Source organism: Magnolia sinica, chromosome 15, assembly GCF_029962835.1.
Source record: "Magnolia sinica isolate HGM2019 chromosome 15, MsV1, whole genome shotgun sequence".
Lineage (NCBI taxonomy): Eukaryota > Viridiplantae > Streptophyta > Magnoliopsida > Magnoliales > Magnoliaceae > Magnolia > Magnolia sinica.
In genome coordinates this window covers 68,393,811-68,465,401 of record NC_080587.1, presented here as the reverse complement: position 1 = coordinate 68,465,401, position 71,591 = coordinate 68,393,811, and the positions used below count along the sequence as shown (strand labels likewise).

The 71,591-nt window shown below is 39.7% G+C and overlaps 2 protein-coding genes across 3 annotated transcripts; both read left to right on the top strand.

Moving 5' to 3' along the window:
• The first annotated feature begins 28,581 nt into the window (after positions 1-28,581).
• Positions 28,582-33,978, top strand: LOC131227726 (non-functional NADPH-dependent codeinone reductase 2-like). 2 transcript variants are annotated; one of them, XM_058223535.1, is made up of 4 exons: positions 28,594-29,213; positions 29,676-29,919; positions 31,058-31,237; positions 33,725-33,978. In XM_058223535.1, the coding sequence occupies exons 1-4, from the start codon at positions 28,798-28,800 to the stop codon at positions 33,947-33,949; spliced, it is 1,065 nt and encodes a 354-aa protein (XP_058079518.1). In that variant the 5' UTR covers positions 28,594-28,797; the 3' UTR covers positions 33,950-33,978. The 2 variants fall into 2 exon arrangements, with proteins under 2 accessions (XP_058079519.1, XP_058079518.1); XM_058223536.1 differs by lacking the exon at positions 31,058-31,237 and having other exon boundaries at positions 28,582-29,213.
• A 22,408-nt stretch (positions 33,979-56,386) lies between these two features.
• Positions 56,387-63,608, top strand: LOC131227268 (PHD finger protein PERSISTENT TAPETAL CELL 1). The gene is made up of 3 exons (XM_058223031.1): positions 56,387-57,242; positions 58,333-58,639; positions 61,845-63,608. The coding sequence occupies exons 1-3, from the start codon at positions 56,831-56,833 to the stop codon at positions 63,211-63,213; spliced, it is 2,088 nt and encodes a 695-aa protein (XP_058079014.1). The 5' UTR covers positions 56,387-56,830; the 3' UTR covers positions 63,214-63,608.
• Positions 63,609-71,591: the final 7,983 nt, after the last annotated feature.

Here is a 71,591-nt window from a genome sequence, read left to right as displayed (position 1 = left end):
ACATAAACCCAATCCCGAACCCGAACCTAAACCTTAACCTTAACCTATTCTCAATTCCCTAAACCTCTATCTTATAACCTAAACCTAAACCTAAACCTAAACCTTAACCTATACCTATAACCTTAACCTAAACCTAAACCTAAACCTTAACCTAAACTTAAAACCTTAACCTAAAACCTAAACCTATAACCTAAACCTAAATCAAAACATATAACCAAAACCAAAACCTATATCCTAAACCCAAATGCATTCTCAAATCCTATAACCCATAATCTAAACCTAAATCTAAACCTAAACCTATAACCTATAACCAAAACCAAAACCTATAACCTAAACCAAAGCCAAAACCTATAGCCTAAACCCAAACCCATTCTCAAATTTAAAAACCTATAACCTAAACCATTAACCTATAACCTAAATCAAAACCTATAACCTAAACCAAACCTAAACCTAAAACTTAAACCTATAATCTATAACCTAAATCAAAACATATAATCAAAACCAAATACCAAAACCCAAACCTAAACCTAAACCTAAACCTAAAACCTAAACCTAAACCTATAACCTAAAGTCAAATCCCTAAACCTAAACCTAAACCTAATCCTATAACCTAAACTCAAATCCCTAAACCTTAACTTATAACCTAACCTAAACCTATACTTATAACCTAAAACTATTCTCAAATCCCAAAACCTATAACCTAAACCTAACCTTTCCCTAAACCTATAACCTAAACTCAATTTCCTAAACCTAAACCTAGACCTATAGCCTAAACTCAAATCCCTAAACCTTAACCTATAACCTAACCTAAACCTATACTTATAACTTAAAACTATTCCCAAATTCCAAAACCTATAACCTAAACCTAAGCTTTCCCTAAACCTATAAGCTAAACTCAATTCCCTAAACCGATTTCTTAAACGTAAACGTAAATGTATTTTCAAATCCCTAAACCTAAACCAACACCTAATCCTAATCTCAACTCCCGAACCTAAACCTAAACTTAAACTAGAAAACCCAAACCAAAACCCGATCCCGAACCCGAACCCGATTTCCTAATCCTAAACATTAACCTATTCTCAATTCCCTAAACCTATTCTCAATTCCCTAAACCTATAGCGTATAACCTAAACCTAAACCTATAACCTATAACCTTAACCTAAACCTAAACCTAAACCTAAACCTGTAACCTATAACCTAAACCTAAACCAAAAACCTAAATGTATTCTCAAATCCCTAAACCTAAACCTAAACCTACACCTAATCCTAATCTTAACTCCCTAACCTAAACCTAAACTTGAAAACCCAAACCTAAAACCGATCTCGAACCTGAACTCGATTTCCTAAACCTAAACCTTAACCTATTCTCAATTCCCTAAAACTATAGCTTATAACCTATACCTAAACCTAAACCTAAACTTATAACATATAACCTAAACCTAAACCTAAAACCTAATATATTCTCAAATCCCTAAACCTAAACCTACACCTAATCCTAATCTTAACTCCCTAACCTAAACCTAAACCTGAACTTGAAAATCCAAACCTAAACCCGATCCCGAACCCGAACCCGATTTCCTAAACCTAAACCTTAACCTATTCTCAATTCCCTAAACCTATAGCTTATAACCTAAACCTAAACCTAAACCTAAACTTAAACTTTAATCTAAACCAATAACCTAACACCTAAACCTAAACCTAAACCTAAAACCTAAACCTAAAACCTAAATGTATTCTCAAATCCCTAAACCTAAACCTACACCTAATCCTAATCTCAACTACTTAACCTAAACCTAAACCTAAACTTGAAAATCCAAACTTAAACCCGATCCCGAACCAGTACCCAATTTCCTAAACTTAAACATTAACATATTCTCAATTTCCTAAACCTATAGCTTATGAGCTAAACCTAAAGCTTAACCTAAACCTAAACCTAAACCTATAACCTATAGCCTAAACCTAAACCTAAAACCTAAATGTATTCTCAAATCCCTAAACCTAAACCTACACCTAATCCTAATCTCAACTCCCTAACCTAAACCTAAACCTAAACTTGAAAACCCAAACCTAAACACGATCCCGAACCCGAACTCGATTTCCTAAACCTAAACCTTAACCTATAACCTAACCTAAACCTAAACCTATAACCTAAACCTGTAACCTAAACATAAGCCTAAAACCTAAACCTAAACCTAAAATCGAAATGTATTCTCAAATCCCTAAACCTAAACCTACACCTAATCCTAATCTCAACTCCCTAACCTAAACCTAAACCTAAACTTGTAAACCCAAACCTAAACCCGATCCCGAACCCAAACCCGATTTCCTAAACGTAAACCTTAACCTATAACCTAACATAAACCTAAACTTATTACCTGCACTTATAACTTAAACCTATAACTTAAACATAAGCCTAAAACCTAAACCTAAACCTAAATATATAACCTAAACCTAAACCTATAACCTAAGTGTATTCTCAAATCCTTAAACCTAAACCTACACCTAATCCTAATCTCAACTCCTTAACCTAAACCTAAACCCGATCCTGAACCCGATCCCGATTTCCTAAACCTAAACATTAACCTATTCTCAATTTCCTAAACCTATATCTTATAACCTAAACCTAAACCTAAACCATAACCAAAACCTAAACCTAAACCTATAACCAATAACCTTAACCTAAACCTAAACTTAAACCTGTAACCTATAACCTAAACCTAAACCTAAAACCTAAATGTATTCTCAAATCCCTAAACCTAAACCTACACCTAATCCTAATCTCAACTCCCTAACCAAAACCTAAACCTAAACTTGAAAACCCAAACCTAAAGCCGATCCCGAACCTGAACCCAATTTCCTAAACCTAAACCTTAACCTATTCTCAATTCCCTAAACCTATAGCTTATAACCTAAACCGAAACATAAACCTATACCTAAACCTAACCCTATAACCTATAACCTAAACATAAACCTAAAACCTAAATGTATTCTCAAATCCCAAAACCTAAACCTACACCTAATACTAATCTCAACTCCCTAACCTAAACCTAAACCTAAACTTGAAAATCCAAACCTAAACCTGATCCTGAACCCGAACCCGATTTCTTAAACCTAAACCTCAACATATTCTCAATTCCCTAAACATTAACCTATAACCTAACCTAAACCTCAATCTATAACCTAAACCTAAACCTATAACGTAAGTGTATTCTCAAATCCTTAAACCTAAACCTACACCTAATCCTAATCTCAACTCCTTAACCTAAAGCTAAACCCAATCCTGAACCCGATCCCGATTTTCTAAACCTAAACATTAACCTATTCTCAATTCCCTAAACCTATATCTTATAACCTAAACCTAAACCTAAACCATAACCTAAACCTAAACTTAAACCTATAACCTATAACCTTAACCTAAACCTAAACTTAAACCTGTAACCTATAACCTAAACCTAAACCTAAACCCTAAATATATTCTCAAATCCCTAGACCTAAACGTACACCTAATCCCAATCTCAACTCCCTAACCTAAACCTAAACCTAAACTTGAAAACCCAAACCTAAACCCGATCCCGAACCCGAACCCGATTTCCTAAACCTAAACCTTAACCTATTCTCAATTCCCTAAACCTATAGCTTATAACCTAAACCGAAACCTAAACCTATACCTAAACCTAAACCTATAACCTATAACCTAAACATAAACCTTAAACCTAAATGTATTCTCAAATCCCTAAACCTAAACCTACACCTAATCCTAATCTCAACTCCCTAACCTAAACCTAAACTTAAACTTGAAAACCCAAACCTAAACCTAATCCTGAACCCGAACCCGATTTCCTAAACCTAAACCTCAACCTATTCTCAATTTTCTAAACCTTAACCTATAACCTAACCTAAACCTAAATCTATAACCTAAACCTAAACCTATAACCTAGGTGTATTCTCAAATCCTTAAACTTAAACCTACACCTAATCCTAATCTCAAATCCTTAACCTAAACCTAAACCCGATCATGAACCCGATCCCGATTTTCTAAACTTAAACATTAACCTATTCTCAATTCCCTAAACCTATATCTTATAACCTAAACCTAAACCTAAACCATAACCTAAACCTAAACCTAAACCTATAACCAATAACCTTAACCTAAACCTAAACCTAAACCTGTAACCTATAACCTAAACCGAAACCTAAAACATAAATGTATTCTCAAATCCTTAAACCTAAACCAACACCTAATCCTAATCTCAACTCCTTAACCTAAACTTAAACCTAAATTTGAAAACCCAAACCTAAACTCGATCCCGAACCCGAACCCGATTTCCTGAACCTAAACATTAACCTATTCTCAATTCCCTAAACATATATCTTATAACCTATACCTAACCTAAACCTTAAACTAAACCTATAACCTATAACCTTGACCTAAACCTAAACCTAAACCTGTAACCTATAACCTAAACCTAAACCTAAACCTAAAACCTAAATGTATTTTCAAATCTCTAAACCTAAACCTACACCTAATCCTAATCTCAACTCCCTAACCTAAACCTAAACCTAAACTTGAAAACCAAAACCTAAACCCGATCCCGAACCCAAACCCAATTTCCTAAACCTAAACCTTAACCTGTTCTCAATTCCCTAAACGTATAGCTTATAACCTAAACCGAAACCTATACCTATACCTAAACCTAAACCTATAACTATAACCTAAACATAAGCCTAAAACCTAAATGTATTCTCAAATCCCTAAACCTAAACCTACACATAATCCTAATCTCAACTCCCTAACCTAAACCTAAACCTAAACTTGATAACCCAAACCTAAACCCGATCTGAACCCGAACCCGATTTTCTAAACCCAAACCTTAACCTATAACCTAACCTATACCTAAATATATAACCTAAACCTAAACCTATGACCTAAGTGTATTCTCAAATCCTTAAACCTAAACCTACACCTAATCCTAATCTCAACTCTTTAACCTAAACCTAAACCCGATCATGAACCCGATCCCGATTTCCTAAACTTAAACATTAACCTATTCTCAATTCCCTAAACCTATATCTTATAACCTAAACCTAAACCTAAACCATAACCTAAACCTAAACCTAAACCTATAACCTATAACCTTAACCTAAACCTAAACTTAAACCTGTAACCTATAACCTAAACCTAAACCTAAAACCTAAATGTATTCTCAAATCCTTAAACCTAAACTAACACCTAATCCTAATCTCAACTCCTTAACCTAAACTTAAACTTAAATTTGAAAACCCAAACCTAAACTCGATCCCGAACCCGAACCCGATTTTCTAAACCTAAACATTAACCTATTCTCAATTCCCTAAACATATATCTTATAACCTATACCTAACCTAAACCTTAACCTAAACCTATAACCTATAACCTTGACCTAAACCTAAACCTAAACCTGTAACCTATAACCTAAACCTAAACCTAAACCTAAAACCTAAATGTATTCTCAAATCTCTAAACCTAAACCTACACCTAATCCTAATCTCAACTCCCTAACCTAAACCTAAACCTAAACTTGAAAACCTAAACCTAAACCCGATCCTGAACCCAAACCCAATTTCCTAAACCTAAACCTTAACCTGTTCTCAATTCCCTAAACGTATAGCTTATAACCTAAACCGAAACCTATACCTATACCTAAACCTAAACCTATAACTATAACCTAAACATAAGCCTAAAACCTAAATGTATTCTCAAATCCCTAAACCTAAACCTACACCTAATCCTAATCTCAACTCCCTAACCTAAACCTAAACCTAAACTTGATAACCCAAACCTAAACCCGATCTGAACCCGAACCCGATTTTCTAAACCCAAACCTTAACCTATAACCTAACCTATACCTAAATATATAACCTAAACCTAAACCTATAACCTAAGTGTATTCTCAAATCCTTAAACCTAAACCTACACCTAATCCTAATCTCAACTCTTTAACCTAAACCTAAACCCGATCATGAACCCGATCCCGATTTCCTAAACTTAAACATTAACATATTCTCAATTCCCTAAACCTATATCTTATAACCTAAACCTAAACATAAACCATAACCTAAACCTAAACCTAAACCTATAACCTATAACCTTAACCTAAACCTAAACTTAAACCTGTAACCTATAACCTAAACCTAAACCTAAAACCTAAATGTATTCTCAAATCCTTAAACCTAAACCAACACCTAATCCTAATCTCAACTCCTTAACCTAAACTTAAACCTAAATTTGAAAACCCAAACCTAAACTCGACCCGAACCCGAACCCGATTTCCTAAACCTAAACATTAACCTATTCTCAATTCCCTAAACATATATCTTATAACCTATACCTAACCTAAACCTATAACCTATAACCTTGACCTAAACCTAAACCTAAACCTGTAACCTATAACCTAAACCTAAAACCTAAATGTATTCTCAAATTTCTAAACCTAAACCTACACCTAATCCTAATCTCAACTCCCTAACCTAAACCTAAACCTAAACTTGAAAACCAAAACCTAAACCCGATCCCAAACCCAAACCCAATTTCCTAAACCTTAACCTGTTCTCAATTCCCTAAACCTATAGCTTATAACCTAAACTGAAACCTATACCTATACCTAAACCTAAACCTATAACTATAACCTAAACATAAACCTAAAACCTAAATGTATTCTCAAATCCCTAAACCTAAACCTACACCTAATCCTAATCTCAACTCCCTAACCTAAACTTAAACCTAAACTTGATAACCCAAACCTAAACCCGATCTGAACCCGAACCCGATTTCCTAAACCTAAACCTTAACCTATAACCTAACCTATACCTAAATCTATAACCTAAACCTAAACTTAAAACCTAAGTGTATTCTCAAATTCTTAAACCTAAACCTACACCTAATCCTAATCTCAACTCCCTAACCTAAACCTAAACCTAAACTTGAAAACTCAAACCTAAACACAATCCTGAACCCGAACCTGATTTTCTAAACCTAAACATTAACCTATTCTCAATTCCCTAAACCTATATCTTATCACCTAAACCTAAACCTAAACCTAAACCTAAACCTATAACTTATAACTTTAACCTAAACCTAAACCTAAACCTGTAACCTATAACCTAAACCTAAACCTAAAACCTAAATGTATTCTCAAATCTTTAAACCTAAACCTATACCTAATCCTAATCTCTACTCCCTAACGTAAACCTAAACTTAAACTTGAAAATCCAAACCTAAACCCGATCCCGAACCCGAACCTGATTTCCAAAACTTAAACCTTAACCTTTTCTCAATTCCCTAACCTACATCTTTTAACCTAAACCTAAGCCTGAACCTAAACCTTAAACTAAACCTAAACCTGTAACCTATAACATAAACCTAAACCTAAAACCTAAATTATTCTGAAATCCCTAAACCTAAACCTACACCTAATCCTAATCTTAACTCCCTAACCTAAACCTAAACCTAAACTTGAAAACCAAAACCTAAACCCGATCCCGAACCCTAACCCGATTTCCTAAACCTAAACCTTAACCTATTCTCAATTCCCTGAACCTATAGCTTATAACCTAAACCTGTAACCTAAATCTAAAGCCTAAATGTATTCTCAAATCCCTAAACCTAAACCTACACCTAATCCTAATCTCAACTCCCTAACCTAAACCTAAACCCGATCCCGAACCCGAACCCGATTTCCTAAACCTAAACCTTAACATATTCTCAATTCCCTAAACCTATAGCTTATAACCTAAACCTATAACCTAAACCTAAAGCCTAAATGTATTCTCAAATCCCTAAACCTAAACCTAAACCTACACCTAATCCTAATCTCAACTCCCTAACCTAAACCTAAACCCGATCCCAAACCCGAACCCGATTTCCTAAACCTAAACCTTAACCTATTCTCAATTCCCTAAACCTATTGCTTATAACCTAAACCGAAACCTAAACCTATAACTTAACCTAAACCTAAACCTAAACCTAAACCTATAACATATAACTTAAACATAAACCTAAAACTTAAATGTATTCTCAAATCCCTAAACCTAAACCTACACATAATCCTAATCTCAACTTCCTAACCTAAACCTAAACCTAAACTTGAAAACCCAAACCTAAACCTGATCCGGAACTCGATTTCTTAAACATAAACCTAAGTGTATTCTCAAATCCCTAAACCTAAACCAACACCTAATCCTAATCTCAACTCCCTAACCTAAACCTAAACTTAAACTTGAAAACCCAAACCAAAACCCGATCCTGAACCCAAACCCGGTTTCCTAATCCTAAACCTTAACCTATTCTCAATTCCCTAAACCTATAGCTTATAACCTAAACCTAAACCTAAACCTATAACCTATAACCTTAACCTAAACCTAAACCTAAATCGGTAACCTATAACCTAAACCTAAACCTAAAACCTAAATGTATTCTCAAATCTATAAACCTAAACGTACACCTAATCCTAATCTCAACTCCCTAACCTAAACCTAAACTTGAAAACCCAAACCTAAACCAGATCTCGAACCCAAACCCGATTTCCTAAACCTAAACCTTAACCTATTCTCAATTCCCTAAAACTATAGCTTATAACCTATACCTAAACCTAAACCTAAAACCTAATATATTCTCAAATCCCTAAACCTAAACCTACACCTAATCCTAATCTCAACTCCCTAACCTAAACCTAAACCTGAACTTGAAAATCCAAACCTAAACCCGATCCCGAACCCGAACCCAATTTCCTAAACCTAAACCTTAACCTATTCTCAATTCCCTAAACCTATAGCTTATAACCTAAACCTAAACTTAAACTTTAATCTAAACCAATAACCTATAACCTAAACCTAAAACCTAAATGTATTCTTCAATCCCTAAACCTAAACCTACACCTAATCCTAATCTCAACTCCTTAACCTAAACCTAAACCTAAACTTGAAAACCTAAACCTAAACCCGATCCCGAACCCGTACCCAATTTCCTAAACTTAAACATTAACATATTCTCAATTCCCTAAACGTATAGCTTATGAGCTAAACCTAAAGCTTAACATAAACCTAAACCTAAACCTATAACCTATAACCTAAACCTAAACCTAAAACCCAAATGTATTCTCAAATCCATAAACCTAAACCTACACCTAATCCTAATCTCAACTCCCTAACCTAAACCTAAACCTAAACTTGAAAACCCAAACCTAAACCTGATCCCGAACCCAACCCCGATTTCCTAAACCTAAACCTTAACCTATAACCTAACCTAAACCTAAACCTATAACCTAAATCTGTAACCTCAACATAAGCCTAAAACCTAAACCTAAACCTAAAATCGAAATGTATTCTCAAATCCTTAAACCTAAACCTACACCTAATCCTAATCTCAACTCCCTAACCTAAACCTAAACCTAAACTTGAAAACCCAAACCTAAACCCGATCCCGAACCCAAACCCGATTTCCTAAACCTAAACCTTAACCTATAACCTAACATAAACCTAAACCTATTACCTGCACTTATAACCTAAACCTATAACCTAAACATAAGCCTAAAACCTAAACCTAAACCTAAAATCGAAATGTATTCTCAAATCCTTGAACCTAAACCTACACCTAATCCTAATCTCAACTCCCTAACCTAAACTTAAACCTAAACTTGATAACCCAAACCTAAACCTGATCCCGAACTCGGACCCGATTTCCTAAACCTAAACCTTAACCTTAACCTATTCTCAATTCTCTAAAGCTATAACCTATATACTATAACCTATAACTAAAACCTAAACCTTAACTTAAACCTATAACCTAAGCCTAAACCTTAACCTAAACCTATAACCTAAACCTTAACCTATAACCTATAACCTATAACCTAAAACCTAATCCTAAACCTAAACCTAAACCTAAAACCTAAAACCTAAACCTAAACCTATTTTAATGATCAGTTTTATTTTTAAAAAGTGCCCACCTTTTTGGAAGAAGTTTATGCAATTCTTTATGATTCTGAATTATAATGTTTTGTTGGTTTAATATTTTTTTTCAAGTGAAAGACAAAAAGAAAATTGTTGCTGATTTTTTTTTCTTTTTTTATTTATGATGTTAAACCTATATGTATTTATGTGTGGATGAATGTAATGTGGATAAGATTGCTTGTGTTTGGATGGATGTAATTTATGTTTGGATGAATGTAGTTTATGTTGGATTTACGTAGTTTGGGTTGTTTAGATAGATGTGAATGTGAATATGATGAAATATATTATATAACAGGTGTATATTAAGAAGAATACGATGAAATATATTGTAACAGGTGTATATTGACCCTCTTATAAAGGACGGTCCATGACAGTCCTTTTTAAGGATGGTCCATAACCGTCCTTTTAAAAGGACGGTCTATGGCCGTCCTTAGAAGGCCCATAAGAGACGGTCCATGACAGTCCTTTTTAAGGACGACCCATGACCGTCCTTTGAAGGCTTATCAGAGACGGTCTACGACAGTCTTTTTTAAGGACGGTCCATGACCGTCCTTTTAAAGGACAGTCGATGGCCGTCGTTTAAAGGCTTATAAGGGACGGTCCGAGACTGTCCTTTTTAAGGATGGTTCACGACCATCCTTTTTTAGGACGATCCATGACCGTCTTTTTTTCGTCAATAAAAATGACAATTTTCGACCGTCCTTTAAATAATACGACACGCCAAAATTTGATGGCCCTTGCGACGGTCTATGACCGTCCTTTTTGGTCATTTGAGATGATTTTGGACCGTCCTTTTTTCACAGTTTTAGTGTAGTGTGCATGGTGTAGCAAGCAGCACCCGTGTGGATGATGTGTACTACTACACAATCTCCATTGGCACACCATGACAAATGTGTATTATCCATGGTGTCCATCCATTTATTCACCTCATATTAGGGCATGACCCAAAAAAGAGGTAGATCCAAATCTTAAGTGGATCACAATGAAACAATAGTGATTGACTCATCATTAAAGCTTCCTAAGGCCCACTGTAATGTTTATTTGCCATCCAACCTCTTGATAAAGTCACAAAGTCGTCGATGAAGAGAAAATACAAATATTAGCTTGATCCAAACTTTTGTAGAGTCACCAAGAAGTTTTTAATGGTGGGCGTCCAATCACCATGTTCTTATGGGTAGTCTACCTGAGATCTAGATCCACCTCAATTTTGTGCTCATGCATTAAAATGATCAATAAAAATGGATGGACAACATGAATAATATGTATATATCATGGTAGGACCTACAAAGCTTTTCCAGTAGCACGCAACCCTCCATGGTACATGCTGCCCTAGGCAATCTAAGTACCAACCCTCACAGCCTCTTGCAATAGCAAATGGTCAATTGGTGTATCAAGTTAGACTCGATGTGATATTTATGTAAAATAAACCCCAACCACTAGGTTTTTGACCCATGTTAGGCCATGGGCCCAAAAATCAATTCCATTTATCATTCACGTTGACTTGGATATAATGTAAAGGGATCTGCCAAATTATTTCTATTGGTGTGACCCAAGTGATTCATGTCCAGTTACAATTTTTAGGGCATAGGCCTCTCTTTTTTTTATTTTTTATTTTATTTTTTTGGTTTCAATTTAGTCATTGGAGTGAATTTCATACAAGTATCACGGTGAACCCTTTAAAAATCAAGGGTATACATCTCTCTCCCAACCATTTCCTTTAGTGCGGCACACGAGAATCACATGTCATTATAATTTTTTGTCTTTATGCCCGATATGAGACTTAATAACAAATGGTCATAGTGGATCTTACAAAAACATTACAATGTGCCTTATCTAAGTTAATAACTATGTCCATAGAAATATATAATTTTTTTTTTTAGTAAGTAAACTTCGTATACAGTTGAAGAAGTTCTATCAGACAAAGTGATGGGTACTAGACAAGGTGACTGGATTGCCGTATAAAGTGATGAAGTTCCGCTAGACAAAGTGACCAAGTTATCGGACAAGGTGACAAGATTCCATTAGACAAAGTGACAAGATTCTTCAAGACAAACTGACGAGGTTGTTAGACAAAATGGTGGGGTTTTACTAAATAAAGTGACGAGCTTACACTAGACAAAGTGACAAGATTATGGGATAAAGTGATGGAGTTCTACTAGACAAAGGAACGGAGTTTCAAACAAAATAATGTGGTTCCATTAGACAAAATAATGGAGTCTTACTTGACAAAGTGACATGATTCATTAGACAAAGTGATGAAGTTGTTGGATAGCTACAAGATTCTACTAGACAAAGTAATGGGACTGTGAGATAAAATAGCGTGGTTGTAGTAAAAAAAGTGACGAGTTTTATTAAAGAAAGTGATCGGGTTGCCTGACAAAGTGGTGAGGATCTACTAAGTAAAGTGACGGGGTTGCTGAAAAAAGTGATGGTTTCATAATACAAAGTGATGAGGTTGTTGGATAAAGTGATGGGATTTAACAAGACAGTGACGATATTACTAAACATCGTGATGGGTTCCACTAGACAAAGTCTTGGAATTGCTAGACATAGTGACGGGTTCCAATAGACAAACTGATGGAATTGCTAGACAAAGTGGTGTGGTTACACTAGCTAAAGTGACAAGGTTCTCCTGTAACACTCTAGGCTAACAATACTCAAGTACCAAATATCTTGGAACATCACTAAATAATTTTATTTTACCAGTGACACAAATAAATGTGCACATACCCCACTACACTCAAGAACCTTGAAAATTTATGCGCATAACCTAAAATTGGGTTGGCATATCAACAGTCCATCAGGCCCACAACTGGGGTTAGGTAATCCAACACGTAATTACCAGGTCATCTAATCAATGGGGATATCATTGGTGTCCATCCCATCCAAGCTAGGAATTCTTATAATCATTGAGATCAATAAGGAACGGCATGTGATCCTCATATTGTTAGAAATCAACATCCATGACCCAAAACTTAGTAGTATGAGCCGCCTAAATTTTGGTTCTACTTGACAAATGGGCGGGGGACTTAGCAGACCCAGCAGAACCCATTGATCGGTCCAGATTTAAGACAACATAGTGGGCACCACATAGTGGTTGCAAGCGCATAACTTGTGTGATCCCGCGACTCACCGAGCCAAGCCCAGGATCAAACTGGTTTTAACCTGATGCCACCTGAAGAGGAAACTCTCCTCTCCCCTTTTTCTGCTTGGTAGAAATTTTAGCAGATAGTGTCTATGTTCTTCGATCGGTGGCCCATTTACACTGTCAGACTGGATGATCTGAACTGTTTATTCGACCTTGAGGATGGACCCAACCAAAGCATGATCACTACTCGCATGGTTTCATGCGATGGGGGGCATAAACTTGACTGCGAGAGGTCAATTTACCAAAAACGACATCAACTCTCTTGATAATCTACGACAATTGATCATCTCAGCCCTTCCTTTTGAGAACATCCATCCCGGCCACCCATTCACTATTATTTTTTAGGGTTTTCGTACTTGCTTGTCATGCGGAAGAATGAATCTTCATATGGCAATGCGTGGCTCAATCTCAATCACCCAAGAGCTTTTAGAAGCTCTTCTGACGCATAACTAGTGTCAGTTGTAGGGCTAAAAGTAGCCTATCTCATTGGGCTAGAGGTTCTATGAGAAAATCTCCTCTACACGAGAAATTACTCATGGCTAAAAATATCAGAACCCACCATACATGTGGGGAAGTTGTAGAAAATGGTGGGCCCCATGGTGCTCAATGGACCCATCCGATCCATCTAGAAGTATTAGATTTGAAAATGGGATCATACATAAAAAAGTTGTCATAGTTGGCAATTTCATTTTCTTCATTCGAGCGAATGACCCATCATGATGAATTGGGTCCCATTGCTCGACTTGAAGCATTCATCTAGTAGACCCTATTACAAGGAGTCTATCCCAAAAAGTGGATTAACCCCATACAGGTAGGATATTAGCTTACTCCCCCTAACACAAGACATAAGAAGCTCATGACAAACTAATCCCCTTTTTAGTTACAATCATAACTTTGCGGAGTTCGAGAGCTATCAAAACTCTTTTTTTCCATTTTCGAAAATCATTCCCTCCTCCACGCAAGTCAGGTTAGTATGATTGTGAGCTTTGATTTGGAATCAGTGTCCTAACGTTTGAATCGACTCAAATTCAAGCATTGCTTGGGTCGAGTTAACTCTTTCCCAACCATTATAAGAGTTGTCTAAGTAACCTCCAATTTCCTATTGGATAGGTGTAACACCCCAAATTTTCGCTATATATATATATATAAAAACTAGCCACATCATCACTCACTGACCCTTGACGCTCGAAGTGAGCCTATACGCGACTGATACCGATAAAGAACCGTACAAATAAGATTGATCAATCGTAGAAAGCCAATGAATCCAACCAATCACTTAAACATCACGTTTAACCTTATGATTTATTCACATATGGCCCAAATCTAACTGACCTACCACTGACTAATCAAAACAACCATAACTAAATTAAAGATATACCCAAACCCGAGCCAGATATGGGTCGGATCTTAATTAACAAACTAAATTAACCCAGTTACTCTTTTAGCCTAAAATCGACGGTTTAAAGTGATCATGACCGAATCACCATTTTTGCTAATTTTAAATAGGTCATATTGTGAACTTAGTTAATCCAAATCTTAACAACTGCACCCAAGAAATCTCCCTACCCAATTTATTTTAGAAATGCCTCGATTACCCGAACAAGCTCTAGACCGCTCGTTAGTAGGCCACTAATTCCAAAATTATATAGTTATGTCCATCTCATTGGGCTTGTGGTCCATTGTGAACAATAGACTCAAACAACGCCTTGAAATGGACAGTTTGCATCGTCAAGCTGGCGCTTGTTAGATGCGACTCTCCAAGTCAATGGTCTAAAAATCTAAATTTTAAAATAATTAGCCCCACCACTTAGGACAACAAAATATGCCATTTCAACCATTAGATTTCATTCAAACTCAAACCATAGATCAGAGATATTTTCCTGCCCTCGTCCACCAAATCAGACCCTTGATTGAAAAATAGTGACCGTTGATCGCAAATCGGACCCCTGCGATCAATTTTCGCATCCGTTTGCCACCAAATTTTAGACAGACAGCCCCTCATCAAATCATGGGACACTTATCCCATGGCACGAATGGGCCAATGGGCCATTGAGGCACCCCCAAATACCGTAAATGAGCCCCATAAAGTCATATGTAATAAGATTTGCCACCCAATGGCCATTTAAGCAAAATTCAGGCTTTATAAGCCTTAAATCCTCTCTCCCTCACTCCCATACAAAACTTCCAGCAAAATAGAGAGAGAGAGAGAGGAGAGTGAAGAGAGTGGAAAGGGAGCTAGATTTTGAGAGATCTCCCTCTCCTACCACAATTACTTGCTGAAAATCGCGGCTCCATCGCCATAGAAGTGGATTATCACGGATAGGAAGGTAATTACCCAAACTCTCCTCAAATTTTAGTATGTTAGGCCACTTGCATGTGTCCTAACATGCAAATTCAATTGCACAGGTCCTCGACGCATCATTTCTCGGACCCGACACCGTTAGAGTAATTCCGCAAGCTTTCAACCAACCCTATGTGTGGACCATTACCCTTAGGTGGCCATTTATCAAACCTAGGATAAATTTTAGTGATTGTAGTTGTTAATTTGCCTTGCATGTTACTTGCATGGAATAAAATTGTAGAATTGAAGTTTAGTCTTAGATAATTTTTAAATAGGAAAGAAATGTTAGTCCCCAACCACCCTAATGTTTGCATTGTCTGATTTTTCTGTCAATTATGAAATCTTAAGCATAATATCCCCAAAATTTTAAATTCAATAGGAAGAATCCTGCTACATGTCCCCCATATGTGTGAATTGTATAGATTAACTATTAAAATCATCCCATGCATATCTAATTTTGTCTAAAATTTGTCTTTGTACTCAATTCTCATATGGTTTTAAGCGACTTAGGATTTGTGTGCATGTTATCTAGAATTACTATGGATATTGTAAACCCATAACTCTTATGCTGATATTGGATGTGATTCATCGTTATGCAAGTCTAAATCTCTCACAACTACAAGTAGATCGATGTCTACTTTATTATGTTGCATTTATTCCATGTTTCATTTCCGAATCGGCCAACAAATTCAGAACCTACTTAGGCAGCCCTTTTAGTAGGCCCATCCACTAGCAAATTTGGCCCAACTAGTCAAATTGCGCATTGATGGCTGTAGTCGGACCACACGAGACGTCACTCTCAAAGTTGTACAATTCGTAGTTCATTTAGTGGGGATAATTTGGCCCAGAAGTTGGCCATCCATATTCGTTAACCATGTATGTACACGCCTGCTTGAACCCGAGACACCCTACGTCCATTTGCGCCCACTGACAAACTACTGGTGGCGGCCCACAAGTCTCATGAGCCAGGCATGGTGGTATGGGACACTATGCCCGAGCTGTTGGCCTACGCTAAGGTGACGAGCCTCCCCGTAGTGACCGCAAGTATGGACTCTTTTTCAAAATTACCTTCGTATGATTTTAATATTGAGAGTGACGAATACAAAACGGGCCAAGGATCACGAGAGCAATACTGCTACGGCCATCAAGGCCGCGCAATCGAGATAGGGCATTGATTTGTCAAGGTGTCTCAGTTTTCCCAAACTGCTGGATGAATGGACATAATTAATCAACTTGGCTAACATCTCACATAACATTGCATTAGCTAGATTTGACGATTCGGCAGTCGAGGTCGCATTGAGGGAGTGTTGGGCATTGCGATCATTAGACGTTATCACTCGAGCGAGTGTTGGAAGTAAGGGCATGCATCATATCATGAAAACATGTATTTGTATTAATAAGAGTGATTAGGATTTTATAGATGATTGCTTTTCACTAAATTTGTCCCTGTGTATGATAATATGTGCAACTTATTGTTAATGAAATCACTGAGTTAGCTACTCACTCCCACTCTGGGATTGTATTTTAAAACACCAACCAGAACCTATCTTAGATGCAGGGATCACGGAGCTTGACGCTCTTAATGGAGTGAGGTATTTTAAGAGTTATTTCCTCTGCTCGGATAAACTCTCTCCTAGCAGGATAAGATTTATTGAGCAACTCTTCGGCATGAGAAGGGGAACTGAAGGGATCTGTTACCTAGGAGTGACATTGATTAAGGGTCGTATCAAGTCAGCTGATTTTCAGTTCCTGGTTGACAGAATGGAAAAGAAGGTTAGTGGCTGGAAGGTTAGGCACCTATCGCAGGCTGGCAGAGTTACGCTGATACGTCATGTTCTTGGTAGCCTTCCCCTGCACATTATGGCAGCTTCGGATGTCCCGAAGCAGGTGTTGGGTAAAATTGAGAAATGTTTTGTAAGATTTTTTTGGGGTTGGGTGGATGGTAAACGCAACTTGCATTGGCTGTCTTGGAAGAAAATTGTCAGGCCTGTGAGGCAGGGTGGCTTAGGTATCAGGAACCTCCAAGAAGTTGTGGATGGCATGCATTTGAAGCTAGCTTGGGAGGTTAAATTCGGTAATTCCTACAGTCCCTGGGTCGAGCTTATGAGGGCCAAGCACCCTGCTGATCTGCAGTCGTCCTCGCTAGGAGCTACTCACTCGAAAGCCTCCCCTTTATGGTCCAAAATCAGGGTGATGTTCCTTAGGCTGGACGAGAATATCCAGTGGCCCGTGGGAAAGGGTGAGAAGAGTCTCTGGGGTGATAATTGGACTGGGTTGGGCCCTCTTCAGGACCCGGCGACAAGCCTAGTCCCGAGTGCCATTGCGTCTCAACCCATTAGCGATCTCTTGGACCCTTCGGGCCCACTGTCGCCTTTCTTTGCCTTCTCCTTTCTGTCGCAAGAGGTGCTGGACCTCATCTTTTAGGGAGGTTTGGCCTTATTAGCTGATAATGAGGATTGCTTTTGGCCACATGATCTGTTTGTTCATTGAAGTCAGCTTGGAACACGTGCAGGGCCGTCCATCCTACTAGCAGCTAGTTGGGCTGGTTTGGCATGGCAAATTACCTCCAAAGATGGCAGTCTTTTTGTAGCGCTTACTTCAACATGGAGTGGCAGTGGATGTTAGGGTCCAGGAGAAGGGTGTATCCTTGGTGTCGCAATACGCTTGCTACTTGAATAGCCCGGGCCAATGCCCAGACGTTGAATCCATCAACCACTTCTTTCTCTACGGCCAGCTGGCGCAGAAAATATGGGCTTATTTTGTTAACTCATTTGGTATCACCTTCATGCTAGGGTAGTTGGTGGTAGACAGAATTCGGCAATGGTGGTTTGCATCTTCTTTGGGTGGATGCCCCATTTCGGTCTGTAGGATTCTCCTGAGAGTGATCCTCTAGGAGATCTAGCACGCACATAATGCTGCTAAACAGGATAACAATCTGATAAAGGCAGATAGTTGTCTTCACAAGATCAAGTGGCGACTGAATTCGCTGGTGGAAATGGAGGGTAGGGTTGGCCAATTTCCTCTGCTCGTCACCCTATGTGGTCTGATCTGGGTCTTGGTTTCGTCCCTCATAAGAGGGACCGGCTGGAGGTGATTACATGGATCAAACTCGCCCACAACTGGTTCAAAATCAATATGGACGGCTCGGTTAAAGGCAACCCAGGGAAGTCTGGGGGTGGAGGCATAGTGCGTGATTCTAGGGGCAGTTTTTTAATTGCCTTTGCGGCAGGGGAAGGGCTTGGTTCCAACAATACGGTGGATCAGTTGAGAACGGTGCATGATGAGATCTTGTTGGCGTTGCAGAAAAGGGCTGTCTCGGCTTGTGATTAAATCGGATTCAAAATTTGTCATTGATATGCTCGTGGGGAACTCTCCCGTGGCGTCGAAGTGGAGGCCTAGGATTTGTAGGATTCATAAGCTCTCAGTTGGTATTCATATCTCTTTCCTGCTCATTAAGCGTGAGGGAACGGTCTGGCCGATGGTTTGGCTCGAATGGGCAGCAATATGCAGTCCCCTCTCCTTTTTTAGAATGTCAGAGATCTCACAGCCCACATCCGTGGGTTGGTCTTCTTGGACAAAGTGGGGTTGGGCTCCATTAGGGTGTCCAAGGAGAGTTGATAGGCCTTATATAGGAGTCTTGTTCCTGTTTTCTCCCTCTATTGGAGCCCTCAGTTTTTTATGTTGTTGTGGGGTCTCCGTTGTTGCTCTTGATTGGCTGTATAGCATACTTGCCAAATGAAATGAAATACTTTTGGAAAAAAAAAAGCCACCATGGTATCTTCCAAAAAAAAAACATTCTATCATCTTTACATGAACTAGACAGACTTTCGGGCTCCCACACAAAAACAAGGATGTAAAGTCCATTTTGGTATGAATATAGCTTTCCCTTATTAAAAAAATAAAATAAAATTCTATTGTTGGTTCATGAAGAACTTCAACACCATTGTGTCACCAATTAGAGATTGTATGAAAAAATGACCATTTCAGTGGACTAAAAAAGCTAATATGAGCTTTGCTGAAATTATGCACAAATTGTCCACAACCCCAGTTCTCATACTTTCCAACTTTAATAAACTATTTAAGGCCGAGTGCGATGCTTCATATGTTAGAATTTGGGAAGTTTTGTCACAAGAAGGCTAGCCGGTAGCCTTTTACAGTGAAAGCTTAGTGATGAATGCAAAAAGGTGGTCGAGATATGATCTCAAATTGTATGCAATGGTCCAGACACTGCGACATTGGCGACATTACTTAATTTAGAGGGAATTCATTCTTTACACAAACTACCAAGTTCTCAAATTCATTAATAGTCAAACTAATATGAATCATGTGCATGATATGTGGATTTCATTCTTACAGGAATTCACATTTTTTCTAAAGCATAAGTCTAGGCAATAGAATTAGGTTGTTAATGTACTTAGCCGATGCACAACTTATTCACCATGAGCAATGAGGTTATCGGGTTCGAATGCCTCAAAGATCTATATGTTAATGTCAACAATGACTTCAACGATGCATGGATCAGATGCCAGGAAGGTCAGCCCAGCGACCTCTACATGCAGGATGGATTCCTCTTCAAAGAAAATCAATTGTACATTATTCAGACTTTATTGCAAGACTGTATCATTCAAGAGTTATATGGAGGCCTCTGCAAAAGGCTCAACAATCATCTAAGGCAGGACAAGATAGTTGCTCTCATAGAAGAACATTATTATTGGCCACAGCTAAAACAAGATGTGGGAAGAGTGGTACAGTGATGTCACACATGTCAGGCATCCAAGGGATGATCACAAAACACGGAACTATAAACTCCATTACCTGTCCCTGACCGCCCTTGGGAGGATTAATTTGTTTATGGACTTTGTGTTAGGTCTCCCACAGACCCAATATGGTGTAGATTTTGTCTTCATCGTAGTCGACAGATTTTTCAAGTTGGCCCATTTCATATCGTGCAAGAAAACTCTCGACGCTACGTATGTTACAAATCTCATATTTTTCTGAGAAGTTGTTTGGCTATATGGGGTCCCAAAATCCATCACCTCAGATCGTGACACTAAGTTTTTCTGTCATTTTTGGAGGACTTTGTGGCAATGATTTGACACCCAGTTACGGTTCAGCAATGTGTATGATCCGCATACTGATGGACAGGCTGAAGTAGTGAATCGTGCACTTAGAAACCTTATACGATACATTTCGGGTGATAAACCCAAACAATGGGACTTGGCCTTGGCTCAGGCAGAATTCTCTTTCAATAACTTGTTGAACCATTCTACTAGCAAGTCCCCATTTAAAATTGTGTACGGACAAGCACCGCAATAGACCCTTAATTTAGTTCCCTTGTCTAAACTCCCGGGCATGAGTGTTGCCGCAGAACTTATGGCAGACCGAATCATAAGAGTATATGCTGATGTTCAAGGTCAGTTAAAAGCATCCAATGGCAAGGACAATGAAAAGGATGACACACATCAATATTTGAAGGTGTTCAATGTGAGTGACAACATGATGGTTCATCTGTGCAAAGAGAGATTTCTAACCAAGACATATAATAAGCTGAAGAATAAGAAGATTTGACTAGTACCCATCTTTCATAAGATTAATGACAATGCTTATGTCATTGATCTTCCTAAAAATATGGAGATCTCTCGCATGTTCAACATGGTAGACCTATATAAGTATTATGAACCGAATGTGACAAATAACTCGAGGACGAGTTCTTTAGAAGTAGAGGGGATTGATGTAGAATGAGTCGCAGACTCGTTCATGGCAAAGATGGACCGAAGAAATGGAGCCAAGAAGGATCGAACACACGCAACATAGTTCGACCGGTTGAAAATTTTGGTCAACAGGTCAAAATTGTGCCATAAATTCAAGATTACTTGTTGTCTAGTTTCTACCAGTTTAGATAGGTCGACGGGTCGAATCGTATACACTAACAATAGAGAGAACATCATTTCAAAGGTGATGGGGGATAAGTTGTGGCTACCTACGCTAAAACATCATTCCCCTTACTCGATTGGTTGTATAAAAAACATAAACGAAACTAAAATAACTGAACAATACACCGTATCATTTTTAATTGGTATAAATTATAAAGATCAAGTACTTTGTGACGTGGTCGACATGGAAGCATGTCATATGTTGCTCGGTCAACCATGGGAATCGGACCATGATACGACCCACCATGGATGAGACAATGTATACGTCAAGGACGGTCGCAATACAATCCTTGCCCATATGGAACCAGATAACCACCCTAAAGCTTCTAAAGTGAATGGAGCTCCCTCCCGACCATTTGAAATTTCGTAAAGAAATCCAAGAAACTCAGCGAGGTGTACGCCATGGTGGTAAAGGGAGAGGAATTGAAGCCCTTAGATATTCCTCTAAGTTTAAGGCCCTTGTTGAACGAATTCGAAGAAATCTGGCCTGAAGAGTTACCCAATGGATTTTCCTATGTAGAACATCCAACATCACATAGACCTCGTCCCTAAGGTTGGCTTGCCCAATTATCCTCACTATCAAATGAGTCCACGAGCAATGGTGCGAGTTATTAGGGAATGGCCAATTTCGACGAGCATTCATAAAGCGGTGAGTTTCTACATGAATCTTAGCACCCATTATAGATTAGATGAAAAAAGAATCGTTTCAATCGATCAATGAGCCTGACAAGAGCTTTGGTGAAATCATGCATTGATTGTTCATAACACCGGTATTGGTTCTTCTCGATATCGACAAGCTATTTGAACTTGAGCGTGTCGCCTCATATGTCAAAATTGAATGAGTCTTATAACATGAAGATAGGTCGATATCCTTCAACACTGAGAAGCTCAACGAAGCTCAAAAGAAATGGTCGTCATATGAGCTTGAGTTATACACAGTTTCTAGTTTATAACAGATAGAGAGAATACCCGATTCAAAGTGCAGTCTGTATTTTATGAAATTAAAATAATAATAATAAAAAATTTGGATCTTGTAGAAACTATATCTAAGGTCTAAGTAGACAAATGCTGAACAAAAATGGAGAGAAAGTTAGAAAAAATGAGAGTGTGATGTTGGCGTGCTATGTGTGGGATCCTGGTATGAACTGAAGGAGATGTGAGAATAAAAAGAATGAAACTAAGAACCCTTAGATGAAAATAGATAATCAGATATGCCTGATTCTAAGTCTACTCCGTTGATCATTGAATTTGAGAAATCGACAGCCAATTGGCGTAGAAAGATAGCTCAGGGAAGGAGAATATCACAAGCCTTCAAAATCCTCACGGAGCCTTTTAAAAGTTTCCTTCATGCCTCTCCTTAGTCATGATTCGTTTGCAAAAGGAGGGAGGTTGGCTCGATATTTATAAACATGACCAGTGGGAATCGAATTCACACCCGTTGTTGACATAACATTTCTACACATTTTCGAGATGCACCTGGTGATATGAGCCTGTGCAGCCAATAAGTGACCTTATTATGGCCGGTGGGAATCTGAATCCACCAGTCCTATTTCATGTATTTCGAGGCATTTTGCCACCTCATCTAGTAGCGGACCCCATCTGTCGACTCAGATCATTGCCATGTTAGACAATGGGAATCGGATTCCCATCAGTCATGTTTGGCCAATCTAGCCCATCAATTGGTTCCAGATGGGCCTGGGTACCCCTCTAGTGCACTTTTGACATGGGGATGGACGTGATGAGGTCAAGCACAGTCTTCCTCGATGATAATTACTCCAAATTTATGGAGTTTCTCTGGACTTCTCATGAAGATTCCTGGAATCCACTAGGGAAAAGAAATAAATTTTAAATAAATTGAATATAACTTGATTGATAATTGTCTAATATGTGTCCCTGTTACACTGTTGATAAAAATAAAAAATAAATATAAATAAATAAATAACCAAAATTCGTAATTATCAAAAATAGCAGAATTCTAACTCTAATAAAAATCCTAATTCTAATAAAATTATTCTAAAACCTAATTTCTAAAAATAAAAATTTCAAATAAAAATTTGCTAAAAGAGTCCTACCATGGTTACAAGTTATTTCTCAAAAAGAAGAAAATCTAAAACTCTAAAAATAAGTAATTATTACAAAAATTGAAATTAGCAAAAATAATAATTTTTTTCTTAAAATTTTGTTTTTGAATTGAAAGCGCAAGCTCTAGCAAAACGGACAGACACAATCTATGTTGTGGGTCAGTTCACTCCAGATGGCTCCTTATAGTAAAGATTGATAGGTTGTTCGAAAGTTATAGCCAATTTATGGTTGGTTAATCACTGTTTCTTGTAATGGGTCCACCTGAAATTTTTATATGCTTCAATTTTTAGTACCATGGCATAAAATAAGCCAGAAAAATGGATTAACGGTGTGGATATACAAGTCATTTATCGAGGTTGGCCTCTGAGATCAGGGTCTCACCCACATCTCTGGTTCGGGATCAGACCCAAGTTGCGCTGTCACCATATGGCTAGGTTGCCCAAACGAAATTGTGATTGGGTAATTCCCACGGTCCATCTTCTGGATGCTATAGTGTATGGACTATGGACCAAAACTGTTGCTGGAATGATGATTCTGAGCGTCAGTTATCCGCATTCAAACGGATAGCTGAGAAGAAAATTAACCAATGATCAACGTTCAACAATAAAACTCGATGGTCAGAAACATTAGGGTTAGTTTTGGGTGACCTCATCAACCGGTTGGATGGAAAATAAATATTACTGTGGGCCCTAAGAAGGTTTCAACGGTGGGGGATGTCGGTGTCATTATCCCCACTGTTTCCTGTGGCGTGTTCCACTTGAGCTTCGAAGGTTTCAATGGTGGGTGTCATTATCTCCACTGTTTCCTGTGGCGTGGTCAACTTGAGCTTCGTATCTGCTTTATTTTTTGGCTCATGCACATAAATGAGCTGTTAAAATGGATGGACGGCGTGGATATGAAACACATACATCAAGGTAGGCCTCATATTGCCCAAGTGGTGTTGGGTCACCACCAATCCGCTTCCGTGCAAAGGTATCTCACAGGCTCTTTGGACCGTCGTCCATCAAATCCCCTCCAATCTTTTTAGCTCTTCTGTATCTATCACAAAAAACAAACAATCAACATCAACCGTTAGATCAATTCAGTTGACAAACAGCAAAGAGACCCACAATCCCACGAAAGGCAACTCTCATCTAGGGCCCATCAATGGCCAGGATGGTCCGTGAAGTTCTAGGCCCATCTTGCCATGGTCAGGCCCAACACTGGGCCTGATTTCAATTCCAACAAACTAACTGGGCCGGGCCCAATTAACGAATTTTCGTTCCTGGCCCATCCTGAGTATGATCTAGGCCGTTATTTCGCTAGTCTCTGGTTGGATTTTCAGCCCACAAGCTTTTTTCAGGCCGGATTATTTTCAAATTTTGGATGTTAACATGGTGTCGCACACCTGGGCTTTAAATCTACTTCATTTCTTGGCTCATGACCTAAACTCAGGTGGTACAATGGCCTCGAAAGATCCGGAACCGATCAATACCGGTCCTCGAATGAATAGTGAACAACCGATGATCTTACTCAACATAAGGTGTGCCCCACCTACTGAACATGTCGACCTAATTATTTAGAGAGGTAATCTTCATGGTGAGGCCTACTATTTTCATGGTACGGATTCCTGCATAAGGGTCAGATTGGACGTGGCCATTTTCGGTGGACCACATATTTTGGTACCCTTCCAATTTTTTCAAGCGACATCGACACATCTGCAAAGAACATAAATGGATCACCATTTCAATTATACATGCAGATTCATAGATAAATGAAAAATATCTTGACCATCTCGTTAAGTGGGCCATGGCCACCTAAAAACGCATTGAAATTAGGCCATGTGATATGGTAAGATATTTTGGAAGGGGTTGGCTAATCCGACACGCAGGGTGCCCATCCATACCGACTCGGATTCGGTAGTGACACTTACACTACACTCCAACCCCATGTCGGTAGTGGTGGGTGCTGGAAAACCTCTGTGGGTCCCACCATTGATGTATGTCTTTTCAAACACCGACCAATACCCACATGGGGGTGGAGTGTAGTGTCAGTGTCACTACCGAATCCGAGTTGGCCGGTGTGGATAGGCTCCATGCGTGTCGGATTAGCCAACCCCTTCCAAAATATCTTACCATATCACATGGCCTAATTTCAATGCATTTTTAGGTGGCCATGGCCCACTTAATGAGACGGTCAAGATATTTTTCATTTATCTATGAATCTACGTGTATAATTGAAATGGTGATCCATTTATGTTCTTCGCAGATGTGTCGATGTTGCTTGAAAAAATTGCAAGGGTACCAAAATATGTGGTTCACCGAAAATGGCCATGTTCAATTTGACCCTTATGCAGGAATCCGTACCATGAAAATAGTAGGCCTCACCATGAAGATTACCTCTCTAAATAATTAGGTCGACACGTTTAGTAGGTGGGGCACACCTTATGCTGAGTAAGATCATCGTTGTCCACTGATTCTAGAGGTGTGGTCCACAAGGTAAAATGGCATTCGATGTTCAGACAACTTATGAAATGGTAGGGGTTAGCCCTTCCAAATGAATTCTTTTTGCCTTGTGATAATGGATGTGAGTCTATGGACTTAAAGAATTATTCTTTCACTAGTATTTTAATTCAATATTTCTCAAAGGGATAAGACTGTACAAATAAATTAAAAAAGGCTAAACAATGCTGATTTTATTAATACTTGAATGTATGGCATATTACAATGACAAAAATGTCAAACAACCAAATAAATAAACGAGAAAGGAAGATAAGTACCTGCTGCGTCTATTGGAATAGATGCTCGAGGTGGGTAGTCAACAGGATGTGGATATGATCAGTTAAACCAGAACTTAGTTGATCATGATCCTACAATTTAAGGATGTGGATATTTATTTTTACTCCTTGAGTACATTAACAGAAGCTACTAGGCAATAGCGATGTAAGCTAAAACTAGGCAATACTATGGTAAGAAATATATATTGTAAAGAATATAGATGTGCTTGGCATAAAGCCCGAGCTCTTCTTCATATGCTTCTTTTATATCTTGTCGAGTGGGCAAAACCCTCACCATGTTTCCTTATTGATCATGAATCCTCAACGTATTTGGCTTGGAAAGAAAGGACTCCAGTTAAAATATGAACTGCTAGCTTCTCGGATCTTCTTCTCATAGTTGATCCTTCACAGAGATCTTCATGGTCCACTAAATAGATTCAATTTTGGGCTTGGAAGATTGACGCAAGGATGAACGTGATGAGGTCGAGCACCGTCTTCCTCTAGGATAACTACTCTGAATCCACAGAGTTTCTCTGGACTCCTTACAGAGATTTCTCAAATCCACGAGAAAAGAAACAATAAAATATAATATAAATTCTTGAAAAATTCATAATTTGATTAATGTCTGAATAAAGGAGTTTACAACCCTTCAAATAAGGATACCAATCCTTAGAAGAAGTTTCGCAATTAAACTACAACTAAAACTCCCTAAAATTCATAACTTACTATAAATAGTAAATTTACTATTTAAAGTAAGTTTCATATGTGTCTTAACCACGTTATTCTTCTAATTTTTCTAAACACTTTCCATGTTGGACATAACTCCTAAAGCCCAGTGGATGAAGAGTTACAATCAAATTAAAACTCACTAAAAATAGTAAAAATGAAAATAAATTAAGGAAGTCGACCGTCGATCTGATGGAATCCAGCAAGTTCGGCACGGGAAACCTAGCAAAGCCAGTTTGACTGGCTAAAGTAGCTCGTCCTACCTCAAAATCATATATGGTACGTCAAGTAGGTTAATCTAGTTTGCGAGATGTGCCTGTTTTAAGGTTCTGATGGTCTAAATGACTTTTGCGTCCGATCAGGTCTCCTTTGGTCTATCTTGGACATGGAAGTGTCCGCGACTCCCTCTACATCAGTCCCCTCTACTTTAAAAGAACTCATCCTCGAGTTCTCATCTTGCTTCGGTTCATAATACTTGGTTAGTACGCCTCATTATGATACCCAAATCAAAAGTTATGATTAAATTACGGTCCATCTTCTTTTGGTCCAACCATGGTAAGAATGTATCTGTGCCACGTCCTACATCAGGAGGCATCAAGATTCCTCTAATGAAGACAATCAGGCCATGATGCTCTAGGGTTGATCACAAATTGATCATGGCCACTTGATGTCTCTTTAAGGTGTTGAACGGTCCGGATCAAACCACCTCCTATACTTTTCTTATTCCTCGATGATTTGGAATTTGAAGGGATTTGACACTTGATATTACTTTGTTATCGGAGCATAAGCCCAACTATATCTAGTGCTCCCATTCTCTTGTTTCCAATCAAATCATGGTTGTAGGGTAAGATCATCATATGGGACATCTAGGTGATCCCTCTCCCTTCTGATCTTTATAGTGTTGGACAAACCTTCTTTGTTATTGGACAGATCATATGGGACATTTGGGTGATCCCTCTCCCTTCTGATCTACCCAATACGAATTTGTTATTGGACAAATCATATCCTTCTTTGAGCCCCTTCTCATGATCGACGAATAGCTTGAGACCAAACCCGGTTGACATGTCTATCTCTCCTGATATGGGTCCAAACCATAGCCGAGTTAGTTTGGATATCGGTTCAATCTTCAAATATGAAATCTTTTCAAATTTTACCTCCTCTCCAAATATCTTTCCAAAGATCTCTCATTTTGGAAAGACGTGAGTGATGGTTTCACCGAGGAGATGCGCTCTCTTAAAGTCGTATTGGGTACAGTGCCTCACTGGTTAGCACGATAAACGTAGCCACATGGTGCTTGTTAATTGGTGCTTCTAAAGGTGGGCATAAGGGCCCGTACCTTCTCATTAATAACAAGATGCATAATGCCAAAAGTAGATCAAATGTAGGTAGATACATTCAAGAGTGGGATTTCTAACAATAATAGCCATGTGGTATTAACACAGGGCAGCCTTTTATTGGTCCACGTCAGGAGCTGAAAATGAGTGTAAACAGTTCTAATTTAACTATTCACGTCCCTATTTAACATGGATGAACCTGACTCGATACAAAGGTCCAAAGTCCTGATAAATACGGAGCCCGACCAGATCACGGTCCATGAAACAAGAGCCCACCTGAAATGACCCATACCCTGGAAAGATCCGGAACCGATCAACACCGGTCCGGGAACTCATATTTCTCCGAAAAACCTCTTGGATTGGAAAATCAGTCCTATCCACTCTTTCCCCTTTTTCCATTGAATTTAGACTGCAACCTGTCTATTTGCAGGCCATTGATCCGAGGGACCACCAGTTCAATGGTCATGATCACTCAACTATTATATTGACTCAAGATGGAAGATACGCATGTCCTCGGGTCTAAGATCGTTCGAATCCTCTATAAAGAGAGGATGAGTGTAGAATGTGGCTCAGAAAACTATAGGGATTACAGAAAGATGGGATGCATTCCAGAGGTTGGCCTGAGCTCAGGCAAGCGATCCATGCCAGTCATCGGCATGGGGACCGCAGTGTACCCGTTCACCAGATCAGAAACCATGAAATTGGCAATCCTCCATGCGATCCAGATCGGCTACAAGCACTTCGACACGGCTGCTGTCTACGATTCCGAGCAGCCACTCGGCGAAGCCATTGCAGAAGCTCTTCAGCTTGGGCTCATCAATTCGCGAGAAGAGCTCTTTATCACGTCTAAACTGTGGTGCAATGACGCCTATGGTGACTGCGTCCGGCCGGCCCTCGAGAAGACACTCAAGTAATGTGGAATTAATAGGAAGTACTGCCCTTTCTGCCCTACCACAAAGCCACAGTGACCGTTCATCTTGAGTGTCCTACCATAGATGGGCCACGAAGTAAAATTCTTAGCAATCAGATATCCTCCCTGTTAGTCCATAAATGTGATCAAAATATCTAATTAGTGGGGTTTAACAATATAAGCCATCCACGTTGGGAACACTAGATGAACATTCACGATCACGACATGGTGGGACAAGGGGGCCAATCTCCAATTCATGAAACACTGGTATGGTAATACCAACAATACCATATCGGATTTACTACTCGTCGACTCGCTGAAGTCAGGTGAATGAGGACCTGATTTGGCCGAGGACTCATCTGTAAATGACTCTAACCAAGTCCATGTTGGCTCGGACGAGTCATCAATCCATTTTTTAACTCTTGTGTTTTACTAACTATTTGATAATTCTCACTGGTGTAGGAATCTGGGGTTAGAGTATCTTGATCTCTATCTCATTCACTGGCCTGTGAGCATGAAGCCAGGGGAATATAAATTTCCCTCGGACAAGGGAGACATTGTCCCTATGGATTTCAAGTCTACATGGGCAGCAATGGAGGAGTGCCAGAGGGTGGGCCTTACCAGGTCCATTGGGGTCAGCAACTTCTCCTGTAAGAAGCTAACCCAATTGTTGTCTACTGCAGATATTCCTCCCGCCGTAAATCAGGTGGGCCAGTTTAATTTTTAGTGAGAACGCCATTAATTATACTTTTACTTGAGCAATACCTACCTGCAGTTGAACATATGGTTTTAAGACTCGGACAAGTCACTTGCGAGTAATCACACTTGGAGCTAATCCGGTTTAACACCATGAGTCAAAATTGAAAATAGTTGTGACTCGGCCAGGTTATCCTGACTCAAGACTCAACATGGTGATGCAAGTTACCGAGTCTTAAAGCCCTGGTTGAGAATCTATGAATGCCTAATTCATGTTGATCATAGTTCTAAAACTCAATGACTTGACTCAGAAATTGACTGAGTCAACTCAGGCTCAGATCTCAGACTTTATGATTCTGTGCGACTCATAGTGACTCGAGCTCAATCGCTCACTTTTAAACAGCTTTTTTAAATGAAAGATGAAAAATATTTGTGAGTTTCGTCATAGAATAAGAGGCCCACCATAAGCTGTATATTTGTTCATTTTGGGTGTTTAATACATTTATTACTTGGATAAATGTTTTTAGTTTATCATAGTATTTATTACTTGGATAAATGTTTTTAGTTTAATTAGTAAATATTGACTCGAGTCAAGTTAAGACTTTGGTGATTCTTCGAGTGTCCTTCGAGTTGACACGACCGATCAGAACCGAGTCAACTAGGGTTTTATATTTTTATTTTTTTTTTGAACTATGATGCTGATGCAGCTTGCTTGTGCAAGATCCGATCTGTTTATCTGGCTTGACCCACGGAGGATGTTCCATAGGAGAAAGTTTAAGCTGGTCCAGTTAGCAGGAGGGTCACAATTGCCATTTGAGTGTGAACCGTTGATTATCAATTCAAACTGTCTATTTTTTTTATTTTTTTTTTCATACACAAAAACTAGACTGGAAATCTAGTTGAGTTGAGTTGACTCAAAAAATCATCGAGTTTTTCTTGAGTCACGGTGAAATCTGATAAAGTCGAGTCAATTTGCATGAGCTGAGTCAAGTCTTTTCGAGTTTTAAAACTATGGGGCACGACTGATGAATCTGGCCACATTAACACGTGTATACACCTGCAACTTGGTTTGCTTGCACATGCAAGGCTGCAAGGAAATCATCTAGAAGCAACGGACATGATGATCATGAGATGCTGTATTTTTTAAGGTGGAGATGCACCCACTTTGGCAACAGAAGAAGCTGAGGGAGTTTTGTGCTGCGAAAGGAATACATGTTAGTGCGTACTCTCCGTTGGGTGGGAAAGGGACCCCTTGGGGAACAGGTCAGGTCATGGACTGTACAGTACTGAAAGATATTGCTCAGGCCAGAGGAAAGACTGTTGCTCAGGTGATTGATTCTTACTCTTTCTATAATATCTTCCTTCGTAAGGTGTGCTAGAATGGGGAAACTGATTGGCTACTCCCCCTGCCACCGGCCAATGGCTGATGGTTGGTGCTCTGTGGGCCCCATCATGATGTATTTGTTTCATCCATGCCGTCCATCTATTTTTCTAGATCATTTTATAATATGAGACCATAAATGAGTTATATACCAATCTCAAGTAGATCACATTACAGGAAACAGTGTTTAATGAACATCAACCATTAAAAACATTTTGGGGGCCATGAAAGTTTTTTATCAATCTTATATTTGTTTTTTTACCTTCATCTAGGCCTGTATGACCTAATCAACAGATTGGATGTCAAATAAACAGTACAGTGGACCTTAGGAGCATTTTAATGGTGGATATCCAATCACCATTGTTTTCCTGTGGTGTGGTCCACCTGAGATTTATATCCCTCTCATATTTATGCAGCCCTAAAATGATCTGTAAAAATGGATGAACCGCATGGATGAAACACATACATCATAGTGGGGCCCACAGAGCACCAACCACCAGCCCCCGAGCTAGTGGCAGAGGAGCAGCACCAACCACCAACCACCGTCCGCTGGAATACATCCCAACGTACATAGTATAGAACAAGTCAGTGTATAATACTCGGGGATTTTCCACCGTTGGATAATGATCTTCTCTGGTGACTAAAACCATCTATATGAGTTAAAAGAGGAAAAAATATTATGAGTTGACGTTTTTTGTTTCTTCCTTCGTCTCCCATCCTAGATCCAAGGTGAGGGTAAACAGCCTGGATTATTGAGAGATGAGCCTAATTTCAAAGTCTTGAAGTAAACCTGACCCAAGGATCCGGGATACATCAAAGGAGGATATCCCCACGAAGGTTTGGGGAATAACCTAACATATACCATTAGGATATGTCACGAATTTCAGCCTTTGAATTTGGGTCATCTTCCATGAAACCTTCGTATGCAATTCATATGAAAAGGTGTCATTTTATATGGTGGAAGAGCAACAAATAAAAGCTCTTAATTGAATTATTTAAACCCTTTTCCTTTGAACATAAATGATAATCATAATCTTCCAATAATTAATGGATTGAAATGTTTGATCTGAGAGTAATTTTGGGCATCCCCATATAAGAGGTTCATCAAATTTATAAATAGTTTGTTCTTAAAAAAAGGCTCAAATTCAACGACAAGACGCATGACATATCTTATTGCAATACACGTCAGGATATATTTGAGGGGCGAGATTGAGTACTACCCCCACTATGACGTAGGAAGAGACGGACCGCCCTGTCAGGAATCTATGGGGCCCACCATGCTCATGTATATGTTTTATCCACGCCGTTGTCCTATTTTGACATGTCATTTCAGGACATGAGCCCAAATGAGGCAAGATTGATTGCTCCCTACCACATCACATGAAGTAGTGGGGATTGAATTCCTACCATTGAAAACTTGCTAGGGACCACTGTGGAAATTATTTGCCACCCAACCTGTTCATACGATCACATAAAACAGTACTAAGAAGGAAAAACATAAATATCATCTTGATCGAAAGCTTATATGCCTCCTATCATGAAGTTTTCAACAATAAGCTTTCAATCCTTACTACTTCCCGTTGTGTGGTTAACTTGAGCTGACAATCTATCTCATTTAGGCTCATGCCCTACAATGATATGTCAAAATGGATAGATGGCATGGATAAAATGTATACATCATGGTGAGCCTCAAAAACTCACGAGCAGGACCATCCGTCTCTAGCTAGGTCATTGCAGGGGTAGTACACACTCTGCGCCCATATCTAAGGAAACCTCAACTAAAAAATCTGCCAAACTGAAATATTTTAACCCATGAATCTTCAAAGGTTAAAGAGACTGTCCATACTCAAAGGTAATGAGTCGAGTGACCAAAGGTTTGAAATATTCAAATTTAAGAGACTTTATTTGTTTTACTACTTATTCTCCAAGAAGAATCCCATCACCACTTAATTGGTTTGGATCATTGAAATATGACCTCAAACCCAAATGCTAAAGTCCCAACATATCCTATTTCAATGCAGCGGCATGTATTGGGGATAACTTCTTATTGAAGTTTGCTTGGTTGGGGACTGTCTATTTACATAATGTTTGAATTTGGTGACTAAAAACTAACTAAAACCATTGAACTTAGTATGCACTTAACACAGGATCTTAACAAAAATGAAATGCCAAGGCTACTTTCCCAGGAGTAGAATCCCACTCATCTGCACATTTGTACAGTATCAGTGCCATTCATCATGTAGGCCCCACTATTTTAAAATCCTTAAATGGTTCAAACCGGACTAGATAGGACTTGAGTTCTCCAGTCCAGTTTTCATTACACGGCCTTGTAAATGTATGGCCCACCGGCTGAATGGCCCTGATCTCTCACAATTATGCCACATGGCACAAGGGATCTTAATTAACAAGACCACCTATTTGGACGAATGTGTAGGTTTCCTTGAGGTGGGTATATGAGCAAGGTGTGAGCATGCTAGTTAAGAGCTTCAACAAGGAGAGGTTGAATGAGAACCTTCAAATCTTGGATTGGTCACTGAGCAAGGAAGAGCTGCATCTGATTGGTCAGATTCCACAGCGAAGAGGATATCCAGCCATGGAGTTTGTCTCGGATGGTGGCCCATACAAAACTGTGGAAGAGTTTTGGGATGATGAGATATGATGAGGAATGCGGCCAATTGCACTCACGTGTATTAGATTACAGCCATTTACGGGGAAGTTTCCAATAATGTAAATGCTAGATTTAACGAATAAGGCATGTATGATGGCCAATTAGCTATATATAGCTGTTTCTATTTGGCTATTTGGAAAATAAAATGAATTCATTGAATGTGACAACTGTTGGGGGCTTTGCACAAAACCTTAGGATCTAGCCTCCTAAAACAAACCAAAATTATGTGATAATAAAGCAAAGAAATAAATCAAAGCACAAACCATACAACACAAGAGATTTTTACGTGGAAAACCCTCAAATGGGTAAAAACCACAGGACCTTGTCCAGATCAACAATCCACTATGAAGTAGAACGTTACAACCTTCTTCACTCATGCAGGAGTGAATAAATAATAAGAGAATAAAAGAAAAACAGAGAAATCTCACCGATCACGAGGACGTAAAAGCGCTGAGATGTTGATTACATAGTGGATCACCTCCACGAGCATAACCTCCCTTTTACAAGCTTCCTCTCTCTCTTTCTCTCTCTCTCTCTCACACACACCTTTGATAGCCCTAAACCATTTAGCAAACCCTTGCAAAGCTTTAGGAAACCCTCTTACATTGCCTAGAAAGCCCTACGTACCTCCTATTTATAGTTTAAGAAACTCTCTTTCACACCTCTTGCAAAACTGTCTCAGATTTTCACAATCTACACAAAATCCGAACTCAAATCTGCGTAACGTCAACTGGTCGAATACAGTCCTCGACTGGTCGAGACTGTTCACTCAACTAGTCGAGCCGGTCCCTCGACTAGTCGAGCACTGTTCACTGAGCTCACTGGAATTTGAGTTGAGTGACCCTCGACTAGTCGAGCACTTTTCACTCGACCCGTCGAGCAGTGCTCTCGACTGGTCGAGCAGCGCGATGATTCCATTGTTTGTGGCATCCGAACCGCACCACATCTCCTCTGACCTGATGAGGAAAACTCCATCAAATCTCCCTCTTTCCGACTCAGGAGGAATTCACCTTCTTCAAATCAGTCTTGTTTCTACAAACTTCAAACTTGCCCTAAAGCAAAGCCTTGGTCATCATGTCTGACCCATTATCGTCCATGTGGATCTTCTCAAGCTGTAACACCTTCTGTTCCAAAGTATCCCTGATCCAGTGACACCAAATCTCTATGTGCTTCGACTTGGAAAACTGACTTAGATTCTTGTTCAAGTGTGTAGCACTTTGGCTATAGCAATAGACCACGTGTTGCTCCTTCTTCAGGCTAAGTTCTCGTAGGAAACTCTTCATCCAAAGCATCTCTTTATATGCCTCTATTACTACAATGTACTCGGCCTCTGTGTCGACAATGTTACGATCTTCTATAGCTTGCTCTGCCATAAGACCGCTCCCCCTGCAAACTTGAACATAAACCCCAATGTAGACTTCGTAGAGTTTATGTCACCTATCATATCTGCATCTATGTAGCCCTCTAACATAGGTTTTAAGACACCATAGCATAGACTCAACCTGGATGAGCCTCTTAGATACCGCAGTACCCACTTCACCGCTGCTCAATGTTCTTTGCCAGGATTGGCAAGATACTGGCTAACAGTACCAACCGCATATGCTATGTCTGGGTGTGTACACACCATAGCATATATCAAACTTCATACTGCTGACGCGTAAGGTATCTTCTTCATCTCATCCACCTCTGCTTTCGTCTTAGGACACTGTGTGTAGCTCGATCTGAAGTGACCATCTAATGGAGTACTGACCAGCTTCGCTATATTCATATTGAACCGCTTTAGGACTTTCTCAATATACTGCTCTTGTGACAGCCGAAGCTTCCTACTACTTCTATCACGGGTTATCTTTATTCCTAAGATTTGTTTAGTCAGGCCCAAGTCTTTCATCGCAAACGACTTTTCCAACTCCTTTTTCAGCCTATTGATCTTCTTGATATCTTTTCCCATGATGAGCATGTCGTCAACGTATAACAGCAGAACTAAGAAATCACCATCTGAGAACTTGCGCGTGAACACACAGTGGTCCGACTCTATTCTGTCATACCTATATTTCAACATAAACGAGTTGAACTTCTTGTACCATTGTCGTGGAGCTTGTTTCAGCCATACAAGCTCTTCCTCGACTACACGCCATATGCTCCTTGCCCTTGACTTCGAACCCCTCTCGCTGGTGCATATAGATCTTTTCTTCTAGGTCACCATGGAGAAAAACAATTTTAACATCTAATTACTCAATCTCCAGATCCATGCTAACCGCCAACCCAAGCAACACCCGTATGGTTGTCATCTTTACCACTGGTGAGAATATCTCCTCGAAGTCTATACCTTTCCTCTGACCAAACCCTTTTACCACAAGTCTGGCCTTGAACCTCGTTTGTGAATTCTTCTGCTCAACCTTCTTTCTGAACACCCACTTGTTGTTCAAAGCTTTCTTGCCCTTAGGCAATTTCACCATATCATAAGTGTGGTTCTTATGCAAGGATTTCATCTCCTCTTGCATAGTTTTCAACCCTCCCCCTTATGCTCGTCGGTTAGGGCCTCAAAATAATCTTCTGGCTCTCCCCCACCAGTGAGTATAATGTACTCATACGGCGAGTACCTCTTGGACGGTTGTCTGTCCCTAGATGACCTCCTCACCTGTGGCTCAACAGGTGGATCAGATAAGGGTTGCTCTCCTGGTCCATCTTTTGTACGAACTCTCTCGTCCTCTACACCTTGTTGTACTCCCCTGTCATCAGGTACTACTAGAGGAATAACTGGATCCATGTCCTCTACCTCACCTGAATTAAGCTAGTTCTTCTCTAGCTTACCAATGTCTTCTATACACTGATCTTCAAAGAATACCACATATCTATTCCTGACGAGCTTCTTCTCGGTCAGATCCCACAATCTGTAACTGAACTTTTCATCACCGTACCACAAGAACACACACTGCCTGATCTTCATATCGAGCTTGGACCTCTCGTCCTTTGGTACATGAATGAATGCCCTACATCCAAACACCCTGAGATGACTGTACGATGGATCCTATCTAGTCCACGCCTTCTCAGGTACTTCTCCATTCAACGGGGTTAATGGAGACTTGTTTATCAATTATATTGTCGAATGCATTGCTTCTCCCTAGAACGTCTTGGGCAATTTCGCATAGAATAACATGCACCTGATTCTCTCAACAATGGTGTGATTCATTTGCTCAGCTATACCATTATGCTGGGGGGTCTTGGGAACTATCTGTTCATGTCGTATACCCAGGGACTTATAATACTCATGAAAGTCTCTAATGTATTCACCACCATTATCAGTGCAGATGCACTTCAATGATCTACCTGTCTCTCTCTCAACCATAGCATGAAATAATTTAAACACACCAAAGACCTCGTCCTTAAATTTTAAAGTATAAACCCAAACCTTCCTAAATGCCTCATCTATAAAAGTGACAAAATATAATGCCCCACCTAAAGTTTTTGTCCTCATAGGACCACAAACATCATAATAAACCAAATCTAATGCATGCACTTTATTAACATGAGAAGCATTTTCAACAAATAAAACTCTAAGTTGTTTCCCTGATAAACAATCAATACAGGTTTTGAGAGGTATACCTGTCTCGTCTGGAATGAATCGCTTCCTCGCTCGTACCTGAAACCCTTTTTCACTCACGTGGCCTAAACGCCTGTGCCACATGTCAATAGCTGAATCTTCCGCTGCGTTCAACCGACTCTTGCACACACTGACATTTTCCTTGTAAATGATGCAACACTTCTTTCCTCTGGCTACGATCAACGAACCCTTGATGAGCTTCCAACACCTACTAGCAAACCGGCTTTCATAGTCATCATCATTCAACTTTCCCGTCGACATCCAGTTGAGGCGAAGGTCTGAAATGTGCCTCACATCCTTGAGAACCAATGTGCAGCCCACATCGGTCTTCACACAAATATCATCGACCCCTACGATCTTCGATACGCCAGAATTTTCCATCTTCACAGTCTCATAGTCACCTGACATGTAGCTTATGAAGAAGTCCCTGCGTGGATTCGCATGAAAAGAGGCTCCCAAGTCAATCACCCAGTCGATGTCCTGACTCATAGCCGTGAGACAAACATCATGATCTGCTAAAAGAATAACTACAACGTCGCCATCTGAAGCAACCGCAATGGAATCTGATTCATCTTCCTTCACATTTCCTTTTCCTTTCTTGTCGTTTTTATTCTTACGACATTCATGCTTATAGTGGCCCTTCTTACCACAATTCCAACATTCAGCATCCTTCCTGGTACTTGACTTGCCTCTTGATTTATCTCAGGCCTTCCCGCCCTTTTTGTTCTTTCCTCTCACCCGTTCTTGTGTCACAAGAGCCTCTTGCTCAGTAGACTCCTGAGACTTCGTCCTTGTCTCCTCATTGAAGAGACAGCTAGTAACCTGTTCCATGGATACCTTTCCGTCTAGCGCGGAGTTACTTAGAGACACCACTAATGTTTCCCAACTATCAGGCAATGACCTAAGCAGTAGCAAAGCCTTTAATTCATTGTCCAGAATCATTTTCATAGCAGAGAGTTGGTTCAATATATTACTGACTTCATTCATATGCTCAGTCACAGAACCACCATCTTTGAACTTGAGATTCACAAGTCGTCTTATCAGAAAATTTTTATTCTTGGCTGTCTTCCTCTCATACAGCCCTTGCAATTTCAACCATAGGCTAGCGGCTGAAGTCTCCTTAGACACATGGTGGAATACAAAATCGTCCAACCATTGTCTAATAAACCTCACCGCCTTCCGGTCCAATTCTTCCAATCATCATCTGTCATATCTTTTGATTTTGCTTATATGCCTTGAATTGGAGAATACAAGTCCTTACAATAAAGCAAGTCCTCCATCTTAGCCTTCCATATGGTCCAGTTAGAACCATTGAGGTTGATCATCCTTGATGAGTCAGCTTCCATAATTCAAAACCGATCCCACTCCGTTCACTGAACTTAGCTCTGATACCACTTTGTTAGGGGCCTTGCACAAAACCTTAGGATCTAGCCACCCAAAACAAACCAGAATTCTGGGATAATAAAGCAATGAAATAAATCAAAGCACAAACCACACGACACGAGATTTTTACGTGGAAAACCCTCAAAGAGGTAAAAACCACGAGACCTCATTCAGATCAACAATCCACTATGAAGTAGAATGTTAAAACATTTTTCACTCACGCAGGAGTGGTTAAACGATAAGAAAATAAAAGAAAAACGGAGAGATCTCACCGATCACGAGGACGTATAAGCACTGAGATATTGATTGTATAGTAGATCACCCGCACGAGCATAACCTCCCTTCTACAATCTTCCTCTCTCTCTCTCTCTCTCTCTCTCTCTCTCTCTCTCTCTCTCTCTCTTACCTTTGATAGCCCTAAACCCTTTAGCAAACCCTTGCAAAGCTTTAGGAAACCCTCTTACATTGCATAGAAAGCCCTAGGTACCTCCTATTTATAGTTTAGGAAACTCCCTCTCGCACCTTTTAAGAAACCGTCTCAGATTTTCACAGTCCGCACAAAATCTAGACTCAAATCTGCGTAATCTCGACTGGTCGAGTAGAGTCCTCGGCTAGTCAAGACTGTTCACTCGACTGGACGAGCCGGTCCCTTGACTGGTCGAGCACTGTTCACTGAGCTTGCTGGACTTTGAGTCGAGTGACCCTCGACTGGTCGACCATTGTTCACTCGACCAGTCAAGCAGCGCGGTGATTCCACTGTTTGTGGCATCCCAACCGCACCACATTTCCTCTGACCTAAGGAGGAAAACCCCATCAACAACTTTATTAGTTTGAGAAATCAAACAAGTGAACAAAATAGATCTTTTTTCTACCAAACCAATTCTCAAATATTTGATTTCGGCAACATAAAACCAAGAGAAAAAGGACGTGGATTAGCTACTGAAAGGTTGAGTAGGGAGACTCGCTATTGAAGTGATGTTACCAAGTTTTGTAGGACCCACCATGATGTCATTATTGCATCCACACCGTCTATGTATTTGGAGAGATTATTTTAGGGCATGATACAAAGAATAAGACAGATCCAAAGTTGGAGTGGACCCCACCACCAAAAAAAAACAATGGGGAGAGTGATGCCCACCGTTGGAATCTTCCCAAGGTCCACCATGATGTTTATTTGAGATCCAACTTGTTCATAAGTTAAAGTAGACATGAAAGAAGGGAAAAGATAAAAATCAGCTTGATCGAAAACTTTTGTGGGCCCTTAGAAGTTTTTAATGGTGAGCGCTACTCTCCCCACTCCTTTCTGTGGTGGGGTCTACTAGAGCTTTGTATCCGACTCCTTATTTGTCTTCGGCCTTATAAATGATATCTCTAAATGAATGGACGTGGATACAAAACACACATCATGGTGGGCCCCACAGAACTAGGTGAGGTCACTTCAGTAAGGACTCTCGCTGCTCAACCTGTCAGTATCCAATCCCCCGCCAGATAAAAATCCAAAAGCTCAAGTGAGTCCCACCACAAGAAAAAGTGGGACAAGAGGTGCAACGTGATGTTTATATGCCGTATAAATCATTGATAAGGTTTATCAAATGTTAATACAACCATTTCCACTGGCATTAACTTAAAACATGGAAATTGTAACCTGATTCGAAACTTCTGTGACCCCACTAGTGTCTCGATTGTCGGCGTTCAATACCAAGTGCTTCTAAATTTGTGGTGCACCTGAGTTTTGGATCTGCACCATTTTCAAACACATACCTTGACTTTATTTGAGGAAACTAGTGCGCAAATTAGATTTTTTCTCAAACGTCGCCGTGGACCACAGCATCTTCGACACTTGGCTTCCCATACCTGGGAGAGACAGTGAGAGACGTAAACGAATTGGTTACTCCCCTGCCGCCCGCCAATGGAAGTCAGTGCTATGTGGAACCTACCATGATGTATGTGTTTCATCCATGCCGTCCATCTATTTTTTCTAGACGATTTTAGGGTATGAGAGAACAATTAAGTATTTCCAAATCTCAAGTGGACCACATTACAGGAAACAGTGTTGAATGAACATAAATCATTAAAAACTTTTTGAGGGTCATAAAAGTTTTGGATCAAGCTGATATTTGTTTGTCCCTTCATCTAGGTCTGTATAACCTAATCAACAGATTGGATGTCAAATAAACAGTACACAGGGCCTTAAGAAGATTTTAATGGTGGATATCCAATCACTATTTTTTCCTTTGGTGTGGTCAACCTGAGATTTATATCCCTCTCATTTTTCGTATAAATCCCTAAAATGATCTGTAAAAATGGATGGACAGAATGGATGAAACACATACAGCATGGTGAGGCCCACATAGCACCGACCACCAGCCACCGGGCTAGTTGCCGGGGGAGTATCCAATCCGTTTACTTTAGGGACCCGGTAACGTTATTTCATGCTAACTGGCAAGTCCACGTGGAGCAGCCTCGGCGATGTTTACATCACCAGGTCATTTTATAGCCTGATCTAAAAATTTGTCTAAAGCTTAAGTGGGTCCCACGGGAGAAAGAAAAATTGGGGCAGGTCCAAAGCTCAGTGGGTCCCATGACAGGAAGAAGTGGAATGAAAGATGCATGCCTACGGTTGAAATCTTTTGGAGTCAATCCGTGCCATTGATGTTATTACCAATGGTATGAACTTAAAACGTGAAAATAATAACCTAATCCAAAACTTCTATGACGACCCCACGTGGTATCACAACGTTGAGCAGTTAAGACCCACTGTTTTCAGCCGTATAGCCAACCTGAATCATGGATTAAATCATTTTTGGGCCCGCACAGGAAAATCATATGTAGATGGACTGAATTTTCTCATACACCACCAGGGGATACGCCATCTTGGTGTGCCTTTAAAACGCATGATTTCGGATAGAGACGGAGAGGACACTGAGGGACACCAATTGCGTGGCAAGGAGCTCACCACGTGCAATAGTCTAGTGCAAATTTTCTGTGGGGCCCATCGTGATATGTGTGTTTAATCTATGCCGTCCATTAATTTTTCCAAATCATTTTAGGCCATGATCCCAAAAATGAAGCAGAACTGAAATGAAGTGGACCACACCGCAGGAAGCAGTGTTCATTGAATGCCTACCACTAAAAAATTTCAACGGCATTAATGTTTACATGACATCCAACCTGTTGATGAGTCATGCAGACCTAGAGGGAAAATACATATATCAGCTCGATTCACGACAGGATGACCCTCTGTTTAGTTAAGGGTATGGACAGGGTAATTATTGAAACTGATTTAAGATTGGTGTTCCACAGCTTCACAAACCAGTCCAAGCCCCCTTGGAAATGGAATCATTGGTTGTCTAGAATCAATCGTCTTCACCGGCTGAGGGAATTCTCTTCCACTCGTATTCTCAGAGAAGGTAATTGCCCAGCTGGTGGTATGGCAAAGGAAGGGAGTCTCCTTCAGGTGCCTTCGATTTACCTTCAGTTGATGTCCCTTCCACTTCTTGACCGAGGGGTGATTTTCTTGGATAGGGTCGGCCTTGGTTCGCTCAGATGTACCTAAGAAAAATGGCAGTAGGGCCTGGGTCTTTATTTTTTGGGTTGTTTTTCCTCTTGTTTTCTTTTCATACGATAGGAGGGGCTCCAGCTTTTTGTGGCTCGCCCTCCTGAATCCCCTGTTCATTCTCAGTTTATATCACCAATGACATAGGTCCTTTTCCAAAAAAATAATAATAATAACTTGTGGGAAAAAAAAAAACATATATCAGCTGGATTCAAAACTTTTGTGGCCCCGACGAGTTTTCAACTACATATGTTCGGCGTTAAAATTTTAAAAAAAAAAAAAAAAAAAACAAACTATAGATGTTCAATGATCATTCTTTCCTATATACGTGGTGTGGTCCATTTGTGCTTTAAATATATTTCATTTTTGAGCTCATGGCCTAAAATGAGCTGGAAACCTAAATATGCTTACTTTACCTAGTTGAAATAAGGTATGTATAGCTTTGAAAACAGGAAGTCATTTGGAATAAATGAGTAGCATTAAATTATTATTTTTTACCCTATTTGTAAAAGACAAGCGATCTACCTACAGGATGTATACTTGCAATTGGCAATATATCTCAGGTGGGGATATTCCACCTCTTTCTTGAAAAAAAAATTAGGAGAGGGATCTACCTACAGTATTTTTAAAGGAAATTTTTCTCTTTTTTTTTTTTTTTCAAATGTACTATAGGATTTTCTTTTTTCATATGTACAGCTGCCTTTTTGGCTCTGGACCTGAACCCTCCTGCCTTTAAACTACTTCCTAAAACCTGCTGCCCATAATTTTCACCTTTAAACATTGCACAGCCTGTTGTCATCTACCCATATGAATAGAATTTTGTATTTTCATATTAAGAGAACTGCCCTCCCCTTGCCGCACCTGGCAATCTCCCCCTTAAGAAGTTTTCACGTGCCAACTTAAACTTGATCACAGGTAGAACGCATCTTAATGTTTGTGGCAAATTCACCCTCTTAATCGGTTTCCCCAGCTCATTTTATAACATGGGCTTAAATATTGTTTCATGTTCCATTAGCCCACTTGAGCTTTATATTTGCCTCATTTTTGTGCCCATGCCCTAAAATGAGGTGGTAAATCCAACGGACATAATGAATTTATTACAAACATCATAGTAGGCCCACTTAAGGTCAACTAACCCTTGCTTTTGACTTGAATTTCCTCCAAACCTGGAGCATTGATTACCATGAATTGTCGTACCAACCTAACGGTGACCATATTTGGGGCCCACCTTGATGTTTGTTAGAAATCCTCCTTATCCATCTATTTTTCTTGCTGATATTAAGGCATCGGGTAAAAAATGGGGCAGATCGATAGCTCAAAGTTGGCCCCTCAATGGCCTCGATATGTTTCAATGGTGGGTGTTCAATCCTAATACTGTTTCCTATTGTATGGGCCACTTAAGCTCTCAATCTACCTCATTTTTAAAACTATGCCCTAAAATGATTTGGAAACACAAATGGATAGGGTATATTTGTCACAAACAATCAGTGACCCCACAAAATGTTTCAACAACCGGGTCTGTATCCTCACTCTTTTCTGTTCATTTGGCTCACTTGAGCTGTGGATCAGCCTCATTTTCGCGTACACGCCTTAAAATGATATGAAAAAACATAGTGGACATGGTGGATTTATCACAAACATCATGCAGGCCCCACCTAATGTCAGGCAACACTCGCGATCTGGACATAAAGGTTAAAAGGTCCGGAACCTCTTGAAAACCTTTATTAACGTTGATTGCCATGCCAAGTTAACCTCGACTGTGCATGACCCACCTTAATGGTAGTGAGAAATCCACACCGTCCATTTGTTTTGCTAGCTCACATTAGGGCATAGGCTGAAAAATGAGAGAATTTCGATTCTCAAAGTAAGCCCATGATGAGCCCAAAAATGTTTCAATGGTGAGCATTTAGTCCCACTGTTCCCCTTCGTGTTGCCCACTTGAGCTTGATATTGGGTTTATTTTTGGGCACATGCTATAAAATGAGCTGTCAAAACAGATGGACCAAGTGGATTTCTCACAAGCATCCTGTGCCCCATGAACTTCTCAACTGTGGACAATCAATCCCACGGTTTCTTGTCTTGTAGTCCAGTTGAACATTGGATCTACCTTATTTTTGGGCCAAAAAAATAAAACAGTGCATGGTGGCACCCATTCGATCATCGGTCTAGAAAATTGTACAAAATGGGTTTTATTTGTAAAGATAGCATGCATGACACCTTCGGCTCCCATTAGCGAAAAAGTGTCAAGTCCTGGTGAGTGAAACTTCCTATTATTATCTATTCATGATTAAATCATTAGATTATCCAACAACGTTGATACATATAAAGTTTGGTAAGTGCATGTTTGTAGACCAATCTATCAAAACCCGACACTCCAATACGAAGCCTCAGATCCCGTGTCCCAGGGTGTTAACATTAAAACAGTCAAATGCATTGGCACTGACACGAACAACGCCCTAGTTTTTGTCACATGAGTACGATGCTCCTGCTGCACAAATCCGAGTGTCATCTAAAAATGCCATACATGGGGAAAATCTCTCATGTGTGTACTTAGTCAAATTAACATTTATCCCATATACAAAATAAATCAGGATAGTGCATATTGAAATTAGCAGATATAAAAAAGAGTATAGAAAAATAAAGCATAAAGTACATGGGCCATTATCCAAATAAAATGTGTAAATCCAAAGGTCCTAATAGGGACCACCACAAACGATAAGCAAACCAACGAACAAGATATGTCAATATTAAGGAAAAGCCACAAAAATCTAACAGTTCGATCTCCCAAAGCTTGACCAGCTAAGGCTACTCCACTCAATCATCCATCTCTCCATCAAGCTTTTCCCGGGCTTCCTAAGTTCTACAACTCTATCTACCTATATCCATTGTTTGGTTTTCAAATTCGAGACGTGAGTGGCCAAGTCAATGAAAAATTCCCTCATGATTACTTATATATATATATATATATATATATATATATATATATATATATAATATATATATATATATAATATTACATAATGACAGATTAATCAAGTACAGTTTCATAAAAAGACATACAAAATAACCATAATTTATAATTTATCTTATTTAAATGTATGAATGCATGAAATGTTTCCGGAAATGTACATCCGCCCGGACCAATTGCAAATGAATATATCTTTCAAACAATCGACTCATTCACATAGTAACAAGAGATTGCCTTTTAAACAATCAACTAACTCAGAATTAGAAAAGACCAGATCTTTAAAAAAGTCGAGTCAACCCACGATCACAAGACACGTGCCTTTCAAATACTCGACCCGGCTCACAGTTAATGAGTCATTCAAACAATGAGCTAAGAGTCTGCAAAAGTATTCAAGGTACATCATGTCCATGACATCTAGATTAGCTACCCAATAATGCTCGCGTATCCAGCCGTTATTAATCCGATTTGCAAGCCAATCTTAGTCCAATAAGTAAGCCTTACTATCCCAAAAATATACATCTAATAAATGGGTTCCTCCAAAAAAAAAAAAAGTCAATTAGTCAAGCTAACAAAGCACTAAGTCCATTAAAAGGACACGACAATAGGATTCTATCTAAACTCAATTCACTGAATGGCCATCAGTTGAAGGTACTGGATGAGCTAACAAGGCACAATTCCAAGTGTGCAACGTATCCACATAATTCACGTACATCAAGGCATCTCGCAGGCTCTTTTGACCGTCGGCCATCAAATCCCCTCCAATCTTTTTAGCTCTTCTGTATCTATCACAAAAAACAAACAATCAACATCAACCGTTAGATCAATTCAGTTGACAAACAAACAAAAATACAAACAGCAAAGAGACCCACAATCCCACGAAAGGTAACTCTCATCTAGGGGCCATCAATGGCCATGATGGTCCGTGAAGGTTCCAGGCCCAGCTTGCCATGGTCCAGGCGCAAAACTGGGCCTGATTTCAATTCCAACAAGTTAACTGGGCCGGCCCAATTAACGAATTTTCCTTCATGGCCCATCCTGAGTATTATCTAGGCTGTTATTTCTCCAGTCTCTGGTTGGATTTTCAGCCCACAAGTTCTCTTCAGGCCTGATTATTTTCAAATTTTGGATGTTCCAGATAAGACTGTGATGGACGTCCAAGGACCGGCCCATCACTACCTTGTTGCTGTGGCTTCTTACTTTTGTCTTTCTTGTGTTTTGATCATTCCTACTCGTGACCAACTACGTGTTCATCACCGTTGATGCCATGAGCATCAAGGTACGCTTCAAACACGTATTCAACCATTGATTATTTTACTTGGATTTAATATCATTAGCTTCATTTAAATTATTTTGCTTTGACTTGGTTTCCATCTCTTGATATTATCTTCTCTTCTTGGTGGTGATTTTGTATGTGTGGAATGTGTTTGCAATATCTGGGCCATTCATCATGCGGATCATGCTCTGAATATGTGGGATACCCATCAGGTGGGCCACATGTGGATGTTCAACACAGACCACTATTCATATTATTCCAGCTGCTCATTCTTTCTAAACATGAGTGGCCCACCTAATTATTGGGCCAGAGCATATTCACTGTGGGACCCACGTAACGAATTAGCAGAACGTTACACTGGACAGGTATGCCAAAGTTTGTACATGGGCCACAAAGAAACGATTGGAGAGATTATGAAATTTTATCAGGTGGCCCATACCTGTGCCGTCAGAGAATCAAGATGGTCGGGTTATCAAGGGTCAAAAGATGCGGACGTGCAACATCTGAGCCCTTCATTGAGTAGGCCCACCGTGAACATATATACCTTGGCCTCAAAGCCGATGTGACAACTCAAAAGGTAGGCAATGCGTGTGGGAAACAGAAATTAGAAAGAGAAAAGACTGCTGGTCCAGATTCAACTTACAAGTGCTGGCCACTTGACCGTCGAAACACTTACGATGGTGGCCCATGAGATACCGAAATTCTAAGGCTTCACATGAGGGTTTATATATTCCACATGGTGGAAAACATGTGCACTTTTGCAAGCAACAGGGCCAGTATCTAGTTTGCTTTGTTTTAGTTATTTGCTTAAGCTTAGGAGTATTTTTGTACTTTTACATTATCTTAGTTTATATGGATGATATTAAAAGTTAGGTTATAAAATTAATGGCTTAAACAGATTAAAATTATGTTTTTAGTACAAATGTCATCTTTTAATTGTAGTTTTAAATATTTTGAGTTAGTGAATTGAATTGGGGTGTTTTTCTCTATGGAGTGCATCTCCATGTTCCAACTGTTGGGGGACCATGGAAGCACAGAGATGAATCAAGCAAAGTACTCAAATTGCACAATCAAGTTCAAACACAAATAATCCATTTTTAACTTTGAAAAAAAAAAAAAACCATGGCACAAAATGACAATAATACACTATGAAAACAAAAAATTACAAGAGCTGGGCATTACTCAATCCAAACAAGCCTCAAATCACTCTTGTAAGCCCTTAAAACCTTTTGAACGAATTAGAAAGCTCTGAGATACACCATATTCCTCATTACACTCATATATATAGACTTTATGAGAATCATGATCGAAATAGGAAACAAATCCCACACTTACACTACTTTGTGTAACTCTACGCGATCATTCGATGACACCTTTGATGACACTTCAATGGCATCGACAGACTGTCGATGGCATCAAACTCCTTCGATGTCATTGAACTAAACACCAAACCATTCCAGTGATAAAACATGATTTTTTTATTTTATTTTTACGATGGCATCGAAGTCTGTTTGATGGCATCGAGCTGTTATCGACAGACTTATTGATTTACAAATTTAAGACATCAATCAACAATCTCCACTATGTCTTCATGCGAAATTTTTCATAGCTTATTTTTCTTCATCTCTAATTCTGTCTTTCATCATAATAGCTCCGCCATTACTTCTCATGCACACTGTCTTCTTTTTATATATTCACTAAGCCCAGAAAAATTGCACATAACTTGAACTTCTCTGTGTGAACCACCTCAGTGAGTATATCCGTGGGATTCACGCTCGTGTGAATCTTCTCCAAAGTCACGCCTCCATCCTCAAGCACCTGTCGAATAAAATGATGATGAATATCAATGTGTCTAGTACATGAGTCATAAATATAATTTTTAGCCAAATTGATAACATTTTCATAGTTACAATTAACTGGCACGAGCTCTTGCTGAAGCCTCAATTGATTCATCATCCCCCTCAACCAAACACCTTCCTTAAATGCATCAGTCATTGCCATATACTCTACTTCGGTTGTGGAAAGAATCACCATAGACTGAAGCTGCGACATCCAATTGATTGCTCCTCCGCTAGAACAAACGAGTAACCAAAAGTCAACATTCTAGTATCCACACTTCCTGTATAACCAGAATCAACATAACCTACTAACTTAGACTTTGATTTCTCAAATGTCAAGATGTAGTCCTATGTACTTCAAATGTATCGAAGTAGTCATTTCACTGCTTCCTGGTGTTGCTTATCGAGGTTAGACATATATCTACTAACAACACCCATCGTATATGAAATATTCGGCCTAGCACAGACCATGGCATACATCAAACTACCAACTGCAGTCAAATAAAGCACATGAGACATCTCTTACTTTTCATTATCGATTTTAGGATACTATTTAGAAGAAAGCTTAAAATGAGTCATGCAAGAAATGCTAACTAACTTTGCATTGTCCATATCATGTTTTATCAATAGCTTTTCAAAGTATTCTTTTTTAGATAATTAAAGCTTACTTTTTTTTGTCTCCGTGTATATCAATGCCGAGAACCCTCCTTACAGCCCCCATATTTTTCATGTTGAATATTCGTGATAACTAAGTCTTCAGTAAATCGATCTCAGACATGTTATGACTGGCAATCAGCATGTCATCAACATACAACACCAGGATAATGAATTCCATCACTCAATGTCTTGTAATAGACACAATGATCATATTCACTCCTGGTAAACCTCTGACTCACCATAAAAGAATCAAACTTTTTATACTACTGCCTAGGCTACTGTTTCAGGCCGTACAACGACCTCTTCGACCTACAAACCTTGTTCTCTGTTCCTTTTATTTCGAAGACTTCTTCTTGCTTCATGTAAATCTTTGCTTCTAATTCCTCATGCAAGAAGCCAATCTTCACATCCATCTGTTTCAACTCGAGATTGTATTAGGCAACTAGCACCAATATGAATCCGATAGATACTTGCTTCAAAACTGGTGTGAATATCTTAGTGAAGTCGACACCTTCCCTCTAAGCATATTCATTCGCTACCAACCTTGCTTTGTACATATCATATTTTTTCTTGAAGATCCACTTGCACCTGATTGCTTTTCGGCCGATGGAAAGCTCCACCAACTCCCATGTTTCATTTATATATAAGGTGTTCATCTCATGATCCATTGTAACTTTCCACTTTTAGGCATCCAACTCATCAAGAGCCTCCTGAAGAGTAGACGAATCCTCCTCATCTGTAATGAAGGCATATGCGACATTAGAGTCATTCATGTATCTCATCAATAACTTGTCATCTCAAGGCGGATTCCTTCTCACAAGTGGCTGCTCCACCTTCTCTTAAACCTCTGTCAACTGTGTATTTGTCTCAACCTGTGCGTCATCTCTGTCTAACTGAACATCTACCACCAACTTTCTGGTTTCTCATGCTCATCCTTACGGAATAAGGATCCTTCGTCGAATTTGACGTCAAGACTAATGATGATTTTCCGTGTAATTCAATCATATAACTTATACCCATTCACAATACCACCATAGCTGACAAAGATATATCTATTAACTCTTTGATGCAGCTTATCTCTCTCAACTACTGGTATATGAGAGTAAGCATCACAACCAAATATACGCGGTCCTGAGTAGTCTACATGTTGACCACTCCACACTTCCTCTGAAATTTTACAATCAATAACCATTGAATGAGACCGATTCACCAAGTAACAAGTCATGTTAATGGCCTCAGTCCACAGGTCCTTGCCCAACAAAGCATTACAGATCGTGCGTCAGGCATTCTCTAAAAGAGTCTAATTCATCTGCTCAGCCACACCATTCTGATCAAGTGTGTGGTGCACTATGTTGTGTCTTACGATATCTTCATCCTTGCAATATTGATTGAATTCTCAAGAAGTGAATTCCCCACCGTTATTTATCCTTAGTACCTTCACTTTTTGTCATGTTTTTCCACCATGGCCTTCCACTACTTAAAGTTGGTAAAAACATCAAATTTATTTTCTATAAAATAAACCGGTACCTTCCTGGAATAGTCGTCAATAAACGTGATGAACCATGACGACCATCTACCATAAACCACGGGTGACAGCCCCCCACACATCAGAATACACATAATCAAGAACACCCCTACATACATGTTTTTCATATTTAAAAGATAACATTAAATGTTTACCATATATGCAATGCTTGTATATGCTTAAATCAAAACTTTTAAAAGCTTGAATTAAACAATGATCAGAAAGTACCTTCATGCCATGCTCGCTCATGTGGCCCAAGCATGCATGCTACATACGTGCAAACATAGAATCCACTACAAACGTTGCAAAAGTGCTCCCAATCAACATGTAAATATTCATGTTCCTCTATGCCTTTATGACTACGAGTGCCTCCTTTAAAACGTTAGTGACACGATCAAAACTAGTGAATCTACATCTAAGCATCTTGAGTGCTCCAAGAGAATCAAGATTTTCCTCATACCAGGAACGCGTCTTACCTCAGTTAAGGTACGCACCATGTCATCAAATATCTTGATGCGCTTCAATCTAACACTCATACGTTATATGTGTTATTATTACCCATAAATACCTTGCAATCCTTCTTCATGTGCCTAGACATCCCACAATTTTAGCACTTCAACTTACATTTTCCCTTGCCCTTGGATTTAAACCTCGATTGAGAAGGCCCATTGTCCCGCTCAGAATTCCATCCCCTTGTAACCAATGTATCAATAGAGGCGCCCACATCACCTCTTTTCTTCATCATCACTTTTCCTTGAAGTGATGAGATAACGGTATCAACACTAATGGTCGATCTACTGGTGCACAACGAGTCATTCAATGACTTATACGAAGCCAGGAAAGAATTTAACAAGATGCATGCCCGATCCTCATCTTTCATCGTTTCTTCCACATCTAGAAATTTAAAAATTAACTTGTTAAAGTTACTAATATTATGGGCCTCAACATCAGTCTCATCTGTCATCTTCAGATATAACAACTGAAGCTTCAAGTATAGGCGATTCTCAAGAGATTTCTCCACGTAGATGTCTTCTAATTTCACTCATGTACTTGTTACAATTTTCTCTCTCATAACATTGCAGAGGACCTAATCTGTTAAGTGCAATTGGATAGAGGTTCTCACATTCTTATTCATCTTATTCCAATCATCATTTATCATGGATGTTCATCATCCAATCCTTACTGATCTAGGAGATCGTTCGTCTTAACCTTCTATAGTTTAAAATTATTTTTCGTAGAATATTTCTCAACATCAAACTTAAGATTATAAGTCATTGATACTATGCTTTTAAATTCAATATACACCCTAATGTTAAGCTCTGATACCACCTGTTGGGAGACTGCAGAAGCATACATAGATAAATCAAGTAAAGTACTCCAATTGCACAATCAAGTTTAAACACAAACAATCCATTTTTAATGTGGAAAAACCCTTGCGGGAAAAAAGTCATAGCACAAAGCAATAGTAATGCACTATGAAAGTAGAAAATTATAAGAGATAGAGATTATCTGATCCAAACAAACCTCAAATCACCCTTATAAGCCTTTAAAACCCTTTGAAATAAATTAGAAAGTTATGAGATACACCATATTCCCAATTACACCCATATATATAGCTTTCATGCGAATCACAATTGAAATAGAAAATAAATCTGCACTTATGTGATTCTGTGCAATCATTCAATGGCACCGTTAATGACACTTCAATGGCTTCAACAGACTGTCGATGGCATCAAACCCCTTCGATGTCATTGAACTAAACACCAAATCGTTCCAGCAATAAAACATGAATTTTTTAGATTTTTCTGATGGCATCAAAGTTTGCTCAATGGAATCAAGCTGTCATCAACAACCCTGCTGATTTACAGATTTAAGACATCAATCAACACCAACATATGCATTGAAGGAAAGTCATCAAGTCTTATTGAGCCACTTATCATGATCATTAGAAATGTGTCGTTCATGCAATCAGCACTTTTGTGGCTCAAGCTCTATGTTGAGCTTACTTGGAGAAGCGCCTCTTTACTTGAGGGTTCTGAAGCATAGCCCCAGCCTAAAAGATAATTTAATAATTTTATGTAGAGTTTAACATAAACCTTAATTCATTTTCGGTAATATATATTATATCTTTGTGAGAGAGAAAGAGAGTTATTATTATATTGAGAGTTGTTGTTTCTTTTCTTCTTTTTTATTTTCCTTTGAGTATATTGGATCAGTGTGAACCCATGAATGTATCGAAAGGAAATCATGTAAATCTCTATATTATGGTTTACTTACTTTTTATTTCGATATTGTTGTGTGTGGTTGAGAAATGACCTCTTCTCCCAACACTACTTGTATAATTTCCTCTTTTTAAGGCCTTGTCGAATTCCCATCGCATTATCCGCTCATAGACCATCCGAAGATTGTTTATCACATTGACCCCTTTATGTGGTCCACTTACTCATCATGGAAACAACCAATATAGACTGCATCACTTGTTAAGTAGATCATCCTTGCCCACTTGATTGAACTATCTTCTCTAGCACATGGCTTGAATCTAAATCTAAAAGTAGACCATCACTTGTCTAGGACCTTGTAAAATTAACCAATCAAGACTAGATATTGTTGTACCCTAGTTATTTTTGGCATTTCCTGAAATAGCCAATCAGGGAATGACATGTGTTGTTGCACAAAGAGGATATAACATACAGAAAGACCTTTAGAGGTATTTGGAGCACTGTTTACATAAGCACAATTGGATTTATAATACACATCATCTGATGATAGGGCACGGCCGAAAAGTTCAAGGGATAGAAATAAGTTGAGAGAAGAGAAACGGTTAGAAGAATACAAAGAAGTGGAATAATTTAAAAGACCGACGTAGCAATGATTCAGTTGTCAGAACGGCTGAAGTAAAGAATAGAAACAAATGTAGAGTATCTGCATAGGAGGGAAGCTTATAAATAAAATCGAAAATCAACAGAACAAATCGTCTCACACCAACTAAACAAATCAATCCATTTATCTTTCCTTATCATAGCTTTAGCTTTATCTTAAGAATAACGATAATCTTTAACGGTAATCTTTAGTTATAATCCAAGTCTACGCTCTTACGTTGAAATATTTCTGTTTCAATACATTTAATTCTTCATTCAGAGAGGCTTCTTGCAGTCTCACCCTTTAGTCAATTGTAAGTATTCCTTTCATGTGTGATTATCTCTTATTACCCAGTATACCAAAAGTCCTTTCATATGGAAAGCAAAGTACAACCCATATTCGGAGGAAGAACCCCACCCTCCGACAGTCGCCTGATCATCTTGTAACAATCTTGTGCGAGTGGCTAAATAGGCGACTGATCTTCTCTGGTCTCGGTCATATACGATCTTATTTGACATATCTGCCTATCTTGGTGCTTAGGGTCAAAGTTGTTCGATTTGAATCGAGCTGCACAATCGGTTTTGGCACACCCGCAAACACCACATATGACCAAAAATAAACTAAGTGCCAATAATTTTTGGCACGCATGATGGAACCTCAAACTACTAAGTTATCATAAATATTTATTGTGCACTGGTCTTCAAAAAAGTAAATTTGACATTTCATGCAAGAGAATCTCAAGTCTATGATTTGTGCACAGCATGTTTTAGTTAGTCCCGTAACCACGCAATTTGTATCCTAATCTATAAGATTGTATGGCCCACCTAAAACTTTTATAGTGTGACAGACTAAAATGTCTTTCCATGCTAGCCGTCATTTTTTCCTTATTCTTCTTCTAAAGTTTTTCTTAATTAATTGGGTCAGCTACATAAATCCTACGGTAACTTCAGTTACGCAATAAGTCATCAAATCCAGCTCTGGTTGTATATCACAGTGGATCTTTGATCATTGAGACTATTGTCATGAGGTTCATATAGTGGGAGACCTGGTAGATAAACGGTCTGGATCATGATGGGTGGGGCTCTAAGGAGGGACCTTCCTAGCAAAACCTTATTGTTTTGGGCGGTTTACTACTTTGACCAGTTTTTCTTTCGCTAGTAAACACCAAGGGGCTTCCCCTTCCAGTCGATCCACTATATTGTCATCCAGGCCTTCCATCTAGAAGGCCAACATATATCAGTATGATAGGATCATCAATCCCAGATAATTTTTCCATATGGACCACCTGTGATGGGATCCACTACAGGAATGGTTTGGATCACTTGGCAACCCCCGAACCCTGATTGGGCCCATAAAAGCCTGTAATCTGGGCCAATGGTTATTTTTAGGCAGGCCAAAGAAATGGGCTAAACTGGTGCTACGTGACAAATATAGGACTGTAAAAAGGGATTGGGTTTGGGTTGGGTCCCATAGTACCCATACCCGGGCTAAAAAGGTTTGGCTTTTGCCAGGTTCTGGTCCCCTACCGAGTCTTTGTATCTAAGAGGAAATTTTTTCTCATTAAGAGTGTATCCAGAACTCAGGTAGGCCATACTATATGAAACTTTGGAAAATCATGATTTAAACATCTAAAAGCACTTGGTGGGGCCCACCTGAGTTTTGGAATGGCTTGAAATTTGGTGTGACCCGACACACAATCAATGGGCTGAATGTCTAAACCACACCTCACTGGCCTATATACAATCAAGAAGGTTTTAATAGGCAGACACCCGCTCTCAACCATTATCTATAGTGTGGACCACCTACACCAGGGATTAACTTGATTTTTAGGCCAATGGCTCACCATGAAAGGGTACATCTGATTGATGGGATGAATGTTAGTCATACGTCATGGTGGAGTTCATGGAGCTTGATCTCATGGGAAGCTCTCATAGACCCAACCCAGATCCCCTAGTGTTGATCCAAACCCAACTAGACCAATTAAAAGGTGGACCCAAATCGGACCCAGTTCCTTAATGGATCCAGTAAATGGGACCCTGACCCATTTGGGTTGGGTACATCTGGCCGACCGTTGATCATTGAGGAACTGCCTACTACTAAGGCCTAGGGCTGAAAGTTAGGCGGGTTCAACCTGACCAACACGACATTGAGTTGGGCTCGGGCAGGATGTATCGTATCCAATCTCGGGCTTGGGCTATACAAACACCAACCTTATAAAACTTGGGTCAGGTTCGGGTTGAGGTCTTGGGTTGCCTGACCCAACCCGAACCCGATCAATATATAAGTTATTTATAAATTATAATTGAGTGTGGATCGTCTGTGTTGAAGGCACAGGAAATTCCAATACCGTCAGGTCTTATTGGTCCACGTCATTTCCGATGACTCAAGCTAACAAGATATACCGGATTTCTCTCTCCCAAATAGATTGTGTGCTACACAACATGGCTTTTAAAGGAGTAGTTGTCCTATATTTTAGAAAAAATAAATAAATAAATAAAGTTCTTTACGATAAATAACTACACAAAAAATAAGACATGTGTTGAAATATAATAGACTAGTGTAATAACGAAAATATTAGCATGCATCCACCCGACGAGCCCGCTTGGGTTGGGCTTGGGTTGAGAATTCCCAACCCAAGGTTGGGTTGGGTTAGGGTTGAGGTATAGGAACCTTGGGTTGGGCTAGGGTTGAGCACCAACCAGACCTAACCCGCCCGGCTTTCAGCCCTACTGAGGCCCATCCCATCCTGGGCCTATACAGTCCAACGTGTTCTTCCTTGATGGCACTTAGAAATTTTCCAAGTAAACACAAAAAGAAAACGAAGAAAATCATACAAGGAAGCTTCCATTTGATAAACTAACCCCTAGCTCACAGATTATTTAGCCAAGAAAAGATGCGTTTTTGTCTACCATTTTAACTTCAAAATACAATTGCTCGAGAAGAGATCGGAGCCGGCATGATCCGATGGCCCCCATTTGATCGAACGAGACCGATGTGCACTCCCAACTGTTAGATTTCACATGAACAAAGCATGGTTGCATTAATTTACTTCAAAATCCAGCCCATCATTCTACAGCCCCATTTAACACTCCTATTTTTCAAACATATCATGCTTATAGCAAGAGCCCCTCTACCCCTTTTGAATACTCTCTGGTACTTTTGGTTCCCTCCAATTTTATTTCCAGGCACTAAGTGTGTGAACTGGCCCATGCATGGATTACCGTCCCTTCTCCTTATATAACTATGATAGCCATGGTTGGGCTTTTACTTGGTGGGCCCAACTACACATCCAACGGCTGATCGGCATTCTTGGGTGGGCCACAAACATGCATATGAACGTCGGGACCGGAGGGTGCAAGAAGAGGAAGAGGGGTGATAGGGTCTTTACATTCAAGACCTTCTGCGATCCTGGCCATCCGATCGATTTCGATGGCCCATTCCGACAGAACATCTGGGCCCTTCTTGAATTCGGGCGCACCGAGAGAGGTTTGATCAATGGGATGCAATGTTGGTCGTTCCGGCTTGAGGTCCATCACCATCCGACGGTCCATGTGTCGTTGTTCATCGTTGAAGAGCCAATCGAGACGTCCATCAATCGGCATTGTGGCCACTGTCGATGTGTAGGTAAAATTCAATGTGTGGGTGGATGAATTTTGGATTGATCAAACGGTTGTTGCATTTGTGGACCCCACCTGGATAGGTGGGCCAACCTAATGGTTTCATCAATACCAACCCAATTTAAAGTTCATGTAAAGAGAAATTCGGCAAAAATCACATAGAGAACAGCTAACCTACATGGTGGTCCCCACCATGAAGATCACCTGGCTCAAAAAAATTAGACTGGTCTGTTCATTTGATGGTCCACACTGTTGGAATTAATGGACAACCGATGATCTGACTCAACATACAGGCCCTACCCCATAAGGGTGATTTTCATGGTGGGGCCTACGAATTTCATGTAGACGATATCCTGCACAAGGTGGATGGTATGCAACACAAGTTGTGGTGTGGATGCCTATCAAGGAAGGTTATACAGAGAAATGGGCGGTTAGAAAATTTCCCATGATCTCCATCAACTTATTATTGTGGCCCACTACTTGAGGGGACCCAACCTTATTCTTGGGCTAACCCAGGCTACAAAAGGCCCCACCGATCAGCGGATTAGGTGCGGCCCTGACCAGGGGGCCCACTTTGATGTATGTATTGTATATCCACACCGTCCATCCGTTTTCCAGCTCATTTCAGGGGATGAAAAGAAAATTTACGCAGATTCAAATATAAAGTGGACCACACCATAGTAAACAGTGGTGATTGATCATTAAAATCTTCCTGTGGGCCACAAAAGTTTTAGATCAATCCAATATTTGTTTTTTTTTTCCTTCATCCAGGTTTCTGTGACCTTATCAACAGGTTGGATGGGAAATAAACATTACGGTGGGCATTAGGAAGTTTTTAATGGTGGAGGTTCAATCACCACTGTTTCCTATGGTATGGTCCACCTGAGATTTTGATCTGCTTAATTTTTCGGCTTACGCCCTAAAATGATCTTTCAAAACGGATGGATGGTGTGGATATACAATACTTCCATCAAGGTGGGCCCCACGATCAGGGCCACACCCAACTGGCCGAGTTAACTCGGACAGTCACACTAGACTCATCCAAGCCTTTGATTATAAATGATTTGATTATGTGAGGAGGGGATTTGTTTTGGTAGGTTGGGGTCACCATATGATCTGCAATAGGAGATTTCACTTTGTGCTGCCTTCAAAGGAAACTGCTCCAGCGGCAACATCATCGAAGGTGTGCTCAGACGGCGTAAACTGCCATGAGGCGACAGAATCAACGGCCACGATGAAGCCGAATTTGGTGGATGTACAAGGTCACCTGATGCATGGTGTGATTCACTCCAATGGTTTCGGTCACTTGCTTTGTGTGAACGGCATCGAGGGGGGCTCGGAGTTCATTCCTGGCCATCTGATCATGGACTTCTGGGACCGAATATGCACAGGCTTACGTGTAAGGTAATGAGACATTTCTTGATTGCTTGGCACGAAGTGCATGCTATAGTACATACAACTCGTTTTGGTCACTAATCAGATGATCTTATCCATGCGATCATCTTGCAAAAATATAAGGTCCTGATGAGTTTAAATAGCCAGTCCGTATGGTGGACCACTACTTGAAATGTTTTTATCTCTGGACGCGGATTTCCTGCCAAACGCAGGAATTTCCTACGCTGGTATGCTAAGTGGGACCTACCGTGATGTTTGTGAAAAATCCACTCGGTCCATCTGTTTTGTCGGATCATTTTAGGGCAAGAGACCAAAAATAAGGTGGGCCCAAAAATCAAGGGGGCCATACAAAAAGGGAAACTAGGGAAAGAGTTCTCTACCGTTGAAACCTTCCTGGGATCCACCTTGATGTTTATATTCCATCCATACCGTTTATAAGGTCATTCCAACTAGGATAAAGTGAAAACACATAAAACTTGCCTGATATGAAACTTTTGTTGCCATACTAAACTTTCAACGGTGGTCACTAAATCCCCACTGTTTCCTCTCGTACGGACTCCTTGAGTTTTGGATACACCTGATATTTGGTCTCTTGTCCTAAAATGATCCGAAAAAACAGATGGACGGAGTAGATTTCTCAAAAACATAGCGGTGAGACCAACCTAGCATCCCGGTGCAGGAACTTCGTGCTTATCTCTTGGAAGCCGCTCTGATCCGGTGGTCCTTATTCCTAACTATTCAATATGTGGGTTTTGTTATACATGTTGAGGGCTATCTGATCAACGGTTTAGATCACTGAACCATTGGCTCCACATGTGGGGAATTATGTGCATCAGCAAATACATGCCCTGCACTGCGGTATCTGGCCCATTATCTAACACCAGGACTGAACCCAGCCCAGACCCACTACAAGAAAAAGGCCAACGGTCCATTGCTTGGCCGACGGTCCATTGCTTTTGTGGGCTACGAAAGATAGACCTGGACCCAGCTTGCCGGTCTGAAGCTAGTCAGACATTGACATGGCCTAAAAGGCCATTGGACCCACCAGGCCCAGTTGCACAACTACAATGATCTTAGAGACCGTCGATATGATGGATGGTGATGGTAGCAGGGCTAGCTCTACTTGTTCATAAGATGTCATAGAAAATGGGGCCCACTTCACGTTGCAGTGTGATCATAATTGGACGGTGATAAAATTAACATTTTATAGAAGTTAGACATCGGTGTTCCGAACCAAGTCTTTTTCCTATTGAAAGGAGGACTGAGGGATGCTGGCCCAAAGGTAGTACTCTTCGAATTTTCATTTTGTATAAGTGGGGCCACGAAATGCACGGAAACTCTCTCGAGGTTCAATGATCTCAACATTGATGTGGTAGATGGCAAATGCACGGAAACTCTCTTAAATTGAAATGCAGTCGTTGTATAACGTTTGGCCTTTTCTTGGTTGAGTGTGAACGGTTGTTGTATTTTGTCTCTTAACCGACTATTTGTTGACCACCTATTGGAGGGTTACGATTCTTCCCTGTCAGAGATTTCTGGTGCATGGACCATCTTAGCCGTAAGGGCACCTTACATGCAGGGGCCATTTGGATACCATAAAATCAAAATCAAAGGGTTTATAGGTAAACACTATTTTTATTTATTTATTTATTTTGAGCTATACTTCAAATTAGAAACAATGTCTTTAGGGCTAAAAAGAATGCCCAGCATATCAATTATGTGCTTTCCTTAATGCTCTCCTACGGCCCTGCAAAAGAATATTCAGATTCTCTACTTGACACAGGCAGAAAAATCATACTTTCCTGCATCGTGGTTGGTCCATCTTATCACTAACATTATCGACACTGCTACATTAAATGCAATGTGTGATGACGTGGTATAATTAAATGGCAACATATAAAGTTTTTCTACTTGTGGCAAGCAAAGAATCCAAATTCCTTATGAAAGCAGCTTGGTTGGTCATCATATGGGCCATGCAAGATAGAGCATTCGGGATGGGACACCCAACATTTTAACCCTTCCAAATTATGTGTGGCCTCTACTATGATAGCTTTAGGACTCCCAATCCATTCAATTAATATATGCATATGTATTTTGATGCATTTCTCATGCTTAAAAAAATCAAGTCCTTTTTATGTGAATTTCAAATTTTAAAAAAACTTATAATCTCACACTCTCAATAGTGCGAATACTTAATTTATATATTGTAAATACTTGAAAGTTAGCCAAATAAATAATCTTTTAAAGCGCTAACACTCAAAGGTCAAAAACAATTTACATTTAAAAATGTAAAGCGTTTACAACTTAAAATTTTAGAAACATCCAAATGACCTTATGATAATATTGTCAGCCAATCGAGACCGTCCAACGGGTGGACCTTACCATTGATTGGACATGGTTCATAAATGTCATCAATTGAATGTATTGCTTTCAAATGGAGTAAGATAACACATGATTAAGCCTTTAAGGGACCACAAAAAATCTCACTAATAGGAAACCTTGGGTGGTTAGGATTATCTGATTGATGTGATTCGTGGATCATGACCCATCCACAATGTAGTGTAGCTGATCAGGTCTCTGGCAGCATCTACGGTGGTGATGGGTGCCTCAAGATCATGTGTGCAATCATTATGAGGAAAGATCCACTGCAAAGCTCTGTAAGCTTAACCTAAAATTTGTGGGCCCTACTGGAAGGCGCACATTACATCCAATCCATCCATAATGTGTGCCTTCTCATGTTTCGCGTTGGTTCTAAATAATCAGACAGATCTAAAACTCAGTTGGGCCATGCCAAGGAACGGTTGGGATGGGGATGCCCACCATTAAAAACTTTCTAGATTGTGTGTGGGCCCACCGTGTTTTGTACATGCCATCCAGTCCACAGTGAAAACGCCCTGCATCAGGATGGCTGGACACCCCAAAAATCATACCATTCTAAAGCTCAAGTGGGCCACGCCACATGATTTTAAAGGTTGTACACATGTTTTATATGGTGTGGCCCTCTTGAGTTTTGAATCAGCCTGAATTTTGGACTCAAAAGAGAACATGAGGGGTACACATGATGGACGGATTGGATGTGATGAGAACGTCATGGTGGGCCCCAGGCACAGTGTTGTAGGTTAAGCTCAACCTATAAAAGCTTTACAATGGATCCGGCATCGTTTTAGATACATGCTCATACAGCTGAATGCAATTTATATGAAATTTTGTGTAGGAAGGTGAGTGTAACAGACATTGCAAAGAAGAAAATCATGGAACTAAGGTTGATCCATGGTGTGGCCTACGGCGAGCCATGGTTCGGCCGTTGGGGCTACCGGTTCGGCCGTGGAAGCTATGGTGTCACTCACCAAATGTACCAAAAGGCCATCCAAATGCTCCGATCCGCGCCATTGAGCTTGCTCACTCATCATGTCACTGACCCAACTCGACAGATCTCGGCCGTCGTAGCTCGATACCAAACAATGTCAGGCCACTCCATGCAAACACTAGGCCACTTGTTCGCTTACATGCTCGAATTGTGCAGCCACATCCGTCTAGAGAGTCCAATTGTGGCTGATCATCGCGGGATCATGACCGAGACGGCCTGCAGATGGTCCTCCAAGCGAGTAGAGATGGCCATTTGGGTCATCGTCGAAGCTCTAAGGAAGACGGATTTCAAGTGGGTGTCGCGGCAAGAGGTCAGGGATGCGGCCCGCATGTACATCGGCGACACGGGGTTGCTCGATTTCGTGCTCAAATCACTTGGAAACCATATTGTAGGGAATCACATTGTCCGCCGCGCTGTGAATCCAGTGACCAAAGTTCTAGAGTATTGCTTGGAAGACATCTCTAATCCATTTCCTAACCATGAAGGTTTATGGCTAACCGATTCGAAAACAAAGGTGGCGCGCTTCCATGTTACAAGAGTGCAACTCATGAAGGACATGTACTACTTATACAAGTACATTCTCAAGGATCAAAGATCAACGGCAGGGATTCTTGCAGCGGTCCCCGCTGCCGTAAGGATAGTACTCGACACAAAGCACTTTATCAAAGACTATAGAGGTGAATTACCAAGAAAAATTGAAGTGGGCTGGGGCGGAGAGACACTTAATATCTTGTGCACCGTCTCGTTGCGAAGCGAGCAAGAGATGGAAGATGAGAGAAAGGTTTTTCCACCGCACGAACTAGTCATCTTGCCAGCCCACGCGACGATTCAAGAGCTAAAGATCGAAGTGGAGCGGAGCTTTAGAGATGTCTATTGGTGTTTGAGGAGTTTCGTCGCACAGTCGATCGTGGAATTCGATGGTAGCAGCGATACAGATTTGATCTATGGCCTAATTGAATCGGGTAGCAGTCTTGTGATTAGAGGGAGGAATGCGGAGAATGTGATTAGTGGGGGAATCTATGAAGGTAGGAACGATAATTGGACCGTTGATTGCCTTTGTGGGGCCAAGGAAGATGATGGTGAACGGATGATATCGTGTGATATTTGCGAGGTTTGGCAGCACAGACGGTGTGTTCGAGCTTCGGACGACGGTCCACAGATCTTTGTGTGTAGCCAATGTGAACATAACATATTTATCACCCCTCCTCTTCTCTAGTGGAAATCCTGAGATTTGCTAATCCCACACATGCACAGCTGCGCCACATGTGTGAAAAACGTATACGTGTGCAGGATACAAGCCGCCCATCAACTTGGCCCCACCAGGTGGGCCCGAAAATCGGGCTGGCTAACTCATCACACATATCTGTCTTGGAAATTGATGGATGGCTTAGAAGAAGCCGTGCCTTACCTGATCTTCTACAAAACTGATTTTTTTAAGTCTGGGCATTTACATGGTGGGCCCCACTTGATGGACGGATTGGATCTAGCACCCATGTGCTGCCTTATCCACGCATCTGGGATTAGCAGATCTCTATATTTCCTTATGAGTAGTTTACTAAGATGACGCTTGTGTATGTAGGATGATGTGGTTTGGTTGTTATACAGTTAAGAAACATAATAATTCCATATCTTAGTCTTTTATGCGTAAGGGTGCGTTTGGTTGCGCCAAGTATCATGAAATGTCACGATATTTCATGATTAGCCAGTCTAATATGGTGCAAAATATGATGAAATTTCATGATATTCGGTGCAACCAAACGCACCCCAAGTGACGTGAGTTCCTTTACCTCTGTTGCGGCGGAGTATCCAGCATCTGTCACTGCCCACAAGAGCCCAAGTGCCAAGTGATCCTATGATCGGAACCGTTCATTTTGTGGACTCTATGCTAAATGAGCCACTACAAGAAAATTGTGCTGAGGGGATGATGGTGACCATCATTATCTGTAGATGAATTAGAACATTGAAAAGAAAAATTTTCAATGGCTCCAATTCAAGTCTAAAAATCAAAGGTGAGGACCATCATGGAAGTGTGATTATAGGAGAAAGCTTATTTATGGAAGTAATTAGAGAATATAGACGGTTCAAATCATCGTACCGTCTTAGAATGTGGGCCCCATTGGATGACCAAGTTAAATTGGACTGAGTTAAATTGACTTTAGAGAAGGGAAATGAATCAGCGCAGCTCATTTCAACAGCATATTGTAGCAAAATCACAACTATTAGACATGTGGACAGCTCGATCATCAATCTGGATCGTCCATATGGCCCTGTCAAACTCTTTCAAATGCCTTGGTGCGAAAATAGCTCAGTCCTGAAAGACAGAATCGTCTCTACAGCTCTCGACCCCATTAGAAATAGAACCCTCTTCATCTCTTCTCCTGGAGACGTCGACGTAGCTGATGCTACTGTGGGAAACATTTTTCGCTGATTGGAATTATGGGTGGCAATGACCCAACGAGCCGGAACCTACTTTGGGGCAAGCATATGGCATAGCTTGGTCCATGCACCGTCCTTGGGCCTTGCATGCATGACCTGATCAAGTTTGGTTTACGCTTGGACTCAAGTCATTGTAACCTAGCCTGGCCAAGCCTCTAGCCTAACTCCACCTGATTTTATATGGGTTGAAAATCAGATGCATCAAATCTATGCTGAAACTAGGGCCATCGGCCAGTCGGCAGTCTAGTTTACCGTCGAAAGTTATAGAAATAATTTTATTTCAATTTTTTGGTAAAATTCTTTGGACAGATTTTGGAGTTTTCAACAAAACTTTGGTCGATAGGTCAACCCGACCGATTGAAGTGTTTTGACCCGTCAACAGGTTGCATAGTTTTGTAAAATTTGTTTATATTTTTATTTTTATTTTTATTTAAATATATGACTGTAAACAGAATTAGGGATAATGTTAGATATACTTAAGGGTTTGAGAGGGTTTGAGAGAGAGAAAAGGCTGAGGCTATTCTCTTGGGGCTTCGAATCAATAAGGTTCCATGTCTTGTAACTTTGTTATTCATAGTGCATTATCTCTTTGTGTCATGGTTTGTTCCCACAAGTGTTTTACCATGTAAATTGATAGTGTTCTCTGTTAGATTTGCTTATGCGATTGTGATTACCTTATTTGATTCCTCTTTATATGCTTTCGCGAGTCCCAACAAGTGGTATAAGAGCTAACAAAGCAAATCGAATCTGAAGGCAAAATATCTATAGCATCTAACATGAAATTCGATGTAGATAAGTATTTCAGGAAAAACAATTTTGAACTATTGAAGTTGAAGATGAATGGTCTTTTAGTTCAGCAAGGATTGGAAGATGCACCCCTTGAAAAGCAACCAAAAACTATAAAAGAAGAAGAATGGAATAGTTAGATCAAAAGGCCAATATCTCAAGCTAATTGCGTCTAATGGATGAGGTCGTCTACAATATTATGAGAGAGAAGACTGCGGGTGATACATGGGCAAAATCAAAGAACATTTATACGAAGAAGTTACTTGAAAATTATTTGTATCTGAAGCTACAGTTGTTCAATCTAAAGATAACCGAGGGGGCTGATGTTGAGATTCATATTAGTAAATTCAATAGGCTTGTTTACAAATTGTTGAATGTGGATGAGGTAATGAAGAATGAAGATCAAATATGTATTATGTTGAATTCTATTTCAGAATCGTACCTATGAGTCATTAATAAAATCTTTGTGCAATGATAAGATGATCATTAACGTTGAGACCATTATCTCAGCTCTTCAGTTGAAGGTGATAAGAAATAAAAGCAGTGATGTAAGTGTTTCTACAAATGCACTAGTTACAAGGGAGTGAAACTCTTAGCAGGATAATAGATCTTTGTGATCGAGATCCAAATCTAAGGGCAAGGGCAAAAGCAAGCTAAAGTATTAAAATTATGGCATGACATGACACATGAAGAAGGTTATCAAAATTTTAAGTCTAAGAATGAGAAATCCGAGGGTTCTTCCAAAGAGGCCAACATTGTTGAATCTAGTAAAGAGATGAGTGGTAGTGACATATTGACCGCAACAAAATTCGGGTATTTCAATAATGAATAGATTTTGGATAAGAGAGCTTCATATCAGATGCATGGCCCCTCATAGGAGTTAGTTCACCAGTTACAGTGAGTGCAATGTTGGTCGGGTGTTTATGGGCAATGCAATGTTGGTAGCGTGGTTAATGTTGGATCGGTGCGCATCAAGATGTTTGATGGCATGGAACGTATCTTGACCAATATAAGACATTTTCCTGAGTTGAGGAAGAGTCTAACACCTTTAGGTGCAGTCGAGACACTTGGGTGCAAATTCATCTGTTTCGATCATGTCTTTATGGTTTCAAAGGGGGGGCTTGTAGTTATGAAAGTACAAAAAAATTGTAACATTTACAGGTTGATCGGAAACACTTCATCGGGTGGAGTTGCAATATCTATAACGAATTTCATATATGTACATATGTGGCATGCACGCCTAGGCCACATGAGCGAGCGAGGCATGAAGGTTCATTTTGATTATTGTCTGATCCTAATTTTTAAAACATTAATTTTAGTACATTCAAGCATTATATATATGGTAAACAGCCAAGGTTATCTTTTAAGTATGGAAAACATGTTTGTAAGAGAGTTCTATATTATGTGCATTATGATTTTTGGGAGATGTCGCCCGTAGTTTCTAGTGGATGGTTATCATAGTTTATTTCGTTCAGTTATAACTATTTCAGAAAGGTATAGGTTTATTTTTTAAAAAATAAATTAGAGATTTTCACCAAATTTAAACCATGGAAGGCGACGATAGAAAAATATTTAGGGTGAAAGTTGAAAGTATTAATGACAAACAATAGTGGGGAGTTCACTTATGAAAAAATCAATCATTCTTGTAAAGATGAGGGATCTATAAGGCACAACACAGTGTTCCACACACCATAACAGAATAGTATGGCTAAGCGGATGAATCGAACTCTCTTGGAAAAGGGTCCGATGCATGATAAGTAATGTTATGTTGGGCAAGGAAATGTGAACTGAGGTCATTAACACGACTTATTACTTTGAATCGGTCCCCTTCTATGACTATAGATTATAAACTTCCAAATGAAGCGTGGAGTGGTCAGCAAGTAGACTGTTTGGGATTGTGCGTATTTGGTTGCGAAGCTTACTCTCACATATCATCAATTGAGAAATATAATATGGACCAAATGGTCAAAAAGTACATCTTTGTCAGTTATGGTGATGGTGTGAAAGAGTATAAGCTATGTGGCTGAGTCATACAAAAAATCATCCTTAGTTGTGATGGCGAATTTGACGAGAGATCCTTGTTCTATAAGGATAAGCACAGGGAAGCGAAAAAGTTAGTTGTGGATGTTCAAATAAACAGATATAAGACACGGGCTGATATTAAGACGCAAACAGAGGTACATAAGTAAGTAGAGTGGTCACATATAAGAATGAATCCACCAAAGGATCGTAGGTTACCGGTGAGATACGAGGATGATTCGAATGTTGCATTTGTTCTCATTATGGATTATGAGAATCCAACACAACCAATGGTAATAGTGAATTTTATATACATATCATAGCTTGGCTCGTAAGAAATATGTAGTGTCATCCTTTGGGAATAAGATTTAGGTTTGGCATATATATGTGCTCATATCCTCGAGAAGAAATCTAGCTTTTATCTTCTTAAAATAAAATAAAATAAAATAAAATAAATGGGAGATACGCTCAAGCCCACCTTAATGCACATATGAAATCCAATCCAACCATTAGTTGTGTAATCCTACGCAAGACCCAAGGCTTAAAAAATCAATTTGACCGATTATTCAGATGGCCATATCAAAGAAAACGGTACGGATAAATCCCTAACATTGAATTTTTTTTACAAGGCCCACCATAACAATTATAAGAAATCCACTCCACCCATTAGATTCTGCAAAAAAATAATAAATCATAAATGAGACTCCTTTTTAATACATGAGCGTAAAAGTAGGTCATGCAACAAGTGATCGACCTAAATTTTCAAAAACAAAGCATGGTGAATCCCATCCCATGTGACCGACCCCTTCGCTGGTACCCCTATTAAGATAGGAGCAAATCTGGTCAAGCAAAGCTAAGGTGGGGTGCCTATAAAAGCCTTTTATAGGACTAAGTGGGCTACTATGATGTCTATGAGAAATCCACACCATCCATCCATTTTTTTTAGGACATAGTAAGGGCATGAGGCCAAAAATGAGGCAAATGCAACACTCAAGTGGGCTTCATGATAAGAAACAACAAGGAATGAACTTCTGCTATTGAAACACTAGTGGGGCCGCACAAGTTTGAATCAGGCTAAGATTTTTTTAGTTTACAGATCATCCTAGTAGGAATGACTTTATGAATGATATGGATGGCATATAAACATCATAGCGAACGGTGTGGTTATACATCACAATGGTATGGAGCCACATTGGATCAAGCTGATATTTATAATTGATGTAGAGCGGGTCGCGGACAGTTTCATGGCCAAGATGGATCAGAAAAGGCCCGGTCGACGACAGAAGTGATCCGAATCGTCGGACCTTAGATCGGGCGTATCTCGCAAGCCGAAATGAGTTACCTGACGTAAAATATATGATTTTGGGGTAAAACGAGCTACTTTAGCCAACAAACCCTGCTATGCCGAGTTGCACAGCCTAGAATTGCGAAAAACCCCTGGATTGATGGTTGTTTCCCTGTTTTAATTTCGTTTTTACTATAAATAGTAAGTTTAAGTTTGATTATAACTCTTCATCCGTCGGGCTTTAGGAGTTGCGCCCAACGTGAAAAGAGCTTAGAATAATTAGGAGAACGGTTTGGTGAAGCCAAATAGGACACTTACTATGTTTTGGCCGAAAACCTTGTGCACTAGTAGACATCACGACCGTCTATAAATAGTCAATTTACTATTTATAGTAAGTCACGGATTCTAGGAGTTCGAGTTGTATTTTGATTCTGATTTCTTTCCCATTGCTTGGTACCCCTATTTAAAGGGTTGTGAACTCGTTTTTATTCATCAATTAATCAATTTCGAATTTCTTAGAATTTATTTCTATTTTCTACTTTCTTTGCTCGTGGATTCGAGAAGTCTCTGTGAGGAGTCCAGAGAAGCTCCATGGATTCGAAGTAGTTATCCTCATCACGTTCATCCCTGCGTCAATGATTTGCCTTCATTCAGTTATACGTGACCTTATGGCCAGGTTGGATGACAAATAAACAACACAGTGGGCATAAGAAGGTTTCAATGGTAGGCTTCATTGTCACCGTGTTGCTTCTTATGGTATGGTCCACTTTAGCATTGGATTTACCTCATTTTTTTGTTCATATATACCCTAAAATGATCTTATGGTATGGTCCACTACAGCCTTGGATTTACCTCGTTTTTGGGTTCATACCCTAAAATGATCTTCCAGAATGAATGGACAACATAGATAAATTCCATACATCTACCTCGCTGGATTAGCATCCAGGTGGGGCAGGACGCAATTCGCTTCCATTCCAAAGGGGTAGTACCCAATCTGCTCGAGACATTTTACGATTGTTTCGAGGCGGATTATGTACTCACCCATTTGCAACCGGTTTAACGTGAGAAAATGGAAGAAAATGGAGTAAAAATATATTTTTACCTCTGGCTATAAGTTAGGATGAATAATTTTGTAAAAATAAGATTTAAAGGAATCTTATATTTTTATTACCTTATATTTTATATTTTGTAAATATAAGGTAGAAAAATATATTTTTACCTCTAGCTATAAGTTAGTAAAACTAATATCTAAGAGGAACCTGCGAATAAATTTTCCAAGAATTTAAAAGATAAAATATACTTTATTGGGAGTAAAATTTAAGTCATTCAGATCTCTCATGGTTTAAATTTGAATAGTTTGTTAGACAATCAATCATATTTTTTCTTTCCCAAAATACCTAATTCCATTTTAAAAAGACTATAAAACTAATTCGGGTGACAAAAATGTTCAAAAGCTACTCACACACACACACACACACATACACACACACACATATATATATATAATATAAAAAATAATAACATGACTGAGTCATAGACCTGGCAAAGAGACAGGCCCCAGACTGGATTTTGAGCTCGTCAGGATGGACCCATTCAAACCAGTCCATTGTCAGCTTTACTCGGTCTAGCTAGACTGACCAAGACTCCTCGAGTCGGCTCGAGGACTCGGCACTCTGAATGCGACTAGCTAGACTCGGACCGAGTCACTATAACCCGCAATCTTCCTGTACAAGGAGCACAGGCCCACTGGGAACGGATTAGGTGTTACCCTTACTGTGTGGGGCCAACATTGATGAATGTGTTGTATATCCATGCCGTCAATTCGTGTTTTCAGATCATTTAATTATGTTATACCAAAATTTAAGAAGCTCCAAATTTTTGGTGGACCACACCACTGGAAAAGGTGGTGAATGACTATTAAAAGATTTATGTAGGCTACAGAAGTTTTGGATTAAGCAGATCTTTGTATTTTTCCCTTCATCCAGGTCTAGTTGACCTTATCAACGGGTTGGATGGAAAATAAACATTACAAATCTTCTTATGGTGGGCCCAGGGAAGTTTTTAATAGTTCACCACTGTCTCCTTTGGTGTGGTCCAGCTGAGATTTGGATCTGCTTGATATTTGAAACCACTTAATAAAATGAGCTGAAAAAATGGATGGACAGCGTGGATAAACAACACATTCATCAAGGTGGGCCCCACGGTAAGGGCAACACCCGGGGATACCCAGGCAACCTAATCCGCGCCACACAACTAGTGTGCCATGTACTTCCACCTACCCAGCCGTTGGATCATGAATCTGCAGTTCTGGATCAGTCTCCTTCTCCAATTCAGTCCTCCTGACTGTGATGAGAATCAACGGATCAAAAAATCCCCTTCAATTTCAAACTGAAGGTCCAAATTCAGCGAACCAGTGTCCAGAAATTCCGAAAGTAGAACTGTTCAACCAATCTGATTTTGGCTAGCTAACCTATATACAATGGGTTCCAAAATTCATACGGTTTAATTTCAGCTAATCCATGACCACATGTACAATTTCGAAGTGCCTGCACATGGACGATCATGGTACTGCAGAGCAACAAATAATTCCCATATTTGATATGCTGGCGGAGCACGATGATCCGTGTGCATGCACAAATCCACTCTAGGATTGCACGCATGCACCTCAATCCTAACCTACCAGTCGTGGGACCCCTATGGCTTTTGCAGATCGTGGGACCATAGGATTGACTGGGCGAGCATAACCTCTGGTCGATTGACATTTGTTTGTTGAATTTCGACGGTTGATATTTATTTTTTTTCCATCTTAGGATTCCTTTTAATTGCAGCCAATCGGACACTTAGAATAATCCTTTCAGCATTATTGTTAAGATACAATCCATTTGTAATAAGGCCAACAATTTCAACGGTGTGGATTGTCTCACGGTATGTCATGTGTATAGTTGAAGCGTATATGTTCAACGTTCACATACATCCTCTTTGTTAGGTCATTTTAGGATCTGAAACAAAAAAAATAAAGCAGATTTAAAACTCAAGTGGGCCACACCATAAGAATCGTGGGAAGGGAA

Coding starts and splice junctions, on each gene's coding strand:
- LOC131227726 (XM_058223535.1), top strand. CDS start 28,798: ATGGAAGATACGCATGTCCTCGGGTCTAAGATCGTTCGAATCCTCTAT. Junction 29,920..31,057: donor TTCCTCCCGCCGTAAATCAG/GTGGGCCAGTTT, acceptor GTATTTTTTAAG/GTGGAGATGCACCCACTTTG. Junction 31,238..33,724: donor GAGGAAAGACTGTTGCTCAG/GTGATTGATTCT, acceptor ACGAATGTGTAG/GTTTCCTTGAGGTGGGTATA.
- LOC131227268 (XM_058223031.1), top strand. CDS start 56,831: ATGGATTACCGTCCCTTCTCCTTATATAACTATGATAGCCATGGTTGG. Junction 57,243..58,332: donor TGGCCACTGTCGATGTGTAG/GTAAAATTCAAT, acceptor TTGTTTTGGTAG/GTTGGGGTCACCATATGATC. Junction 58,640..61,844: donor TGCACAGGCTTACGTGTAAG/GTAATGAGACAT, acceptor AATTTTGTGTAG/GAAGGTGAGTGTAACAGACA.